We start from the raw sequence: 72,089 nt of genomic DNA, 5'->3' as shown, positions 1-72,089 counted from the left end.
CAGACTAAAAACTAGAAAAGATGGGCATTTTTTGCAATTTTCAAAACCCTGTACAAATCCAATCTTTAAGTCACAGGAATCATGTAATCAGACATAATCATAATCAATTATTATTCCTTTTTCCTCCTATGCATACAATCAATTTTAGAATGTGCTATAGTGGAGAAGGAAATTGAGATTACACAATTTACAGATGTCCTCCTGAGAACTCTGAAAACTGTTGATAGAGCAAACTATCCTGAGAGATCACCTTTCCCTCATTTCAAAGCATTTATTCGCTCATTTGGTTGATGCTGAGAGATATGTCTCTTCTCAGGGCTTTGTATCTCTTCCTGTTTGGCAAACAATGGTAGAGGATTATATTAAAAACTCTCCAAATTCAAGTACACATAATCTTGTCTGAGATTTGTTTTGGGGCAGGACTTTTTAAATTATAGAAATGAATCACACTGTTTACACAGAATTTTTCTGTGGATCGCTAATAGACAGAGGCCCCAAAAGTTTATATCTTACCATAAGCAACCTATGAAAACTAGTCTTCACAACCTCTTTTATAAGAAAGGATTAATACTCTGCTGTTTCTTCCCTTGGCACATGACTTTAACTAACTTTCAATAGCTTTATTTTATTCATTTTCAACATGAATTTAGTGCTGATGAAAGGTCCCAGCTTAGCAGCTCTGGAAACTGAATGAGAGCCAGTACAGTATATGTAATGGGACTGTGAGTTACCATGTCACCAAACAGAATCAAACCTAACAAGCCTGGAATACTTCTATAGGCAAAATGCATCATTCAGATCTGGGGCTCATTCAATTTTTGGACTTCAGGGTGAATTTGCAATAAATGCGCCAATTAAAATTAATGAAGAATGGGATGAGGGCTTCTTTTGTAAAACTGTCAACAATGCCTCCTGATTTTTATGTCAAAACAATTTAATTGGCATTTTTAATTTTGAAAACTTCCAATCTTTCCAATTTCCAAAAATACCAATTTGAGTACTAATCGTGCTGATGAGAGCTTCCTTGTCAGAGATGTCAAAACTTAATGCAGCCTTAGACACGTGGAATTTTTCATTTGGAATTTTCAGTAGAACTGGGGAAAAATTCCTGGCGATTTTTAGTACCCTATGCCTTTTTAAAATATGACATTTTGAAATTTTGACTAGATGTGGCCTGTCAAAATGGGATGAAAAATGCAAGAGTTTCAACAAAATGTCTCCTCCTCGTTCTGAGATGAATTTAAAACATTATACTTCTGTTTTACAAAATAATTCAATATCCTTCAAAATGTATAGTTAAGGAACCATAAAAAGACATTGAGACCATCATCCTACAGTTGGCTACAACTAGATGTAAGGGTCCTGATACAAATGCAGGATCCCAGGCATGAACAATGCATGCCCCCAGTGGCTGGGGGTGGGGCACAGTGGTGGCAGGAGCATAGCAGCGGTGGCAGGAGTGTGGCAGCGGTAAGCAGGGGAGCTCCTGCAGATGCCACCAGCACTGTCAGCTGCAGGGGTGTTGAGTGCCAACCAAAGGTCAGCAACTACCCGCAGCCACCACCAGCAGTGTTGGTGGTGGCCAGTGGATATTGCAGACTGCCTGCAGATGCCACTGGTGGGCAGCAACTTTTTGCAGGGCGTGCACCACCACGCTCAGGGGGTGCACATGCATCCGCGTGCACCCCCTATGTGTTGTCCCTGATTCCAGGCAACTGTAGTTCAGGCAGTCCAAAGTACAGTTTTACATAGCAATTTTATCTTAGTATTAAACATACCTCTCAGCATCTATGCTGCAGTGAATGTTTGACTGCAGCTGGTATAGATATAGCCAAGCTAATTTTAAATGAACTAGCTCATGTTTTGAGAGCAGTGCAGCTATGAAAACAGGTTGCTCAGCAAGCTAACTTGGAAAGTATTCACCAACTGTCCAAGCCACATTTTGCAGTCCACACTGACCTCCATGCTGTCACAGCTATACTGTTATCATTGCCTAAGCTAGCTTGCTTGAATGTCTGCATTGTCTTAATCACACCTCTTTGCAGCATATATTTATATCCCATGTTAGGCAGACTCCAACACCAGGGCTGAATTAGCAGCCCTCTGATTTCATGCCCTAATTTCATTTCAGACAGTATGAAAAAAATTGAACCAAAGCCTAAAAAACTCCTCTATGTGGATATCCATTTTCTTATGTTTGGGTGTCACACTGTTGTCTTACCAAGACAATCATTTCACAATGTGTTAAGCTATGTTGCCTCATAGGCCACTCTGAGGCTATCTACATTAGCATGCTACACTGGAGAAGTCAAACTCCAGGTAGGTGCTATAAATGAAGTATGAAGTGTCTAAAACAGAATATGTCATAGCCAAAACAAAGAGCAATCTCTTGTTTTTACAGGGTACACCCTTCAAATAATGCTGTGGCTCTGATTCTCATCTTCTGTAAGCAACCTAGTTTTGGACTCAGCTTTTAACATGCCATAGGAGAAACTAATGAGATTTCAAAATTACTCTTAACAAGTGCTACTATGATCACTATAAAACATTTATCTGCCAAACATGTAAGCAGGCAGCATCAGCTTCTCTTCTCCATTAAAGACAAAGTTAAGGAAAATCTAATTCAGAGCTTGACAGAAAATAGTAAAACACCTGACGATAATCAAAAAAGGCCTGTATTATTACTATAACCTACTGAACAACATAAGAGTAAGCCTTATAATACTACCAGCAAAATATATAAAGTGTTTGCTTATAGTCAGGATGCAATTAGAAACACTTTCTCTTTTTATATGGCAAGTGGGCTCATTCAGTATTTATGGGGATGTAAAGGTGCCATAAGACACTGTATTTACTCAAATATAAGATGACCCTGAATATAAGACAACCACCCCTTAATTAGAGTCTATATATGGAAGATTTATAAATTTGTCTATATTTTCCAGGGGTAGAATTGAAGTACTTGAGGGTTGTCTTGAATCCTCCCCCTGTGCCCCCCTGCCCACTGCTACAGCGAGGAAAGCACTGTGAGCAGGGCGGGGAGTGAAGGGGACAACTGGTCCTCTTACCCTCTGCTCTCCCCACGTCTTCCCCCTGCAGTCTTCCTGCCCCCTTGTCGCATGCACCCCCCACTCCAGCTCCCCACAGCCTCTGCCCTTCTCTTGACTCCTCTCCAGCCCCTCCCCTGTCCTGAAGCACAGTACCTGGAAGTTCAGCCCTTGCCAGGCCATGCAGCAATGTCAGTGCTGGTGTTTGGACAGGAAGGCAATACCACAGTGGCTGGGCAAGGGAAGGAGTTTTCATGTGCTTGGTGCCTAGGAGAGACCCTAGCTTGAGCCAGAGCCTGACAGTAAGGAGGAGGCAAGGAGCGAGCAGTGGCCAGAAGGTGCAGAGGGTAGTGGGGGCACAGGAGGCTGCTATGGGTCTGACTCTGGCCCTGACCCAGACTCAAGGCCAGAGTTAGAGCCACAGTAGCTGCCTACTCCTTTTCATACGTAAATATAAGAGGGGTGTTTTCCCCATGTTGACTGGGGAAAAATATCATCTTATATTCCAGTATATAAGGTAGATTCCCTTAAAATTAATGTTGGTCCATAGGGCTCTGTTACCTTGCCAGGCAGCACTGTACTAAACATGTCACTTTGCTCCATGTATGCTATCACCAGGAACCAGAAGTGGTGTAGGTGCCTTAGTGCAGTACTACAACTGGGCTTATTAGCTCTGTTTCTGCACTACTGGATGTGGCCACACTACTTTCCATTCAGGGGGTAACATGTGGAACAATTTCACCACGTTTCAACATGGCGCTTCCTGGCAGGGTAGCACCAGCATAGTCATGCCTTTTGAAAAAAGGTGCAATGTGCAGAGTATAGAGCTAAAAGAAGGAGCAGACTACTGTAACTTACTCCTTCCTGTACATTGCTTTTCATTTCTCCACTCTTCTCTCTCAGCCCTTTGATATACAAGTTTGACTAACTCAGACTTCCTTACATCCCCTTACAGTCTGAGTCAACTGGCCAGATTCAGAGGTGATGTAAAAGAAACGGGGTAAGTTGCACTTGGGTAACTTTGGGTGTGAGCGTAAGTGAATCTAAGTAAATGTAAATGGAAAATAAGTATAAGGGAAGGTGGTGCAATGTATTCAGGGGAGGGGGAGGTAGAAGAAGATGTAAAGACACACCAATTCAGACTCTCCTGAGGTTTATAGAATTCAGATTCACATCGGAATTTGGCTCCATTGTCTGAGTCTGAAACGTGAAATGTATCCTGGTCTGGAGACACCAGTACATTCTGTACAAAATCCATAAAGGGACACTGTTAAACTTGTCTAGCCCACAAATTAACTTAGTTTAACATAACATAGCTTTTACCCTGGAGGCGTAGATTTTTTTTCACACATTTTTGTATTGTATAATGTAAATAAGGAAAATTGTATGCCTTGCTATGTGATCCACTGCAGCAACTAAATATAATCAAATGTCATATCAGGTGAATGTGCAAAGCCACTTATGATGAGTCTGACAACAAAATGGACTTTTTTATCCTTTTGGATGGAAGAAGAAAAGAGGGGATTCGATATTGTGCTGTAGCAAAAGCTTCCTACAGTAAAATCTCTGGAACCTTCATAGTAAGACCTACAACATGGACTAATTGCCAGAATACAGGCTGAATTTTAGATGAAACACAGCCATGACAGTGTGCATTTACTCTAGCTACGTAGGCTGTAGGGGAAAAAGCTCTGTAAGTCAGTCTTCATTTACTGCCTTTGTAAGAGGAGTTTGTTTGAAAAGTGAAAAGAAGCAGCACAAATATTAATCCTGGCAGCTGCCATAATATTTTTAATTCAGAATCACATATAATAAAAGAGGAGGGCTAATAAGCAAGGCCTATTATCCTTGCAAAAAGCATATTATCTTCTCACGGGAAGTTTGGCAATGTCCTTGTTTGCACATGGGGCATTGGTATCTCGATGGGACAACAAAGGGCAAAAGGGAAGATTGAAGACAGTGCTTCATCGTGTAGGTTGGTGCAAATAAGATAAAAATATGATGAAGTTTCTACTGGAAGTCACTGGCAATAAAGAAAGGGAAAGGAAGTATTTTATGATGACAAACTGAATTTTAGTTCAGGGAAAACTGTTTGGATTATTCAAAATTCCTCTTACCAAAAAACCCCCTAAACTGCTGAAAAACCTGGGTAGGAGCACCTGTACACTGCTTTGCTAACCAGGAACAGACTGAGGACCTTTTATTACAATATGGCCTTTGTTTCTTCCCTTGTTCCAGTAAATGAGCTCTTCAACCCTATACCTGGCACAAGGGCAGGGTAGTACTTCAACAACTGCTCTGGCCCATTTGCACTTGTTAGTGTATATGGAGCCAAAGTTTCAAAAGGTCAATACCTGCTTCAACCACTGCTCAGTGAAACAGGAGCAGAACAAAGGGTGGCTCCAGAGGCTGTGCCTCTCCACCTCCCAACACATGCACAAGGAAGCCTGCATGAGGGTGAAATGGCAGGCCTCACCCAGGCAAGTAATACAAGTCCTAAGAGTGCTTGCAAGAATACTGCCAGGAAAACTTAGAACTCCTCTTCTTGAGGGACATAGTGAATACCACTCAAATAAACTAGAAGTTTGGAAACAGTTAAGGCACCCACTGCTATGTCTCAACACATACCTCTACAAGGCTTTACTATGAAAGAGCTGCAAAAGTAGAAATGGGTAAAATAAGAGGCTTGAAAAATCATAAGCTAACTACAACTTTTCTGAATGCCAAGCCCCCTTTTATGTTTACACTTTGGACGTTTCTAAATTAAACCCTCAAACCAGGTACTTTGGACTTGGGGACCCATTTTGATTCACTCCCACACTCATCCCCAAATATCAAGCATGTAGGTAAATACAGTTTCATCTCATCTCTATTATAACTAGATCTGGGACACAACCTGAGAGGCCTTTGTTTTAACAGCATTAATTCAAGGGCCATTCAACAACTGATTCCATTTTTTCAGTACTGCTAATGCTTTGGGTATTTGTGGTATGTGGCTAAACCCTCTGGTCAAGGGTATGTTTGTTAACAGTAATATACTTTTAAAGGGTTATTGTAAATTGTGGCAAAAACATCAGAGATCAGACTGATAAAACAGGGCTTTTTCTCTGTCTTACATATTGGTTCTGCCAGATGAAGACTTGAAAATCTACAAACAATAGTCAAAAATGGTTTTGCCTCCTTATTTTGAATCCTATCCATCCTGTAAGAATTAACAAAAGTATAAGCAATGCCAAATGCAACCTGATGAAGCACAAATGTGTACATAGCCATTGGTGCAATAGCTGTTCCACAGCATAGATTCTGACTGTGCAGTTACTATTTTCTCATCCTGCTAACATGTGTTAATAAGGACAGGGAGCCAGGGAGAAAAGCAGAAACAATAGCATTTGCATCCAACTGGGAATGCAAGACAGAAGTACAGTGACCAGGCAAACAAAGAGTCGGCAGTCTGAGGCAGCATGATGTGTCTGTGAGAGAGAGCAGCAACCCTAGCGCAGCTGCATCCCAGAGACTGAATTTGTAATGACTCGGCATACCTCATGCCAAAAAGTTTGCCCACCCCCGCAACCTTAAAAATTTAGAGGTGGACGCCTTGGATCAAATGGATCCCTGGTGTAAGCCCATGGAAATCAATGGAGTTGCAGCAGTGATGAATGTGGCCTTTTTTAAACATCATACTTTGGAAAACCAGCTGTACATCAAGAAGAGATAAGTAACCAAAAAAACCCATCAAGGCAAAAAAGGACTTCCCTTTCTAAGAATTTTTATTCTAGTGTTACTCATTGGCTCACTGGTGTTTCCTGATGTCTTTCTACTCATTCAAGAGCTTGGTGAGAAGCCAAAGCCTATTAATTAGCCTTAACTAAAGAGATGGGATAGATATAGGTCTCAGAAATGATTCAGAAATTTGGTCAGCTTTATGGACCTGAGCCAATAGATTAGCACTAGATCTTGCAAGTAAAGAATAAGTCTGAGGCCTGCTGCATGTCAGAACTTAACTCAGAGAAAACTTTTCCAGACATTAAGAACTACACCTGTAAATGGTCTGCGCTGTAACATAATAGAACAGTAACATTAGACAGGTTCTTGAAATATATGAAATACACAAACATATGTTTGGACAACCCTATGTACACCTTTGGCACAGCATAACAGATTAATAATGTCATAATGAGGTAAATTTTCAAAGGGCTAAGGTTTGGCCTGTTTTTTTTTAAGGAACAATTTTGCACTCACTAAATAATAAATCACAGTCCAACTTACTTATCAGTACTAGTGGGAAAACTGGGAGTGAGATGGGGGGCAATTTAACTGAAAAAGAAAAAAAACTTGTAAAATCTTCTGTGGAAAACAGACACTACCCTAAAAATCATCTAATCAGAAACTCACTTTTCCTTTGAAATCAGTTTTGACAGAAATTTTTCAACAACCCCAACTACTGATAAATCTGACAATCACTTTTTTACTAACAGTTAGACAGTGAAAGATACAAATACTGATTTTCATCCAAGGGTGAAACGCTCTCACAGCTTTGACCACAATTCAGTTCCAAGTGTAAAATGGCATTCAAATGTTAGGGGTGCAAATAAAAATGGAAAGAAGAAAAAAAATGGCCTAGTATTAGAATCACCATTAAGCAGCATGGGGAGAATTTGGGAGTAATGTGAATGCTGAAGAAGGAGGGGAAGGAGGTTACAAATATCACCTGTGGTTCAGTTTATCTGTGTAATATTATCCTGCCTGACTGTACAGAGTCTCACTGGAAGAGGCTGATAGGACATAAGCAACAAGAAATTAAACAATTGCCAAAGCAAGGTGTGGTTTGAGAGAATATCAGCAGGCAACACTATGAAAACCATTAATTGGGTAATACCTAGCTCCAACCAAGTTTATTCTTCTCATGTCCAAGCCCAGGATCAAAATGGACACTAATCAATAAAGGAATTCAGGTCTGGAAAAGGAAAAGGAAGTTTTCAGGAACTATGAAGAGAGGGTCAGCGAGTGCAGACTGGGATCCAAGGAGAGCAACAAACTGAAACTATGGCCAGGTACAGACATTGCACTTTTACCAGTATAAGTGATCGGAAACCAGTCTATACCCATAAAGGAATCGAAGTTTGGCACACAAAACTGTCTATACCCATAAGAAAACAAGAGTTTGGCACACAGACTGGTTTAAAAATGGTGGAACTGGTCTAAGATTTGCATCCCCCCATCAAAGGGCAAATGTGTATTCTGGTTGCTACCAATCTAAACTATGCCGCTTACAGGAAACCGTGTAACTTAGATCAGTTCTCCCTTGGGCTTTTTGCATGTCTGTACCTAGCCTAAAAGAGCATATGATAGCAGAGCAATCTACTTTTCCAAACCCAGGTGGTGGTTAATAGCTTAAGGGAAATTACAAAAGCTTGTAAGGAAAGATAAAGGTCTAGAGAAGTGAAAATGTGTATAAACCTAATTTGATTTTCCCCCCTTTTTCCTGCATTATGTGCCTTTGTGTGAATAGAACTTTGTTTTGAGAAGCTGTTTTGGGGTCACTTTAAATAAGATTGCTAAACACAGGCCCCAAAGGAAAGGGCATACAGGTGCCAAACTGAGTTGAAGCTCTTAAATTAACATGGCTGGTAAAGAGATGGGCAGCATCCCAGTAATCATCTTAACAGAGGCAGAGCCATAATATAGAGAGAGGGATGAAGGTGCCTGTCTCACAAACTTTTCACAGAAAAATAAACTAAAAGGGTCTCAGTTCAGTTCTCAATTCAGGATTCATTTACCTGACCAGATTAAACAAATCAAATTCAATGATTTGAAAAGGGTAACATTTATTTATGAATAATACCCTTTTGAAAGTTCATCGTATCCAAGAACCATGCATTCTTATTTATATATTAGTATGACTTTAATTCCTTAAGTATAAACACCTAGATTTGGCATGGTTTCCGTCTGTTCTTCAATGCTAGTAAAATTCCTGGAAACAAGTGCAAAATATTATGGTGACAGAAGGAAAGATATGAAAGGGGTCACAGTAATAATCAAAGTTGCCTCCTCCTTGGGAAATTATAAAGATTTTATTTTAAAAATCAGCTAAAAATTCAAAATTGAAAATTGAAATGAAATCTTCATAATTTCCCAAGGAGGAGGCAACTTTGACCACCTGAAACCTGAGACTGCCCCTGCCTTTGTTCAAGGTAATTTGCATCATCACAGAGCCTCACAAGATTGCTAAGAGACACCTTACCAGCTAAGGACTGCCTGCCCAGAGGAATATTCCACGTATTGACTCCCCTGTGAAATCTTATGAAATATGAACTTTCATTTCTACCCAGGATAACTTTTACAATCTTTTCTCTGATGCCTGATGAAGTGTGTTTGTGCCTGAAACCTTGCAATTAAATTTTTTTTCCCCAAAAATCTTGTTGGTCTAATAAAATTTTATTTTTACATGAAAATGTGCCATTTAGAAACTAAATCCTACAGGAAAATATAACAGGAGTCACAAATTCTTACCAGCTGTAAACCAAAGAGGTGAAACAAATACAAGCAAGAAACAAAATGGCCACTTAAGGGTGCAGCTGCTTCACTGTCAAATGTAAAGGGCCAGCCTGTATGCAGAAAGACATGCTGGGAAAACAGTCATATAAGCAGCCATATAAAAAGACAGCCTTGCTCTGCAAAAAGTTAACAGAAGAGGTATGAATAACTGATTTTTAGTTCCATAGGAAAAATGAAAAATTGAAAACAAAATTTCACTTGACCCACAGGTGTTTATGTCATTTCTGTGTGTTTATAAGGTGCAATTCTACCCATGGCTTCTAATTTGTAAATTACATTTAGATAAATTTTGAAATGAAAAAAAGGAAAATGCTTCATTTTTTAAAATATCAAAACAAAACACTTCATCTTTGGAAAAAATGACTAAAACTAACTGGTACATTTGGCATTAATTCATTGGCCTGGTTAACCCCCAAATATGTCAAGCCCTAAATATGGCTAAATATGTCTCTCAGAAAAGCAAAGGAACAAAACAGCTAAAGAAAAGGTTGAGGTTTTCCTCCAGAAAATAGTTTAGCTCTAATCCAGTAGATGACAGCTGAAAGATATTCTCTCCCTGCCTCCAATCTTTATCACAATCTATGCCCCTAGGAAAATTCTAATACAGACGACAGAAGTGGATAGTGGGAACCATAGAAGAACCCCCAGAGTGGGTATTCTCACTGTTTGTTGTGGAAAAAACCATGGAATCCTTGATTTTTATAGACCCAAAAGAACTGAATAAACATGTGAAAAAGACCATGTTACCCACCTTACAAACAAGATTTAATTGGTGCCAAATATTTTTCTGTACTTGATATATCTACCAGGTTCTTGTAGGAAACTTTATTTCAAAAGCTCCATATATTTGTGCACCATCAACATGTTCATCTGTCTCCCCAGATTGCCCTATGGATTGTGCTTGACCCCTGCAGTGTTTCATGGGAAAATAAAGCAAATTTTGGAGAGCACAGAAAATACTCAGGTCAATCAGGTCATATTTTATCTGGAGAAAATAGCATAAGAGCATGGCAAGAGGCTCCAACTAGATTTGGAAAAAAACAAATCTACTGTGTTAAAGCTAAACAAAATATAAATTTTATTTAACAAAAATAAGATGTCAGGGGGTGGGGTGGGGGGAAGGGATGACAAAGCAAGGGAAATAGGTAGCTCATAGTAAGGTTGGGCCAATCTCCAACATAACTGCTTCCCACTGACCTGGAGGGACTGCAAGGATTCCTAGCAATGGTAAACTAAAAAGTAGAAAAATGTAAGTCTAATCTTGCTGTCCAAATCAGCAACCTGATAGCACTGCTATGCAAAGATATCTAAGGGACATGGGACTCAGATTTAAATAGTCTGAGAAACTGAAGGAGTTAATTAAAGAGGCCCCAGTCCTGAGGTACTATGATAGTAATCAGAAAACTAAAGATGCTTCCAAGGAATGTGTTGGCACAGTCTTCTTACAACTTTAGGGCTAAAACTAGAGACTGGCTTATGCATCACGGTCACAAATAAAAAAATGAATGTTATACTCTCAGCCCCTATTATCAATTTAATAGGGAAATCTTCATAGTAGATGATAATTTGTTTAAAGACACTGGAATATATAACAGAAAAGGCACTTGGGTGTTAAAAAATCTAAGAGATGGACCATGTTGTTGTATATTGACCTCAAAAAGCAACTTTGATGAATTTGTTAAAGCTTATTGTACATGCCAAAAATACAGGCGAAGTAAAGCAAAAGAGCCCATGTTAGCGGCATAGGAAACATTGCTTCAAGCAAATGTCTGCCTGCCACGTTTTTGCAGAAGGGACCTCAGCAAAGCAGACAAAAATGTGTCTAGCAAAATGTGTCTAGCAAAAATCCATTTTGCTAGACATGGAATACTTGAAAATTAATGTCTGACAATAGGCCACCAGTTAGTGGGCTTATGTAAGTAGTTTGCACTGAAATACAGATTTGAACATAGCGCTAGTTATCCTCAATCCAAATGTCAAAATCATAAAGTGCTGGTTGAAAATAGAGTAAGGCTTTGATTCATATTACAGAATGATATACAGTGATGGACTGTGGGTCTCCAGCACCTAGAGGGCCAATGCTTCCATTTTCGCTGTCCCCGGTCCTTCTTATAGCAATACTTAAAGTCACAATAAGAACTCTGAAGGGCCCGGACGGCGCACCCCAGGCCAGACCCCGGGGGCCATGGCCCCCTTCCATCCTCCCCCACATCAGTCCACCACTGATGATATAGCAAGTCCACATTACAGGATGTCACCAAAGAAACATTGGTAACTATTTCCTGGCATTTTGTTCAATAGAAAATCAAAATTAAGAATGCCTACTTTATTCGAAATGGATGTCATGGGTGCTGAGGAACTGTAGATACAAGAAATGGAAAAGGCAAAAGGAAAAGAAAGCCTCAAAAAAGTCCTGCTCCACTTCACAAAAATGATGCTGTTTACATATTTTCATGGAAAACAATGGTCACAAACATCACAAGTTGATTGCATTCAGGATCAGGTAAAATTGTCTCCAGACCCCAGAAGGGAGAGAAAGGTGAGCCATTTTGCCTAAAAGGTCTCAGACAAAAAACAACCACAGTAGATTGAGACAGCTGAGCTCTGTATATGCAGAACCAAAATATTGTCTATGTGGCAGAGCAAGGCACCTTGGAGACTACCTGAATATGATCGATTTAAGCCTGATTGTGTATATCCTGTACTATTACAGAAATTCTATATTATATTAATTTTTCGCAATTGTTAATGCTGACTGTCAATTGTTATGATCTTTGACTGGGGAAAGAAGATGAGAGGAGCAGTATCTTTAGAGTGTCTGGAATGACCTACTTGGAACCAATGGTTATGTCATGCAGAGGTTCATGTTTGCAAGGCCGATCAGCTAGAACTCAGACACTGAATGAAGCAGACTTCTGCCAGACTCCTTGCCTGTAAGTGATTTCCGAATGATACAGAGGATCCTGTCATGGATTTATGCACCCTTTGCTTGGCTCCACACAAATCCTGCCCCTTGTTGCACAGTGGAACTGCCCACCACACTGTATAACAGTGAACAAGATTTGCTCTGTGGAAATACTGGAAATCATATAACAACCAAAGCTATCCTAAAACAACGGTTCACTCTTATACAGAAAAGGAAGAAACAAAAGGATTTAGCTGGTTAAAATATGAAAGAAATAGAACACAATAATCAACTGTTTAAATCAATATTGATAATGAGGAGGAAAACAAAATTCATCAAATAACAGCCAAGTATCCACTGACCAATTTAAAAAGTCAAGAATTTCCTTTAATAAATAACTTGTATTAAACAATAGCCAATGGAGCAAAGGGATTTAAAATATAAAGTCTTCACCAAATAATGCTGTACCTTGAGATCAGTAGAACTAATTATTATGATGTTTTAGCAAATTTTGGTTTGGCAGCTTTTACAGCATCCATATACAGCCTGAAATGTTGCTTCCAAATATCAAATTAACAGTAAATGTAGCTCTCCTGTTTCTCTGGAGCTTCATTCCAGTGACTTTAAATCACTAAGTGATTTAGTATACCAGAGAGTTTCAGAAACAGAATATACTTGGTGGCATTTCAAGTCTAACATTTTACTCAAATGTGCATTGTAAATCCAGCAGATTGTTTAACAGAAACCAGCTACAGAGGTCAACAAATGTGACTCAGCTATGAAGTTACTGAAAGAGTCCAAGTTGATAGATTTAAAAAAAATCTAAAATAAACCACATGATTGGGTTTCAAGTCTTTAAATTAGTTTCACAATGAAGTGATCCGATAAAACAGTATCAGAAAGAAAGGTAGCAAAGGAATCAAAATCCCTGGTGGCTGCTGAAGTAATTCTGTGACTGTGAGAATAAATCAGAGCATCAATAATCTCAATGAAACTGCTAGAATCCACTAAGAAAAACACTTTGCATTTAAAATGGCTTTAATTTAAAGATCCCTTGGTCCTTAAACTCTCAATAATCAAAATAGGGTCAGAAGGCAAATAAATGAAATAAAATCCAGGGATTAAAAAAATATACAAATGAACAGTGAATGGTAGTGAATGAAGGATATGCATTGGTCCACAATGCAAGAGTGGGAGGGCTAGAAAAAAAAACAAATACTGTATTTGCAAAAGAGAAATTTGCCTGAATCTGATCTCTTAATTTCTTGGCTACTTCTTCACGTTCCACAATTGTGTGGTCTGGTTTTCAAGAAAGAAGAAGCCAACTGCACTTCCTTTCACCAGTGTTACATATTGTCTTGGGACTGGAGTCAGGTTTCTCTTAAACAACTAAAGGCAACATTGTTGCCTTATATGTGTTGTTACCAAACCTTTTATGGATACAGACCATACCTCAAACCAGAGCAAACTGTACCAAATCCAGCAAAATGTGTCTGTTTGTTCAGAAAAAGTTTTCCCTTATACTACTGAGAAAACATCTGTTGCTAATACATTTAGTTTCAGAAGACTGACTAGTAGCTGTGTCTCTCTGGAGACAGACTGATTTAACAAGCAAAAGATTAGTTATAAGAACAAAATCTTCACCAGTGCCTCAGTGCCCTTCCCTCACTCTGGGCGTTTCTACACATGCATTTATATAAATGAAAAAAAGAATAAACCAGTGTAGAGCAAGGAGTATGTGCAGGCTTAATGAGGTTTCTGCAGACAGTTTGGCCAGTGCACTTCCATCCTAGGTTTTTTTATGAGGAGAGATTAAAAGTTGCCTCAAAACCCATTTCATTTGTAACTTAACTGAGGCCACTCTCCACTCTTGGGCTCCCATCTTCCTTTCTCCCTTGCCATGTTACTAATTTCCCCCTCCCACTATACCAGAAAATTGCCAAGGTGTTGCTTATCTAATGGTTAATTAATATTCAGTTGACCTATCTTAGCCCTGTTTGCCACCACTCAGCCAAGCTAGGTTCTAGTGCTCCTAATCCTGTTATTATCCATGAATTACTCTGTCATTCTTTCTTCCATACAAGTGTTCAGTCTGTATTCATTGCCATAGGGGAATAGCTGGTTGGGAGGGAGTGAACTGTCTGTTCATCAAATTCTTTCCTGTCTGTCAAAGTACCATATCATTTCCTAAGCTCTTACAATAAAAATGAATCATGTAAACGTGTGATTTTCCTAGAAAACAGTAACTAAACAATATTTGAACGGTCTTGAAAATTCCCAGAGTATCCCACCCCTAATATCATACTGATCACTGCTCTCTTCAGTGGAGTCTTGTTACTTTTGCATTTCCTAGCTCTCTGAGAGTCTCCCAAGCCCTCCCTATTCAATAACAGTTTTGTATACCAGAAATTTCATCAAAGAGTTATGACATTAAGCTGAAGAATGCAATGTACTGCACAAGGTACAAACACAGTAGGGCTTTCTGTTAAAAAGAAGTTCACAAATATTCAGGCTCAAAAGGATTTGTGAATTCCCATAAGAGGGAAATTCTGAAAAAAGCAATACAAAAAGAAATGCAAAAAAGCAAATCATAGTTAATAACCTTTGAAAGAAAACTTTCCCTCATACAGCAAGGTAGCAAATGTGGAGTTGACACAAAGAACATATGATTACCTACGACAGTCTGCCATACACAGTTCTGGGAACCATATCAGTCATTCTCAAATGCTTACACATGGGACTAAATGAAAGAACATGTCCAAAACTGGGTTCAGGACTGGATTTCTGAACAATGAAGCAGGAAAGGAGGGTAACATCTTGAACTTGTATCCTATCGAAGATTAGAGTCTGAGTCAAGAACTTTCTAAAACAGCACAAATGGAAGATTGGAGCTGTTCAGAAAGGAAGGATAGGACTGAGGCTGAAAAGTAAGGCCAGAGGTCTGAAGATCTGGTTACTGTTCTAACTATAAAGCTGGTTTATTGTGGCCCCCCTGTGCTTCAGTGATATTAATGTGTGAAGAGGGACTGCGGTAGTTCTCTACCTCGCTAGTGTTTCTGTGAGTGACTATGGTTGGAAAAAGGTCTGATGTCTCTGGATAGAAAATTCTATGGAAGTGTACATCCTTCTCTGTTTCTGTTGTAAATTTGCCCTTTCTCAGCCTTACATATATGTAGGGAATTGGTGTGTGTTTCTGAATAGGTATAGGCTTGGGCAGGAAACTGAGAAAAGTTTGGAATAGAGACAGGAATGGAATAAATTTTTCTAGTCATCAACTTAAAAACAAATATCCCTCATGACTAGAGCTAAGTACATACAGTCAAAAACCCCAAGGCTGAATGGATTCAATCTTCACAAATTAGTCTAAACTGTGTAGATTGAACCAATACGTGAATGAACAGACATTTACTTTTGATTCCAGAAATGCAGCCACATGCCTGCAGTGGCCAAGGCCAGAAACCAGGGCACAAGCTAGGGCATCCCCCTACCCCACTGGAGCAGACAGCCAGGGTCAAAGCTAGCTAGCCCACCCTGTAAAGGGTACTGTGAGTTAACTTGAATCTGGAGGGGATCTGGGTCAGAAGTTTAAAAAACCAATTTAACCTAAGTCAGTTAAGTCTGATATTATATCCATCCAGGTTTATCTTAAACCAGTTTCAGCCATTTTGAAAGTGATTTATGTTAATTGAACTTCTGTTGTGTTACGAATTTCAACCAGTTTCTGATCTCTTTAATTGGTTTTTATGTAACTTCTATTCCTAGCCTATAAGTCTAGACTTTCAGCCTAGCTTTGCTTTGTGATGCATTGATTGCATGTACTTAGATAAAGATTGGGACCTAACTGCACAAGAGGATGAGGACACACAAGAAGGCTTTCCTTCATATGTTCTCTTTATGCAAGGGATAATCCTAGTTGTATCTCTTGGACTTGCTTGATTTCTGCTATTAGTTGTGCTGGTCACCCCAGAACGGGCAAGGAGGAGAATGGCTCCATCAATTTGTCCTGGCAAAAATCCGGAAATCCAAATCTGAAGACCTGCAGTTCGAATGACCTCAAGGCATCCACACCACCTCATTTCTGAGCCTGACATGCATGGGGAAGGATCAGGAAGGTGAGGATTATTGCCTTGGGTGCACAACTCAGCTTTGTGCTACTTTATCCAAACTGATAAAAATTGTATTTGTAAAATGGTACTGTGAAAAGGCACAGGCCTGGCCAGATTTAAATGTCAGGTCCACTGCAACACGCAAAATGCATTTGTTTTCAAATGTATAGTGCTGGGCTGTGATGAGAGACAGTTCTCAGGAAGGGGCCATGTGTTCACTGGTCTACTCCAGGAGGCCTCATGACTCACATATCTGGGTTAAGTATTTTGTGCAGGTAGACTGGTTCCAGTGCTGAACCTAAGCTGCAGTGTGGACATCCCCTTCCCCTATTTCTTATCCACCTGCTGCAGGGGCCAGGCATGAGGTAAGTGCACACAGCACCATCTTAGTTTTACCTTCCTGGGCTCAAACACTTGGGCCACAAAGGGGCACAAAGGGAGCTCTTACTTCCCTTGCATAGATACACAGTTCAAAGCCAATCCTTTAATCCTCAGTAAACATCCCTTGGGGTATGAGATAGGCACACTGGATAAACAAGAAAAATCAAATACAAAATAATATGTTGGTCTGTTCAGCTGGCTTCTGGATCTGCTGACAGCACACTGAGAGCTCTGATCTGGTTTCCTACTCAAACACATAGTTCAGCAGCAGTCTGCACAGAGGGGAAGCACTGTCAGAGGTGCAATTTTCCTATGAAATATTTCGATGAACTGGGGATGAAAATATGGGTGGGGTGAAGGCGGGGAGGAATCTGCAGCTGGGAGGAGGAAGAGGGAACAAGACACTGATTTTTATTTTAAACATATGTATTAATCATGGCTCAGAAGAGGGATCAGGGTGGGAAGCTGCAGCTGGAGGCAGGACAGCAGACAAAGGCAAGGATGATTATTGTAGATATATTTTTTAAATCATTGTTCCAAAAAGGGAACCAGGCTGGGAATATGCAGCTGGGAAGCAGAGGGCAAAGGGAGACTAAGACTTTTATTTTAAATAAACGTTCTATAAAGGGTTCAAATTGGGAACCCGGGGTACTGTTCTGCAGCTGGAAGTGGGAGTACCACAGGAGAACGCTCATTTGTAGACATGTCACTTTAAAATATGCTTACTCTCGCCTCACAGAAACCTCTGAGTGAGAACCTTTCAAACTGGAGAGCTTTTATTTTAAAGGAGTGAGGGAGAAAGCTAGTTCACCTGCTGGGTTTTTGCTAAGCTCTTGCAGCTCTATTACAAAATTACTCCATAAACTTTTACAACTGGCCACAAGCCAGTAGAATGTCATTATTAATTCTGCTATGTAAAGTGCCAACAGAACTGAAATGCTCTTGGGGAGACACTGCAAAAGACATACAAAACCCCAGACCTTTGGAGAATCAGTAGAAGGGGGGGCAGGGTGTCCTCCATATGGACCCCATATGTGTTAATGGCATTTTTACCAGAGCAGTGGTCTTATGATCAAAATTGGCCACTGCCAGTTCTGTTTCTACTGCTGCAGGATTAACTGTAAGGCTAACAAAACACATCATCTTTTGTTATTAGAAATGGTACAGGCATTTGTTTATTGTTGGAAAATGGATTTTATAAGGGGTTGAGACACATCACAGCTGTAAGAGTGGCAATTTAGTAAGTGTGACACCTGAAACCAATTGGGACTGCAGGCACTCAGAACTGCTGAAGATCTGACTTTAAGTTTATGCCCTGTCCTATGTTCATGAGTACAGTTGTCACAAGGATGACAATGCAGGGCCAGATCAATGTCAATTCTGTAGGTGCCTAAACAGGACTTGGATGGAATTTAGGTACCTGTGACACAAAAAGCAGGCTAAGATCAACCCCACTCCAGCTTCCCCAAGTTACCTATACTCGAGAGGTGTCTCCATTTTTGTCTGGAAGAACTTTATCTGTCAGAGCACTTGCCCCAAAAGTGCAAGTATGCTTTGGGTTCTAGGCCCCCTCGACCTTAGGGACTCCATTGTATGTCTCCTACTTCCCTGGAGAGTATCCCCAATACTCACGAATAGACTAGGAACGCTCTCTCCCACTCTTGTTGAAGAAGATGGTCCACTGGGCAACCAGGAGTGCACAATGCATGAGCCAAAATGAGAGCAAGCAACTCTGACTCTGTAACCCTGTAATGTGGTCACTATCCTGGGATGAGGGAGCCTTGGGTTTTACTCCCTTGTCCCAAGACTGTTTGTGCACTTTACATTAGACAGCCATTTTTTACGACCAGCAGTAATCTTGGCAATGGGAACCATAGCCCAGAGCAGAACTGTGCCTGGACTGCGGAGACATGCTTTATCATAATTCCTTCAGGCTCACAACTCTTTCATTCTTGGTTTCCAAATGACTGAGCTTCTTCAACAGCAGGAAGAATTAGGGTGTCTCTTCCCAGCCAATACCTTGATGATGGGAAGTGGAAGATGAAGATATAGGTTTAGTTACCTCCAGGCTCTGGAGGAACTAGAATATGGATATTCCACATCCTGAGCAAATGCTCTAACCACTAGGCAAGCAAACACACTCCTATGCTAGCATTTTCCAATCTCTTGGCTGTAGGTATCACACCATTCAGTGCCTATATACTCAGGATTGCCTTTAGCAGTTATCTATTCTACCCATTTGCTCTGTAGGGATCCTAGGTGCCTAACCTATCAATCTGGATTCCCCTCTTAAGGCAAGGTACTACCCAATTTTTTTAATGTTACATTTATGTGGAAGCACTATAATCTCCCATGCCATTCACCAGTGCACTTTGGTCATATGGATTTTTCCAGCTTCACCATTGCTTGAGGAGAAGACAGCTTCTAGGTTAGATTCCGGAGGGTCCTCAGGGGTTCTCACCTGCCATGTCTTGCTGGAATAAATTTGTTTAAATGGAAGGAAGATGGTATAACCCACCTCTTCTGGTACCTTCCTTCAGTCTTCCTGTCTGTCTTCCCATTTGGGGTTCTGCCTCCCCTACTCCTCACCTAATGCCAACCAAAGATGTTATTTTCCTGTTTTCTAGGTCTGGTCCAGTACAGTTTCAGCTATCATGGGTTTCTAAGTTACATTGTCTCATCTGGGTTTTTCAGGCCACATTGGGTCCGGCCTAAATTCCTTCCTGACCCTAGGTTACCTCGCTCCCCGTCATCCCTCTCTCTCTTTCTCATCTGAACTTAGATTCCTGCTAGGTCCAATCCTATCCAGAGGTGTCTGGGGTCCACAGCACCATTTCAGGTAGGTCCTTCAGCCTCTTGGGCTCATCTTATTTTCAGAGGCGCCTTCCTGGGGCAGCCACCACTTTTCTTCAGTGGGGCTCTGCTCCACTCCAGGCCTCTCTCGGCCCACCAGAGAACTCACTTCCAATCCCCCCAGTCTCCCCTCTGCCAGGCTTCTTATCCTGGCTTCAAAGAGCCGGCTGGTGAATTGGCACCAGCATGCTGCCATAAAGCATGCCCATGCTGGCACGGTAGATGGTCCTGGCTCCTCCAGGATCCGTTGTTCTTTGTTTTCCTGTTGCCCCTGACGTGGGTTTGTTTCTGACACAGCTCCACTTCTGGTGCATTCCCAGCACAGTGCGTCTCACTGGCTCAGCTTTTCACCCACTCCAGGTAAGTTTTTTCTCATGGCCTCATGCTTGCCGTGAGTACCTTTGAGAATGGTTTAGATCTGGTTCTGCATTCTTGCCCTTATTTCAAAAGAATATAACTGTTGAGAACATTCTCCTACCTTGACCTGCTTGAGTGGCCAATTTTTTCTACACTCTTGGCAATGTCAACAAAAACTGAACTTTCCAACAAAAGAGCAGGGCATTATGTAAAACAGCTTGTGCATCCTTTGTGCATGCTAGGGTAGGTATGTATATGTATTCTTGGATTCCAAATAATTATCAACCTTCTTTATAACTGAGATTTTAAAGAAAAACAAAACCAGTGATTCAGAAGAAAAGCCTGTGAATAAATGATCCTATTAGGCCACAAGTTTTAGGCCACACATTACCCAGATCTATGCTGCAGTGGCAGCATGTCATAGCTGGGATAGTCCAGAGTAGGCCCAGGCCATCTGAGCACCACGGGCAAATCTAGGATTTTGAAAAGAGGGGTGCAGGGGGCATAGCACATCATCACGTATAACACAATACATATTTTTCTCCAGTTAAAGAGAAACTAGGAACTTTACTGATATGCTAGGGAACTAGTGCTACATTATGCAGTTTAATATCAAAGAAAAACAAATACAGCTTTACTTGAATGTGCACTAATTGTCTATATTATATAATACATTTAAAAACACAAACAGCAAAAAATTCGTAGATTCATAGACGCTAGGGTTGGAAGGGACCTCAACAGATCATCGAATATGACCCCCTGCCTGGCCAGGAAAGAGTGCTGGGTCAGAGTAATCCAGCCAGATCCCTATCCAGCCTCATCTTAAAGACCCCCAAGGTAGGGGAGTGCACCACCTTCCTTGGAAGCCCATTCCAAGTTCTGGCCACCCTTACCATGAAAAAGTTTTTCCTGGTCTAGCCTAAATCTGCTCTCTGTCAGTTTGTGGATATTGTTCCTTGTTATCCCAAGAGGTGCCCTGATGAACAGAGCATCTCCAATACCTTGCTGCGCCCCCCTAATGAATTTGTAGGCGGCCACAAGATCACCTCTCAGCCATTTCTTGCAGAGGCTGAAGGTGTCCAGGTCCCTTTGTCTCTGCTCATACGGCCTGGCCTGTAAACCCTTAACCATACAAGTACATGCTCACATCCAAGTCAGTGATGAAGACATTGAAGAGCACAGGTCCAAGAACCGAGCCCTGTGGGACCCCACTACCCACCTCCTTCCAGGTCAATACCGACCTGTCTACTACCTAAATAGTGAAGAGATATTGTTTAATTAGTCTAGTCCTGTAAGTCATGTAAATCTAGTCTAGTCTAGTCTAGCTAAGTGTACATCTCTTATTCAGTCATAAAATAAAACCTATTCTTCTTGAGTGTTTTTGACAGTGCCTTCAATACTTTGTCATTTCTACACCTGAGTTAATAGTACCAAACTTGAATTAAGGTTTTTTAGCTGAAGCAAAAAATGGTCTGCGGGCTGTAAAATAGAAGAAAGACAGCAAAATTGCAGGGGGGAAAAAGATCCATAGACTTAAGGCATGAGCAGATGAACAATTTATACTGGCTTAAAAGGCAGTTTAGGGGCTGTGACAGTTGCTTTGTATGACTTCTCTATCCACATGTAAAAGGAAGCTAACCTGTGGTAATTTAACCGTTATTTCAATCAGGAGTAAACACCACCAGGTTAGATCCCATTTCCAGGTTAGATCCCATTTCCAGCATACAGGACAGTTGCTATGAAGTAATGAATGTGGAATAAGTCGTCATCATTTTAACTCGGTATCATTTGTTCTTTTTGTCAGGCTTTTGAATGCCTAAACCACTCCTCAACATAAAACTAAGGCTTCAAATGCATTTCTGATAGGGTTCCTTCTTGAATCAGGGGCCCATAAAGCAATCATTTCTATAGCATATTGGTGCTGTTCCCTTCATCATCTCTCTGCAGCTAAGAATGTCCCACATACCTAGAATGTTAAAACAACATTTTCTAATCCTTTCTAAAACCTTATTTTAAAAAAGAAAATACAACAGGTCCTGCATCATTATCTCAGAGCTAATCATGATTGTTGCCTTTAGTGTCCTTGGGGTGGCAGAACAACTTAAAATAATAAAATTTGTAATTAGAAAAGGAAAAGTCATCTTGACCATTTCCTTCCAATAAAAGATTGTTTCCTGCACTTTTTAATGTCTTCTCTGCTTTAACTTCAAATATCTCAAGCAATGCAGTGATTCACATATTCCCTGGGAAATGATTCTACCATTTAAAAAAGCTCAGTTTTAGAAAATCTTCTATACACTCAGTCTAAACTTTCCCTTTCTTAGTTTTACCTTATTTAAAATTTTCATTTCTATGAAACACCTGGAGCAATATTTGTGTTAATTCAAGAGATATAAATGGATCTTAAATAATGTTTAAGCAGAATTATAATGATTAGAAACTAAGAAAAAATGTTATCTGTACCTGACCAACTGCAACAAAAATTTGTAGTGTTGCCTATGGACTTGGGATATTTACAATAGAAAAAAGCATCACAACATTTTACTTGCAGGTTTCTCTGAAGTTTGTTGTGGCTACTTCATCACTAATTTCTTTTTAATGGGTACCTTCATTATGAAGAAATTTGTATCAGCAAGGTCAAAATATGTTTTCATATGAAGCACAGGCATGATGCATAGTTTTCATTCACTTTTGCACACACATAGATCTTGTGATAAAACAATTGGAATTTTCTAGCCCTTATATTCAATTTTATATTTATAAATAATATTCTGGATGTATGTAACATTTCTACCTGATGATCTCAACTCATACCACCATACTGCACATGGGAAAACTGAAGGACAGTCATGTCAAGTTATTTGCCTAAGATCAGAAGGCTAAAGCTGGATCCTGAACTCTCAAATACAGAACTATAAGACTCATATCTATAAGCAAGCCTGAAGGCAGTGGCACAGCCAAGAATATAAGCTATGGGGCCTGATCCTAAAGAAATCACAGCTAATGAAAAAGGTGATGTGGAAATCACGACAGGATCACTGTTTAACTAACAGAAGCGCTTTATTTTACATGGCCACAGGAGATCAGCAAGAGGCAGCTGATGCTCAATAGAAGCAGGACACAGGTTCTGTTATATACTTGTGAGAAAAAGACACAGATCAGCCTCCCCCTTAATACACTCTTGGCAGTCTGACAATAACTCACCCTGGAGTCTTGCTAGACTAAACGCGTTTTCTCCAGCTGTCTCCCGATAAGCTAATCTTCAAGGTCTCTTTGTTATTTGGCCTTTTCTTATGCTCCTTATTATGACCTAACTTTATTTTGCTTGCTCCAGTATTTTTCCTCATCATTCCCCCCTTGTAAGCGCTTGTCCTTACAGCTCTATATTCATAAGAACTTTGACCTCTTCTTGACGCTCACACTCATAGGCCACTTCTCTGAACACCATCATCTGCAACTCAGTTGCAGACAAACTAGAAACACTCTGGGTGGTTTTTGATAAGCAAAGGCGTGAGCAGCACAAAATCATTTGGATAATAATAAAAAGAGCAAAAAGGCATAATACACTTATAATGCACCACGTCAATAGGGATTTAACCCATCCCCCTATATTTGGCAGCCAACCCCACCAGTCGAAGAATTTCTCTTCGGCAACAGCTTGTATTACTTGCAACTGCTTTCTTATGGTGCAGAGATCCCCTTGCACTTGTTGATGCTGATCTATCCAAGTGCACCACATGTGGTTCACAACAGCACATATCCCCCCTTGCGTGGCTAGGAGATAGTCCAGGGCCATACAGTTCTCAACAGCTACTTGCCCCACCTGGATAATCTCATCACTGAGAGCTCTTAAAGCGTTGGCACTAGCATTGAAAAAGTTCTCCGTGACTCCCGAAATATTTATAATAGCCTTTTCTAATTCAGTTACACCTAGCCAAGGGAGGAACGCCCTGGTGAATTGGTGAAACCTCGTGTGTCAGAGAACCAGCGGGTTCTCAACCGCATACCGATGTCTGGGCAAGCCAGGCGGGAAGTTAGACACTTCATGCCAAGAGAGGTTAGAGTGCAAGTCAAATTTTGGGACGACTCTGCCCAAGGTACAGGTGCCAACCCAATTCCATGGTAAAGTCTTCTGGGCATCATCCCCACATAGCCAGTACAAACCAGGAGCTGCTGCAGTACTAAGATCCCTACAGGGTGTGTTCCCCTCCCGACATTTTCGATTGACCTGTAGGGTGTAAGAAGGGGCACATTGGCTCTCCACCATTTTGTGATGGGATATTGATTGGTTACAGGAAACAAAACCTAACATTACATAAAAATCAAAGCCATCAAGCACTAAACTAGACACCACACTGTAGTTCCCATCTAAAGGTGTAAAGATGGTGATGGGTGTCTTGTCGCAAAAATGGGACTGAACCTCTCCTGACACTTTTCCTCTTTGCTCAGCCCATGGCCAGGTGAAGGTCACCTTGCATGTGGGGTAATGCCCTACAAAGTAGCAAGCCTTCCCCATCCTTCCTGTCCTATTAAACTTATAACAGAGGGCCGCTTCCAGCCCTGAGGACAATTTCGAACTGTCCTGAGCTGTTTTCCACCACGTAGGAATTGACGGTTGGTCTCTGCTAGACCCGGGGTGGGGGGTAGGGGAGGAACCTGACAAAGCTAGTATTGGAGTCAGTTCCCCAAACCTCAAGGAGAATTGGAACCCCAAGCACTGGGATTCCCTTGGTCAGATGCGTGGGCCCATGTACGCATACCCAGCAATTTGTAAGATTTCCTGCATGAGCAATGCTCTGTCCCAGGAATACAACGCTGCTTTTTTTCCCCATGCCCCAGCTGGAACCCCTGACAAGAGGCAAAGCAAAAGAAGGGACAACATCTTAGGGCCTGCCCAAGCACTATCCCAATGCAGCTATCTCTTGGAACTCTGAGGAACTTTCATCGACTAAAACTTTGGCCTCCAGCACACTACTAATAACAAAACACTGATCACAAGAATACAAAACAATGTCACTCCATGGGGAGGGGGAGGGGGGAGTTTCTAAATCTACGTAATTGTCTGCAATTTTCCCATGGGTTAGTGCTATTCACACTAATATTACTAAAGTATATTAGTACACAAAACTAAAGTTCATAGCTTCAAATGAAGCTTGGCTAGCCGGGTAGGCTATGTTTGAGACTTTGTCATCTAATCTTCACTCACAGGAACTCGTCGAGATTTTGTTGTCTGATCTTCACTCACAGGAACCCTCTGGATCTTCAAGGAGGCATCACCGGTGAGAGAAACTTTCCACCCTATCGGGGCAGATATCTTTTTGCAGTGAGAGGTATGGATCCAGGCAGGAACCTCGGCAACTTTTACAGCAGTTGGGGTGGTCAGCAGGACCTGGAAAGGCCCCTTCCACTGAGGCTGTAGGCAATCCTTCCTCTGGTGGACCTTAATGAGGATCCAATCTCCTGGTTGGACTGAATTGACAACTGAGTTACCATCTAGAGACTGATGTGATGCTGTGACTTTAACCTGCAATGAGATAACCTTGAGGGCCTTGGTGAGCCCTTGGCAGTAGGTTAATAGGGAAACATGGAGATGAATCAGGTGTTGGGGTGGAAGGCTGGCAAGCCCCCTCATGGGTCAACCCATAACAATCTCAAAAGGGGTCAGCCCCGAAGACCTTTGAACAGAATTTCAGATTTAGAAAAGAACCAAGGGGAGGGATTCTGGCCATTTTAGACCAGAATGTTCACAAGTCTTTGCCAGGCAAAGCTTAATATCAAGGTTATTCCATTCCACTTTACCTCCACTCTGAGGATGATTTGGGGTCTGGAGTTGGAATTGGATAGAAAGGGCCTTGCAAACATGTTGGACTACCTGGCCAATGAAATGAGGGCCTCAGTCTGAGTCCAGGGAAAGGGGTAGACCAAAATGGGGCACCAGGTCAAAAAGAAGTTTCTTGGCCACAGTGAGAGCATCAGCTCATTGGCAAGGGTATGCCTCAGGCCAGCCACTGAAAAGCGAGACAATGACCAGCACATATTTCCAGGGTCCTGACCTAGGCAGCTCAGTAAAATCCATCTGGAGGTGGGAGAAAGGATAATGACCCAGAGGTCTATGGAATGTGTGTGGCTGGTGGGGTGGTTGGCCAGGGTTGTGTCATTGACACTGTGGGCACTGGCAACAAAAGTGGGCTGCCACAGCAAAAAACCCGGCTGACTGATTTTTTTCCATCATTAATTCCCCTTCAGTTGTCTCTAAGAATCTTTAAAGAATCCAATAATCTAACAGCACCATGGAATATCTAATCCTGGGCACATCTACATGACGTTTCAAGTGCAGTAGACTAATTCTACTGTGCATTAATGTGGCTGGCAAAAGCCATGCTAATGTGCTAATGCATAGTAGATTTAGTCTGCTGCACATTACTATCACAAAAAGACTTTTCATTTGTGCTAATGTGTAGTAGTGCCAATTATGGTGCATTACATTTGTATCTGTCATTACAGATAATAAACTTACTGTGCTGTAATTATGGTGCCTTAAACAAAGTGTAGATGCACCCCTTGTGCTCACAATGGACACAACCAGGCACTGACAGTGGGGCTGGTACTAGTATAAAAACAAAGACAGACTGCTTACATACACAAAATCTAGGATCTATGGGGTTAAATTAATAGTTACCCTCTATTAGGGCTACATGATTGTCAAGCTGTCCTTCTGATCCAATACACACACCAAGAAAATGGGAAGAAATGAGGAATTTTCCAAGACCAAATGTCTTGCCATCCTTCTATCTTAGATTATTGTACAAACCAGGAGTCTGAGCAAACCAAGACATTGATAGGCAAATGATCACACAAAGACTGTGAAAGAGAGGCCTTAGATATGTGTTTCATATTATATTTGCACTGTAATAAAAACATAGTGACATATTATATAGATGGTGTAATTTAGCATCATGCCTCAAACATTATTGGCTATGAGTCTAATTGGCCCTGGTCATACTTTTGCATAAAATCCAAATGCCAAAGGAAGCAATGTTCAGTAGGTCTCCTCAGTAACGTTCTCCATAACTTTGTGTAGCAGGGTTCTAAAACAATTTTTTACATCCTATCCCAACTGTAAGTAACTTCTGTCCACCTAAATCATACCAATAAGCATATAGGTCATTCAACATCTGATTGAAAGTTAGCTAGGTAATAGTTTTCAAACACACCTTAAATTACAGTAAACGACTCATTTTGTGTCAGAAGTTTGTATGTGTTAGGGGTGGGGAAAAGGAATCCTACCATCCTTAGCTTTCTGTTGTGAAAGTATAGTACAGTTCAGTCCTAATGGCCAACTATTAGTGTAATTAGTTTACATTTTAAATATTCCCTTAAAAAGTGAGATTCTTATTTACATTTCTACTTCCCCCAGATCATGAGGAGATGCAGCTACTGGTTCTTCAGAGGTATACTGGCTACCTAGCTATGATCTTAAGTTAGTATTGAATCTGTACCTCAGCACACTCATATGGAGCACTGTTCTAGTGGAATTACTAACTATGTAATGGGATATAGAAGTAATATCCTTACAACTTATAATTCCCACCTGTTTAAAAATTCATTGGTACTTTTGCATGGGTGGAGTACTGATTCCTCTGTCCTGCCCAAATTACTAGTCATTAAGGCTATGTCTACACATGCAATTCATGTGCTTTAGGGAACACACATTAAATCTAGTACCTCCAATGGAAAGACTAAAGCACGGGGTTTTGGAAGTACTTTGGAAGCACTAAAACATGGTGCAGTAACCACTCATTCTGTGCTGTGGGCTGCTACTTCACCATAGCCATGTGCTAAAACAGGGGAGTATGTCACTGCAGCAAAGTCGCTGATTATCACATACACTCATGTGATGGCTACATCATCACACCATGTTGTACAGTGACGTAGCACATCACGACAGTGATGTAGGGTAATGTGTAGACGTGCCTTTTAATGTGCATTAAAATAAGTTTATGTGCATTTAAGCACATGTATAGATGCACCCAATATTCCCAAACTACTGATTTAAATTCCCAGTGAAATTTATACAGAATTAGTTATTCCTCATTTATGCCTAAATCTCTTGTACAGAATCAGCATTCACTGTTAAATAGTTGCCAAGTCTTATCTAAGACATGGCTGAAATTTGTTTGTGGATGATGTGGTGTCTGCATGCTGTAAGTAGAACCAAATCCTGACACTTTTACTGCTTCTTTCATCGGCCGTAAGTTTGCTGAACTCAATAAGAGTTTTGTCTGAAAAGGAATTAAGGGATTCAGACTACAGTGTATAATCCTCTGAAATTCTCTAACATGAAAGGCACTATGCACATACATTAGTATTTTAATAGCATTATATAAAGCATAAAATAGTATTGGCCACTGAAAGTTTATGGAAACTTGTTGCAATTCCAATTGATGTTGACCTTTTTCCTAGCACAGGAGTCCCTAAGATAACACAGATGCTATGTGCAATGAAGTTAATGTTGTGGGCACAGCTGTTTAGTAAAATAAAGTAAGATAAAAGGAAACAATTACCTAATTGGATATTGAGATTTTTTTTTTTTTACCTTACAGTAGTTTATAAAATGTTGACTCATCCACTGCCAGTTAGATTTTTCTCTTCAGTAAAATGAGTTTTCTGGGAACCATATGAACTTATAAAGTATAGGGAATACAGCAAACAAAAACATTTTAGCACTGTATCTCCCTATGTTCTCTTCTTTGCTTTCCTTAAAGATGTAACTTGACTGTTCTCTGGGTAATACATGCAATTTACAACATTGGAATAATCTTCTCTAATGTTCAAACTCAATCCTGTAAACTGCATCAATTGTTAAAGTAAGCCGTACCTCAAGACCCCACAATGAGGTATCTATTACCAGGAGCGCTAAGCAAATGTTCTTTTAATTAGCTACATTTATCTTTAATCCCTGTTTTGACAGAAACTCTAACATAAACATACATTACAAATACAGAAAATCCAGCTCAAAGTATGGTTAATTTTTATGCTTGACAGAGTCATTTGGAAAAAATAACTGTGACCTTTTCGGAGCCTGGAAAAAAATCTTAATGTGACATCATTACAGCATGGTCTCACAAACCAAACAGAAACAGTGGCATCTGTGGCTAAAGTACAATAACAATTCTTAACCATTCCTTAAAAGTGGCAATAAACCCCTAAAAAGACCTTTGGGCCTTATGTTGAGGCAGCTGCAAAAATCATGTTAAAATATCTGTAAGGACTATAGTCATTACAGAACGGATTACAGTTTACCTATATTTCATTCCTAGAGTGTTTGGAATGGGGACTTAGAAACCAGCTGGTTACAGAGCATGCATGATGGATATATTCCATGAAGCATGTCCGTTGTCATGGAAACAACAGGAATAACATTATCTTTAGTGTCTATTTCTTTGCAAAACTGTTCAGTTAAGTGTTCCTGCCAATCTAAGCAACATTTATATGAATACTTAAGTATCAGGTCAAAAAACAGGTCTCTCTCCCCACCCTATATTAAGTATGTTGAACAATGAAGTGTCTGAAGAATGATGCTACTTTCTGTCCTATCTTTATTGATTGAAGTATTCACCTTTCTCCAAAAGCATATTTGGGGGCTTTGGGATTGTTCAATGTAGATTAAGTGGATGTATTTCTATTCAATAAGGCATAACAATAAGTGCCTACTAGAATTAAAACCAATTCAGATATTTTTTTTCTTGCCTGCAACTAAGTTGGGAAGGGAACTAGGAGAGGGAAAAAACTGTGCAATAGAACATAGTTAGAAAAAGAAAAATAATAAAATTACTTTATATAAGTAAAAGATGCTACAGAGTAATTTTTATAGAAAGTTATAATTTGGCATGCAGCCCTCAGAAACACTGACTAGAAACTCACAGCAAAGGGATAATGGCACATATACGAACCAAGACAGTAGACAATGTTGAGTGGTATGCTGATCAGAGATACGATATGTTCATTCTCTTTGCAATTTGATACCTTTACTTCTGAGGAGATAAACATTCCCTATTCTCTCTCTTGCCTTTTCCACCTTACTGGTTAAAAATAAATATAGGGCTATGCTAAAGGCAACAGACCACATCCAACCTTCTAATGTCTAAAATAGCTGCTTACTTTCAGCTTCTTGCTCCCATTATAAATGTATTGGCCAAATTTGAAATTATTTGAAATTTCAAATTATCAATTTGAAATTACTTTGTGAATCCAGTTGTTAGGATATTTACTCAATAGTGTTATATCCACTTAGCCTGCAGGCAAAGAATACTGGACAAAAATGATGAAAGCATCTTGAAATTGTATGAATAATAACATCCATAAAATATTGCTTTTCTCAAAATGTCAAGAATTTAAACATTTTCTGCTAGGCTAGTGACAGAGATGACACATAAACCAGTGTAAGTGATCAGAAACTGATTCAAATCTGTAATACAACAGAAGTTCAGTTCACATAAACTGCTTTCAAAATGGCCAAAACTAGTTTAAAATAAACCTGGATGAATGTAGCATCAGGCTTAACTGATTTAGGTTAAATCAGTTTATTGAACTCCTGTCCCAGATACCCTCTGGATTCAAATTAACTCACAGTCCCCCAGCATCCCAGCATGCTTTGTACCTCCCCTGCAAACACCCCATCCTCACTGGGTGGGTGGGCTAGCCTTGGCTCAAGCTGTTTGATCCACCAGAGCAGGGAGGCAGGTTTTAGCACCATCCAGATTCTGGCCTGGGCCACTGCCGGCATGTTGCTGCATTTCTGGAATTACAAGTGAATGTTGTTTCATTTGCTTATTAGTTTAATCTATGCAGCTGAGACTAACCTGCAAAGACTGAATCAATTCAGGTTTTTGACTGTGTGTAATTAGCCCAATTGGCTTATAAAATCCACTGCTAGTTCAGTAATGTACACATTGAAAGCTTTTTGTGGGTCAAATATGTGAAAGGCATGTAGCTTTGTCTCTTAGAGACTAACCAAAGTGTGTGTACACACACACACATGCTTTGGTATCATATTTATGAGTGTGTGTGTCTGTGTGATATGATATATACATAGAGAGAGAGAGAGAAAGAGATGTATCATAAGCTTTCATGAGCCCAAAGTCACTTCATCACATGTTGTGAAAGGACATGCATAGAAGAGTATATAAAAGCACAACTGATGCTGCTGGCAGCACCTGTTGGCAGTCACTGCTCACCACCACTCCCTCACCATCGACACAGCCGCTGGTGGGTGCTCGCTGACACTGCTGCGCCTGCCTGCAGGAGCTCCCTACTCGCTGCTGCCATGCCCCCACTGCTGCTACCGCCACTGCCACCTATGGGAGCTCGCCATGCCCCCCCAGCCTCCAGGACCACGAGTTGTTCATGCATAGGAACAAAGGACTCCCCAAAGCTAATCCAGATAATGAGGTAAGAATCCACACTCCCTGTTTAAATTATATGTAACACAATCCAGTCTGTGGATAATTTCTTATTGTGCAGTTTCCAGTTCAATTTTTTAAAGGTTTACTACCTAAGAGCAGCCAATCTCATATTAATGATAGAGTGTTCAAAGAAGGGAAAGTGTCCTACCACAGACCTCCCTGTCTTTCTGCAGTTGATGTCAGACTGGTGTTCATTCGTTACTTCACATAGAGATGACCCCATCTATCCACTCTAGACAGCAGAGGGGCACTATGAGCAGGTAATGGCATACATGCCATTGGTAGAGTTGCCAGTAAATGAACCTTGGATGTTATAATCCACGGTCCAGTGATGATGTGATCGGTATTTAGACTGGAGCACATAAAGCATCTAGGTCCATTGCAAGACCTGATGCCTCACTGAGACTGGAAGTTAAGTAGCCCATGCTTGAAAGAGGCTGTGGTTGGAAAGCCTGTAAACCAGGATAGATTTGTGCCTACTGCTACTTTGACACACTCATCCTTTTCCAGGAGGGGTTAGATGTAATTAATGATGTGTCTAAGGTGTTCAAGCTAGGGGCTGTAGGTAACAACCAAAGGGACGCTGTTGTCCTTATGTTGGGGTTAATATTGTAGCAGGTCAGAGCAAGGTCTGAATCTGGCTTTGTTTATTTGAATGGCTACAGTTTGGGAATTGTATTGTAATGGTAGAAACCCATGCTTAAGGTGTACATCCTGGTTATTAGGATCAGAGCAGATGGACTTATAATGTACAGCTTGGCTGTGGATCTAGTAGTGTGCTTAAGATGAAAGCTGATGGTGTGATGGAAGCTGTGGTGGTTGGTTGGTTCCAAATATAAAGGGATGGCAATATGGCCAATACAAGCCTTCACCATGGTATCTAAGAAGTTAATTTGATGGATGGAGTATTCCAGATTTAATTTGATGGAGGGGTGGAACTTGTTAAAGTCCTGGTGAAATTTCTCTAGAGATTTCCTTCCCATGTGTCCATGCAATGAAGATGTCATCAATGTACCTTTAGTAGATCAGGGAAATAAAAGAGCGCTGCAGGGGAAATGGACTTCAAGGTATGTCATAAATATGTTGGCATACTGGGGGGCCATATATGTGCCTATGACAGTGCCATTCGTTGGTAGGTATAAGGAGTTTCCAAACCTGAAATAGTTGTGTGTGAGGACAAAGCAGGAGAGTGTAATGGGAACAGAAGCAATATGCTTATTATAAGTAATGTTCTTTATGTTCTATAATCTATCTTCATGGGGGCATTTGTATACAGGGAAGTGACATATATGATAGCTAATATGATGTTAGCTAGACATTTGTCAATGGAAGCCAATCTATTTAAGAAATCTGGCATCTTTCAAATAGCTGGCAGCTCCAGTGACATATGAGGAGACAACGGGGTCAAATCTACCCTGCCTTCTACTTGATTTAAGAATAACATAGGCTGTCTCTAAAACATGGTAGCCAACTCTCCTTGTGGAGGAGGGAAAAGGCAGGATTGAGCGACATTAAGATACACATAATCCAAGCAGTTCAAGATTGGAGGAAAGCAGCCATGGGGAGCTGCATTATGCTTTGACTTCCAGAAGTATCATGCTTAAACAACTCTGTAGCATTGACATCTGTGGTAGCAGTAGCAGAAGCATAGCATTTATACCAGTAGCAGCTCCAGATTTGTACCAGGACCTGCTCCGGATAGAAGCCTAAGTTGATAAGACAATGTTGTGATCATGTTGCATGTGAGCTGGCACATGTTCATACTCACCTTCAAAGCCCTAATTAAATGTGCTAATGACTTCATCATAGGTCCCCTTCCACCTATTAATAGCCCTAGCCCATTGGTTCTCAATCTCCTTAGACAGAAGGCACTTCTCTTAAGATTCAAGGGAGCTGGAAAATCCCAGCTCTTAGTTTTCACTTTTATTGTTTTTGACCATTGAAAAATAATAGAGCAATTCTTGTGTTGCAAAGAACTCAGAAAGACCACAACAGGTCAGAATGTTTTTAATATGATGAATTCTTAGTCCAAACCAGTCTCTGGGTTCATCTTGTGAACCATGTTTACACACCTAACTGCTATCATTCTGTGGCACTCCACAGCACCCCGAAAGGATTTCAAAGTACCCCATGAACCCTGATTACCATGGCACCCTGATTTTTATTTCTATGACTCTCAACTAGCCTATCTCTTTGTTTCTGTTCTGCTTTGTAGTCTTCATGGTTTTTTCCAAGCTGCCACCTAAGTTCTTTCATCCATGCTACACGGTTACTAGTGTCTTTTTATTCTGATTCAACACTTGGACCAATCTAAGTATCTTCTAGTGTTAAAAAGGGCAGTTATTTGATATTGAAGTTGTCGAGTACCATCAGTATGAAGTCTAACATATTTCCCTTGGCCAGAGAAAAACAGAATATAGCACATTTTACCAGTGAAAGTGCCAGTAATTACAACAGGTCTGTCTACTTCTGTCCTTCTTTTTTTATGTTGCTTAACAACAGGAGCACTCACCTGCTCTCTTATACACAAAAATTGTCTTCACATGCCTGGGTCAGGGAGGTTCCACTAGAACTATATTTATAACATATATATTCCATTAATGAAGCACTTTTTATTTTCTAGAACATCTGTAACTTGGGAGCCAATTCTCCTTACACACAATATAAACAAATCTCACTGAAGTCAAGCCCAGTTTAGCTGTTGCCTGATTTTATTTTACAAAACTTTAATTTTCTCCTCATCATTCTACTCTCCTTTTGACACTAATTCTTTCATTCAGTTTAGGTTCTTAAACTTTGCCCATTGATGTGATATCTTTGCATCTTGCAGCAAAGCATTACATGACATGACTAATACATATCAATTATGCCTCCTCGTGTCTTTCCTCCCCCTAGAAGGTAATGAGCAAGCAGATTTTCTTTTGAAATCCATCTGACTTTGAATGCTGTGGTATGTGTTTTTCTAGTAAAGACAAGATCAAAAGTATGCCTTGTACTTGGAACAGAAGGTGCTGTTGCAAGACACAAGGAAAGGCTGGGAATATGCTGTATGACAAATAACAAGCTATTAGAACAAACTGAAAATTCTCTAGAAGAGTCAAGGAAGATGCTTTGGGTATCCTGATAATGTTTCTATTTCATCTTACAAACAAAAACTATCTATATATAATTTTCTACTGATATATACTTCATACAGTAATGAAAGTCAAAAAAGATCATACCAGTTGATCTATGGAATGCAGAATGCCACCACATGAAGTAATGGTTTACAGAGAGCAAAGTAAAATCAGAACTTTGGAATCTTTAACTTGACTGATTACTATGAAATAGACACAGAATAGACACAAAATACTAATATTTTCTCCAGTTCTGACTGGACTTGCTCTTTCCTGTGCTGATTGGCTGTTCACCCACCCTGAACCTCATCTTCCTCCATTTCACACTCTCTTCCTCCCAGCCTCCTGCCCCACCTATCCCTCCTACCTTCCTTTTCAACCTGCATTGTCTCCTCATTCTTAACATTTCCTCCAGTTAATCCCCTTCTAGTTTAACCCCACAGCATGACACTGACATACTGCAGTTAAACTAATTTTTCTTCCTGTATACTACAATACTTATTTGCATACCGTGTGCACCCTTTCACCTAAAAATTAGCCCTACAAAATTGGGTGTATGTTTTAAGCTACAAAACTGATTTCCATGCTGGAATGCAGCATTCCCATGCCTCCAATGTCTGGCTCCATCCTGGGCTCTGGCTGCATGCTGAAGGAATACAGACGCTCAGACACTCTTTCCCTACAAACTCGGCAGCTCAAGCTTTAACCCTGTCACAGTTAAAGATCAGCCAAAAGCTGCCTGCCAATTCAGCAGTGCCTCTGATAGGCTTAAAACTTGAGCTGTAGAGCTTGCAAGGAGATAATGAGTCATGCTGAAGGGTTGACTGTCCCTGCTTCATGCAGGCTTCAATTGAGCTCTAACACTTGAAAAATCTTTTTTTCCCCTTCATTCTGCCTTCCCAAAACAAGGTGTCTGTTTTATTTGGGGGGGTGTGGAGTACAAAAAAATGTAACGTGTCATTATCACCAACCTTTTATCTATATTGTCTATTTAGATTACAAACTCTTCAGGGCAGGGGGTTGACTCATACTACTGTGTGGCCGCATATTCATGAGACGCTGCATACACAAGTACTAAATGACTGAGAAGTAACTGAAGTTACTGCACAGTAGTGTCTCCTAATGGCTTTTAGGTGATGCTGACTGCACAGTAGCTCATTACCATCTATGGCACACTTTGTAACAGATGCCTTTTTGGGGTGCTTGATCAACAGCAGACATGCTGCTGTTGCAAGATTTACGCTCTTTGCACTTCTGCTCTGCCTCAGTAGTTCTTCTTTGCTCATAGATGGTAGCTCCAGGATAATGAGTCTTTGCCTGGTGAAATGATAATGAACAAGATCTTCCCAAGACTTTGGGTCAATGCTGAAATGCTTCAAGGATAACTTGAGGGAGTCCTTGAAGCATTTCTTTTGGCCTTCCCGAAAGCACTTTCCTTCCTTTAGCTCACTGTAAAAGATCTTCTTTGGCAGTCACTCATCTGACATCTTGGTGACATGGCCTGCCCATCTCATCTGTGATTTCATCACCGAAGTGTGGATGCTTGGAATGCCTGCCTGAGTAAGAACCTCAGTATCTGGGACCTTGTCTTGCCACATTATCCTCATCAGTTTCCTCAGAGAGCCCATGTAGAAGTGATTCAGCTTCATAGCATGGCATCTGTACACTGTCCAGGTTTTGCATGTATACATCAGGATTAACAACACCGTGGTTTTGTCGGCCTTCCGTTTTGTTGGTTGATTGATGCCTCTGTGCTCCCACACACTTTTATGTAGCCAACCAAAGGCCATGCTTGCTTTAGCAATTCTGGCATTGGTTTCATCATCAGCAAACAGAATATCATGAACAGTCATTTCCTGTAACTTCACCTTTGTCTGTAGTCTCCTCAGATTGAAGATGTTGCTGCCATCAGTCCATAAGTATGCACTTTTATACATGCCCAAGTCTGGTATGCCTAAAATTATCTCTCAAATTATGTTTTTTAAACTGCATTAAATGTAACAAAATTGAAGGCATTAATTCAAAAATGTATTTTAAGGAGAAGGAAAATTGATAGCACACTCTACCACAAAATAGTCTTGAAGAAGTTAAATCAATGCAGGTAGAGAAGCATATATATCTGAAAGAAAGTTTCCCACCAATCAGTTTACAGGTTTTTGTCAACCAAACTGAGATCTACTTTCTTCTGCAGGTGATGTAGGAAAAGAGTTCTGATTCTGAAATAGTGTTGGAGAAAGGTAAGTAAATGGAGAAAGGCAAACTCAAATAGCTTTGTTATTAATGTTTTTAAAAAGTCATGCTATCACTCAAATATCATATCATCTTTGTTAGAAGACAGGAAAGACCTATCTAAACATCCAGTTTCTCTGGCCATGGGATAATTCAGGATTTTTGCTTAATCTAGTTTTGAAAGGCCTACTTCTCCATAATTTTCTTTGGAAAAGTATTTCATAAGCTTGACAGCTCATCCACAGTCCCCATTTTCATCAGCCATTCCCAATGAAGCAACATCATAGAGGGGAAAGCTATACAGCCACCATTCTTGAAGAGAGGGTCTATTTGCATGCCCCTTAAAAATTCAATGAAAAGACTGGGCACAAAAACAATTGTCCTTATTCTAGGGTTTCATCCACACCACAAAGGTGGTTATGTGAAAAAAGACTATCATGGATGGCAAAAAAAGAAGAAAGTGAGGTAGGCCTGATGTAGAAGGGGAGGAAATAAGGCAGAGCCAGAGAAGAAGATGGAGTGCCTCTCCCCCCTCTGTTGTAAGATTTCCTGGGAAATCTCAGGGGAAAAAATTATCCTTCTCCCTGGAGGACAACTGGGTGTGTAAATTACTCATGAATAAATATTCCCAGGTAGGTCTTTACAAGTTCAGGGTCTTGGGAGCAGATTTGGTGCTTATGAAAGCAATCTGCTCCCTCCCACCCCCACCCCCACTGACCCTGCACCAGCCTCCTGCAGCAGCCAGTGAGAGTTCTAGGCTTTCCTTGGGTGCTAGCCCAGGGGCTGGCAGGGAGCCCTGGGCTATAAGACAACTGTGTCCTGACCAGAGCTGGGACATTCCTCCCTGCTCCCAGGAGGCTGCCTGCTACCTGCGTGGGGACAATGTCCCCACTGCCCCAGCAGCAGGGAGGCCCCAGCTCTCCAACTGGGGGCAGGGGACTTGGAAAGAGCTGCAGGGGAGGGACAGGTCCCAGCCCCCTGCCCTGATCTGCCAGTGGGGAAGCTACCAGTGAGCCTCCTGGGATTCACCACCTAACTAGGAACTAACTGCTAGATGCCCCACCAGCAGATAGGGTAGGGGGCTGGGACCTGTCCCACCCCTGCAGATCTTTCCAAGCCCCATGCCTCGATCGCCTAATTGAGGCACAGGGCTGGGACCTGAGGACCAGGACAGTTCCTAGCCCCTGCTCTGCCGTGACAGGGCAGGGGCTGGAGATCCTGTTTCCTGCCCAGCTCCATAATTGCAGAGCTGCGTAGGGAACATGCTGGAGAGCCTGTTTACTGCCCAGATCCATGATCACAAACTGGGCAGGGAACAGGCTCCCAAACCCCCACCAGCAGGACCTTCCAGTTTCATAGTTGGTAGGGTCAGAAGGGACCTGAGCAGATTTCATAGATTTCATAGACATCAGGGCTGGAAGGGACCTCGGGAGATCATCGAGTCCAGCCCCCTGCCCAAAGGGCAGGAAGTCAGCTGGGGTCATAGGATCCCAGCAAGATAAGCATCCAATTTACTCTTGAAGGTGTTCAGTGTAGGTGCTTGAACCACCTCCGCTGGCAGACTGTTCCAGACCTTGGGGGCTCGGACAGTAAAGAAATTCTTCCTTATGTCCAGCCTGAAATGGTCTTGCAGGAGTTTGTGACCGTTCGATCTCGTCATCCCTTGGGGTGCTCTGGTGAACAAAGGTTCCCCCAGATCCTGGTGGTCACCCCTGATAAACTTATAGGTGGCCATCAGATCACCCCTGAGCCTGCGCTTTTCCAGGCTAAAGAGTCCCGTGGCTCTCAGCCTGTCATCATAAGATCTGTTTTCCTGACCTCTGATCATGCGCATGGCTCTCCTCTGACCCCCTGCCGTGGCAGGAAAGAGTACTGGGGTCAAACGACCCCAGCAAGGTGATTGTCAAGCCTTGTCTTAAAGACCCGCAGGGTAGGAGCCAGCACCACTTCTCTTGGAAGTTGGGTCCAGATCCTAGCCGCCCTGACAGTGAAGTAGCGCCTCCTGATGTCTAATCTGAATCTACCCTCTGCCAGCTTGTGACCTCTATTTCTAGTCACTCCTGGTAGTGCTCAGGGAAGCAGGGACTCTCCCAATGCCTGCTGGTCCCTTCTGACTAGTTTGTAACAGGCCACTAGATCCCCCCTCAGCCTTCTCTTATGGAGGCTGAACAGGTTCAGGTCCCGTAGCCTCTCCTCGTAGGGCCTGCCCTGCTGCCCCCTGATCATGCGAGTGGCCCTCCTCTGGACCCTCTCCATGTTGTCCACATCCCTCTTGAAGTGTAGCACCCAGAAATAGACACAGTACTCCAGCTGCAGCCTGACCAGTGCCGCATAGAGGGGGAGGATCACCTCCCTGGAACTGCTTGAGATGCATCTGTGGATGCATGACAAGGTGTGGTTGGCGTTCCTGACTGCATCCCCACACTGCCGGCCCATGTTCATCTTGGCATCAATGATGACTCCAAGAACCTTTTCTGCCTCTGCCCTGATGAGAAGGAAGTTCCCTAGCCTGTAGGTATGCTGCTGGTTCTTCCTCCCCAGGTGCAGCACCTTGCACTTGTCAGTGTTGAATCCCATCCTATTCTCATCCGTCCACCCCTGTAACCTGTCTAGGTCCAATTGTAGCCTATTCCTTCCTTCTAATGTCCCCACATCCCCCCACAACTTAGTGTCATCAGCAAATTTGAACAGGGTGCTTTTTACCCCCTCATCCAAGTCACTGATGAAGATGTTGAACAGTGCGGGCCCGAGGACCGAGCCCTGCGGAACCCCCCTGCCCACATCCCTCCAGGTCAAAAATGACCCACCCACCACCACTGTCTGGGTGCAGCCCTCCAGCCAGTTGGCGACCTATTTGACTGTGTAGGTGTCGACACCACAGTCCCCCAGTTTCTTAATGAGTATGGGATGAGAGACAGTGTCGAAGGTCTTCCAAAAGTCCAGAAAGACTATGTCCACTGCTACCCCTGCATCTAAGGATTTGGTGACCTGGTCATAGAAGGCCACCATGTTGGTCTGACAGGATCTGCCACTAATGAACCCATGTTGGTTGCCCCTAAGCATGATCTCCCCTGCTGGCCCCTCGTGGACATGTGCCAGAATAATTCTCTCAAAAAGCCTACCCAGGATCGAGGTAAGACTAACTGGCTTATAGTTCCCTGGGTCCTCCGTCCTCCCTTTTTTGAAGATGGGAACCACATTGGTCCTCTTCCAGTCCTCTGACACCACGAGTGCTCGTAAAGCCATGCCAGGGGTCCCGCAATGACCTCAGCTAATTCCCTCACCGCTCTGGGGTGGAGATCATCCGGACCAGCTGATTTAAATACATCCAGTCCCTCCAGAAGTTCCCTGACTAGATCCTCCCTGTCCCATAGCCTAGGTGCACCTCCCTTGGGGCCTGAGGGGGGTCCAGTGGGGGGGCTGATCTTGTCCCTGCTCAGGAAAATAGAGGCAAAGAAGTCATTAAATAGGTTAGCTTTGTCATCTGGTGTGACGACCAAATTTCATAGCATGTCTTGCAGGGGCCCCATGTTACCCGGTACCTTCTTTTTGCCTCCTCTGTATTTAAAAAGGGACTTCTTATTGTCCTTGATCCAGGAAGCTAGTCCCAGTTCCATCTCTGCCTTGGCCTTCCTGACTGTCCCCCTGCATCCCTGAGCAACCGTAGTATAATCCTCCCTGGTGATGGCCCCTCCCTTCCATTGGGTGTACGCCTCCCTTCTAGCTAGAAGACATTCCCAGATGCTTTTGGTGAGCCGTGGGGACTTTTGTGCCCTCCTGCTCCCTTTGATCCGTGTTGGGATTATCTCCCTTTGGGCTTGGAGGATCATCTGCTTAAGGAGCAACCACTCTTCTTGGACTCCTGTCTCCCCCCGCCGGGACCTCAGTGCTTCGCTGACTATTCTCCTTAGCTCATTGAAATCCGCCCTCCTGAAATCTAGGGCTGCTGCCTTGCTGCAGGCCTTTGCCACCTTGCACTGGATGGTGAATTCCAGCAAGCGATCATCCAGTTCCTGCTCCATGATCGGGGAGCAGGGGTTGGATGATCCTTATTTCCCAGTAATCGTAGGGCTGATGCTGGGAGATCCTTCTCTCTCAACACCAGTTCCATGGCCACAGAGCTGGCACTGGGAGATAAAGATCTCCCAGCCCAGGTCCTGCCACTGTAAGGCTCATGCTGGGAGATAAGAATATCCTAGTACTGGCCTCGCAACCATGGAGTGGGGGTTGGAAGCAATCTCCTGCCCTCTGTTGCCTGCTGCTGCCTGGCTAACTAGGAACACTTGTTCCTAGTCAGGGGTCTACACATGCCCCCTACTGCATATTTACTAATCTCACTATTCTTATGATTAGAACTAATTACTGTGCAGTAAGTATCTGTATCTGTATGTGTAGACCCAGATGCTTACTGTGCAGTACTTAGCTCTACTGCACGGTAAAGCAACTTGTGTAGATGCACCCACTGGCTGCATCCAGACGAGCCCACACATGCCTTTTGCCACATCTCAAAGCCATTTGAGATGTGACAAGAGGCATCCTGGGAACAAAAAAAAATACCTCATGCTGCATTTTTGCAGCGCAAGCTCAGCGTTTGATAACAGGATATCAAGGTAAAAAAAAAAAAAAATCCCACAGAAAAAAAGCAGCACAGGGCATGGTCCAGTCCTGTTTCCTGAGGCAACCAGAGTCTTGGGTCCTCCAAAGGGATTCCTGGTAATGTCTTTATGGCTGGTCCTTGCCCTGATGCTGCAGAATGCTGCAGCATGTGCAGGGCAAGGAGCAGTGCAGGCTGCAGTGATCTGGACATGGGCTCCATCCCCAGGTAAGTAGGGACTGGGGGTGAGGAGTACTGGAACTGGGGCTGTGTGGTTCACGGGCCCCGGGGGAGGGAGGGGGATTATAGGGGGGCTGCTAGGAAGGGGTGGGTCCCCCTCCTGCTCCCTACAGGGCTCACAGATCCCTCACTGGGGCTACAGCCCCCTTGTAGGGCCCACAGCTCATCCCTGCAGCAGCCATTGGGACACTCAGGGCCCTCCTGGCACAGCACTCATGCAGCACAGGGCAGCATGGCTCAGCTGAAGCTGCCTGGCACCTGGCACTGTCTGTGATACACTGTGTGGGCCCAGCCTGGTGCAGCACCACGTGGCTTCAGGGAGCTCCGCACCACTGAGGTTCTCACCCAGGGCCCTGCACCACTTGCAAAAGTCCAGGCCAAGGACTATGGTGGTCGAGAGTTGACTAAAAAAGACCCTGCCTCCCCACTCCAGCCATCAATTAGACTCATTGGCTGGAGTTGTCAGGGTCTCCTGCAAAAATACCATAGGGTAACTCCCCCTCCCAAAGGAAGAAGAGCATCTGGCCTCTCCAGAGACTTTTCTTGCAGCCATGGATGTTGAGGGTCATGATCTTAAATGACCCCATGGCTGGGGAGTGGAGTAGATGGTTCAACAGGGACCTTCCACACCTCAATGCCCGGCATGGGTCTTGTCAGCTTGTGCAGCACACTCCCATAAGCATAGAGGGCATCTACAAAACTGCATGCCCACCTATCGATCTGGGTCTTGCAGCAGTTAGGCCCCTTGCCTTCCCTCACCAGCACCCTCGCAGTGTCAAGGATGCTATGAAAATCTCACCAGCAGTCCAAGGCAAACTGCACCTTGCTGGAGGACCACTGGGTGTACTTGCAGTTAAGAAATGCAAGTAGCTCACCCTTGGGGACTACCAGGACTCAGGCATCCTCCTCCTGGTCCTGGGGCTCAGCAGGCTCCTTAGTCACCATCTCTACCCCTTGGTCTGCTAAGACCCTGGACTGTCGTTGGAACTGGGAGAGCTCTGCAGCCCTTTGAGATGGGGGTGGGGGTGGGACTCCTTACAAGATAGCAGAGCAGAGCTGGAACCCTGGGGGGTCTGCGCAGGGTCTTCAACAAGATTGGCCTGTTGGTCAGGGGACTCCACGTCGACCCCCTCTGGTGTGGGACCGTAGGGTGGGCTGGTAGAAAAGTTTTTCTGTGAGGGGGGAGAGAAGATCCTTCTCTGGGATGGCATCCATGCCTGCCTCTGGGTCCTGAGGGAGAGGATGCATTCCCTCAGGACTCACTGTGGTGAATCCCAGGATCCCCATCTCCCCCAGATGGTTGGAGAGAGAATGCTTCACTGTCAGACCTACCATTGGGTCAGCCTCAGCCTCAGCCTTGGTGCTCGTGGTCTTGGCAGGAAGTCCCTGGCCAGCAGAATGAGAGGTTTCCTCCATGGGCTTCTCCACTGGGATTACCCATTTTATCTTTTCTAGGGCTGGGGTGTCAGGCACAGCTGGGGAGGCCCCCAGAAGCTGGGCCACTCCCTCCCTCCACATGGTGGTCCTGGGGGGTGGGTTCCTCTGCTTCAGAGGGCTCCGGCTGCACCTGAGCCTTCCACTTGGCTTTGTGCCCAGGGGGGACCTGCACCCACTCAGCCATGGGGTGGTCCTCAAATGGACAAGCTCCGGTAGAAGGTGGATATTGGGGGGGCAGTTACAGTGGGGGTATGGTTGGGGAGGTTCTCCCTCTCTCCCCTCAGCTACTGCCTCCCTCCCTGGGACTCCACCAAACTTGGTTGGGGGGCAGGGTTCCCATAGCACATGGGAGGGCTGGGTGTTATGGCTGCGGTGCCAGGGGGGCCTGAAGGGGTGCCAGTGGCAGGGGCACCCCTCTCACCAGTGTGACCCATGGATGCTTTCCACACTTGGCCCATGGGGCACTTGTGACACAAATGCTCCAGGTGCAGCACCAGATGCACCACAGGTCCCCCAGCATATAAAAAACCCTCACCAGGGCCCCCTGAAAAGGAATCACAAGGCACCTCTCAGCCTCCAGCCATGCTCTCACTGCCAGCTGGATCATGCACCCTGGTGGTGGGAGCCCCTCTGGGAAAGGCTTGGCCAGGGAGACCTCCTAGCCCTGCATTAGAATCTCGTTTTCCCCCACAGTGGGTGGGTAGCACCCCAGATGAAGTGGCTGAGAGGTGACTAAAAAAGACCCTGCCTCCCCACTCCAGCCGCTGATTTGGTTCATTGGCTGGAGTCACCAGGGTCTCCTGCAAGAATACCATGGAGTACACCCACTCCTGAAGGAAGATCACCCAGCACCTCTGGATACCCTTCTTGCAGCTGTGGATGTTGAGGGTCATGATCTTAAATGACCTCATGGCTAGGAGGGTGAAGTAGATAGTTCAGCAAGGGCCTCATGCATCTCAATGCCTGGTGGGGGGCCCACCGGTTCATGTAGTGCCCTCCTATATGCATAGAGGGCATCTATGAAACTGCGGACCTGCCTATAGATCTGGGCGTTGCAGCTTTTGGGCCCCTTGCTTTCCCCTGCCAATCAAAATCTCCCCAGCTGTCCAAGACTAGCTGTACCTTGCTGGTAAACTGGCAGGTGTAGTCACAGTCAAGAAATACAAGTAGCTCATCCTTGGAGGCCACTGGGACTGAGAGGTTTGCAGGCTCCATGGAGCCTGTTGAAGGCAGGAGCCTGCAGAATGAAGGGCTTCCTCCATGGGCTCCTGTTTGGGACTCCATGGAGTCTGCAGGCTCCATGGAGCCTGCTGGTTCTCAGGCATCCTCTTCCTGGTCCTGGAGCTCAGAGGGCTCTTCCAGCATCATCTGAACTCCCCGGTCCATTAAGACCCCAGACTCTGTTTGGGATTGGGAGAGCTCTGCAGGCCCCTGGGACAGGGGTGGGGCTCCTTCAGAAAATTGTGGGGTAGAGCTGGAGCCCTGGGGGGGGGGGGGGTCTGTGCAGGGTCCCTGATGAAATCAGCCCATTTATTAGGGGACCCTACCATGAGCCCCCTCTGGTGTGGGATTATGGGGCAGGCTGCAGGTGAGGTTTTCCTGGGAGAGGCGGGGAAGAGACCCACCAGGCACTGAGGTAGCTCTGGCATCTGCCTTGAGGTCCTGGGAAAGGGAATCTCCTTCCTCAGAACTCACTGGGGTGAGCCCCAGGTCCTCTGTATCCCCTAGATCAGAGGAAGGAGGCTCTACACCAGGCCTTCCTTTGGGCAGGCCTCAGCCTCAGTGCCCATAGTTTCAGGGGGTAGCCCTTGGTAAGCAGAATGAAGGGCTTCCTCCATGGGCTCCTATTTGGGACTATCTAGCAACCCTGAAACCGGCTTCATGAAGATCACCTGTTTGATCTTTCCCGGGGGTGGGGTGTCAGGCACAGCTGGGGAGGCCCCTGGAGGCTGAGCTACTCCTGCCCCCCCATGGGTGGTGGTCTTCTCGGAAGGCTCCAGCTATGCCTGGGCCTTCCTCTTGCCTTTCCGCCCATAGGGGACCTGCACCCACTCAGCCATGGGGTGGTCCTCAGGTGGACAGGCTCCAGCAAGAGAAGGTGTTGTGGGGCAGCCACAATGGGGGTATGACTAGGGGCAGGATGGCCCTGCTCCCTCTCTCCCCCCAGGTGCTGGTGCCCTCCCTGGGACCCCACTAGACTTGGTTGGGGAGCGGGGTTCCTTGAGCTCACGGGTGAGCTCTTAGTTGTGGCTGGGGTGCCAGGGGAGCCTGAGGGAGGTGGGGCACCCCTTTTTCCAGAGGGACCCACAGATGCCCTCCCTGCCTGACCCATGGGGCACTCATGACGCGAGTGCACTGGGGCACCGGAAACACCACAGGTCCCCCAGTGTATAGAAAATCCTCACCAGGGCCCCCGATATGCAATTACCAGGCACCCCTAAGCCTCCAGCCGCACTCCTGCCACCAGCTGATCATGACCTGACCTCTTGGCCAAACTGCCCAGTTGTGGCCTTGGCTCCACCACGATCCGCTGGCTGGGAAATTGGCTTCGTGGTCGGACCCAGAGGGTTGTGATTGATGGCAGTCACTCATCATGGTGCCCTGTAACCAGTGGGGTCCCTCAAGGCTCTCTCCTGGGACCCATACTGTTCAACATCTTCATTAATGATGTGGACATTGGAGTTAGGAGTGGACTGGCCAAGTTCGCCGATGACACCAAACTTTGGGGCAAAGCATCCACGCCAGAAGATAGGCGGGTGATCCAGGCTGACCTGGACAAGCTCAGCAAATGGGCAGACGAGAACCTCATGGTGTTTAACACCGAAAAATGCAAGGTTTTCCACCTTGGGAGGAAAAACCTGCAGCACCCTTATAGGCTCGGCAGTGCTACATTGGTTAGCACTACAGAAGAAAAAGACTTGGGGGTCATCATTGACCACAAGATGAACATGAGCGTGCAATGCAATGCTGCGGCTAGTAAAGCAACCAAAATGCTGGCGTGCATCCATAGATGCTTCTCGAGCAAATCCCGGGACGTCATTCTCCCCTTGTACTCGGCCTTGGTGAGGCCGCAGCTGGAGTACTGCATCCAGTTTTGGGCTCCACAATTCAAAAAGCACGTGGAGAAGCTTGAGAGAGTCCAGAGGAGAGCCACGCGCATGATCAGAGGTCAGGAAAACAGATCTTATGATGACAGGCTGAGAGCCATGGGACTCTTCAGCCTGGAAAAGCGCAGGCTCGGGGTGATCTGATGGCCACCTATAAGTTTATCAGGGGTGACCACCAGGATCTGGGGGAACGTGTGTTCACCAGAGCGCCCCAAGGGATGACGAGGTCGAACGGTCACAAACTCCTGCAAGACCGTTTCAGGCTGGACATAAAGAAGAATTTCTTTACTGTCTGAGCCCCCAAGGTCTGGAACAGTCTGCCAGCGGAGGTGGTTCAAGCACCTACATTGAACACCTTCAAGAGTAAATTGGATGCTTATCTTGCTGGGATCCTATGACCCCAGCTGACTTCCTGCCCTTTGGGCAGGGGGCTGGACTCGATGATCTCCCGAGGTCCCTTCCAGCCCTAATGTCTATGAAATCTATGAAATGGAAAGAGCACATGTGGCGGAGGGTAGTGTCTCAGCACCCCAGTGAGAGGGCCACCACCAGAGAGATAACTCTCTCCAGGTTTGGAGCTGGGGGAGCAGGGCCCAACTGAGGATATAGGGAGGGATGGAGCTAAGGACCACCCTGGTCCCCAGCTCTTCCAGAGGCTCGAGGGGGACAAACTCAACTTCCACCATAAGCCCCCTCTCCACCACCTTTTGTGCAGTAGCCTCCGAGGCAAGGAAAAAGACCCCCTTGCCATGAAAGTGGGAGGCCGCCACTATCTTGGGGGCCCTCACTACCTAAGCCAGGGCCTGCATCCAGGTCTCAAACTGCAGGTTCTCCCTTTTGGGCAGTTGGCACTTCACCCCATGCCTGTGGGTGAGTGCCAGAAATGGCGCCCTGCTGCCTGAGCTGGAAGGGCCAGCGATGGAGGGTCCAGGCCCACCGGCTGCAGATCTCTCCACAGCTGCCTGTGCATATCTGCAGTTCTGCCCCTGGAGGGGTATGTTGGTGGGGCCTGAGCTAGGGCCAGGGACAGGCTGAGTGGCTGTGCTGGCTGGTGTAGTGCACCTGGTCCCCCCAGGCACTGGTGGTCTAGGCTGTAGAGCAGGGCCCTTGCCCTTCCTATCCCCAGCTGTGGAGGAGGCTAAAGAGGAGCCCTTCCCACTGCCCTTGATCTTGGTCCCTGAAGATGGATGAGGGGGCTTAGGAACCCCTCCGGGGGGGGGTGGCCAGGGTTTACCTCCTGGCTCTGTTGGCTCCCTACCAGAGTCCCACCTGCCCCTGCAGCAAGGCTTCTTCACCCTTGGAGGAGGTTGGTTGGACTCTGCTTCTGGGGTGGAGGCTGCAGGGGCATGCATCCCCTTTGGGGCTTGGCTGGGATCCACCCCCATAGTGGGGGCTGCATGAAGCTTTGTGGGGGCATCTTCCCCCCTAAAAGGTTCCTGCCCTGCCATTGTTTTGCACAAGGGCAGGAAAGACAATAAAGAAAAATAAAATATGCCATGGGTCTGGTGAATCTAGTAGGGGCAGGCTGGGGTTGTGGGGCAGAAGGGGGATAGGGAGGAAGGGAGGAAGAGAAATCAGTATCAGATACAGTGAGGTAGCTGTTGGGGAGGGTAGGAGCAGTCAGTCAATTATGAAGTGATCCAGTACAGGTGTGGTGTCAGGTGGTGCAGCAGGGAATCTCCCTCTCTCCTGAGAGGGGGCAGCATCAGAAACAACAGTGCCAGCAGCAGCAGCTGCAGCAGCAGCAGTAGTGATGGTAGGAGCTGTCCAGTTCAGCCATTCAGGGTGTGCTTCTGGTGAAAGTGGAGGTGAAGGTGGGCATGGCCTGCCAAGGCAGCTGGGGCAGGCAAGATTCCTTTAGGCTCCGGCAGTGAGGGTGGGGGAAGGGACCACAGGCAGTGCAGGCTCCCTCCCCAGGCTGTCCCCCCCATCGCAGCTTGGTGGCGGGCCAGGCAGCAGGCTGGAATAGGAGTGCAGAAGCTGGGGTGCTGTGCAGTGTAGTGGGCCCCTCCCTGAGGGGGGCAACAGCATGCAGCAGAGGACCCCCCTGGGGGAGGGGCAGCAAACAGCAGCAGCAGCAGTGACCCAAGGCAGGAAGGGGAGTGGGCAACTTACTCCAAAAGCTCTGAGAGCAAGCCAGCAGCTAGTAGTAGCCCGAGGCAGGAAAGGGCCTGACCAGCTTCTCCCCATAAGCTCCTGAGACCAAGCTTGCAGCAACCAGCCACAGAAGCAGCAGCGTGGGACAGGAAGGGGTGTGGCCAACTTCCTCCCAGAGGCTCCTCCTCCAGAAGCTCCCGAGAGCAAGTAGCCCTGAGGTGCTTGCCAGGGCAGCTTTTTATACTGCTGGGACAAGCACAGGGCAGGTTTTTATACTGCTCTAACCCTAGGCTCTAGCTCTCCGTGGCTGGGCAGGGTTATTTTGCCCCACGTGGTACAGCTCGCTCCCACACCACAGTGCATGTCCAGGCATGTGCGTTGAGGCAAAAATCCCCAGCTCAAATTTGTGCCGTTCCTATTTGAGCTGCTGCAAGCACGTGTGGAAGGGCCCACTGAATGTGAGTTTTAGAAAAGCAAAAAACTAGGGAAAAAAATCTAGGCCAGAGCTATTTCTGGAGCTGAAGGCTTAAACTATGGATGAAGCTGCTTATAAACAAGGGAACTTTTGCCCATGCTAATATGATTACTGTGATATTACTTTATCTGCTTGTTGTTTTGAGCCAAGTGTGGGAATGATTTTTCAAATTAACATTGTGTTCTTGTATACACAACATTTACAAGAGACACATGTTTGGATTGCAACACTTTTACATTACACATTAAAGCTTTGATCCTGCATTTGATAAGATGCCGCAGGACCACTTAGCTCATGCAGACCTCCTTGTAATTGGAGAATTTTGAATGGACACAGCCACCAAACTGAGCACTTCCAGTTGCAGAACTGGGGCCAAAGCTATTATGACTTAAAATTATCTATTTTTATGATTCTGCACAAGAAAGAATAAGCCTACTTTGGGAGGAGATTGACTGATTGATCTTCTGAGTTTATTTCATCTCTAATTTTTATAAGTTTGACCTTGCAGTCCTTCCAAATATGTGACTTTTACTGAAGCCAATTTGAAGTCTTTGGGGAAGGACTAAAAAATTATAAGAACTTAACAATGAGTACAGCTGTCCATTTTCCTTAAGCATCTGTCTAGGGGTAGAATTCCAACTGTAACCCTCAAAATTTGACTTGCAAAATGTGTGTATTTATATTGAATGGTTGTGCCTCTGACTATGTAGTTGCTCACACAAATCTTCTGTTCTGTTGCATGGATTTTGAAAATTAAACCTTTACTTCCAAAACAAACAAGCATCAGTTTTATCTGCTCATTTGGGATGTAGGTGGACCTTAACATTAACTTAATCTTTTGACATCTGAAAATTTACTAAATGCTTCTACTGTGCTCTGGCACTTCTATTTCCCTAATGAGAAAAAGCCAATTCTTCCAAGCCATGATCTAGTTTACTTGAGACTTACACTGAATTATGGACGTATACATTTGACAATATAATTTTTTGTGATTGCAAATCCTATTGCTGCTGACAAAATGGAATAACTGCTGTGAGAAGAATCAAATGCATTGCTTAAATTGTTGATTTTAATTTTCTTAATTTTCTTGCTCCATTTATACAATATAAGGTATAGGTATAAAAGGTTCCTGCAGGTATAAGTATAAAAAATTTTTATCCTGTAGACACCCTAGGTGACTGGTGATATTACTGAAATATCTCAAAGGAATCTTCTTCTGTCTCTACACCACATTTGACCATTTTGTTATGCATGTTTGTGCTCATTTATTGTACTGTGCGAGATCTTTCATTGTATATGTGCTTTCAACCCCTGGTGGTAAGGACTCAGACACTGGAATGTCCATTTTTTCACTGTCAGGTATTTTTTTCAGCCTCTCATTCCGCATCTATAGTTGTGTCTCTATGGGTGTGGCATCAAGAGGTTGAGTACTGGTAAGGAAGTTCCTGCATGACTTTAGTCATTTGTGTGTTGTGGGATGGTTGTACAGTGACAGTTTCATAACTTCAGTTTGTCTCAATCGTTCATTGAGGCCATTTATCCTAGTCCTTTGCCTATGGCCACAGAGTAAACCCCATCTCCATCCTTTCTGTAATTGCCCTTCAGTTTTTTGAAGACTGTTATCAAACACCCCCTCTTACTTTTGATATACTTGTGCACATGACAGGATGACTTGACAGGATAACTGTGTGTTAGTGTATTCTTCAACCTAAGTGTGCAAAGTTATTGCACATTAAAGGTGATTTAAGTTGGGCACTAATTGCTCAGTATATCATTTTTCCCATCTCTGAAATAGGGGTAATGTTACACAACACACTGAGATGTAGCACAATCAGATCAATGAATGCGCTACAAAAGTTCAACCTGTTACTAAACAAAACATAGGTAGGATTTTCAAAGGCAGTTAGTGTTGACCAGTCTTACTCTCACTGAAGTCAATAGGGATGTTATTGGTTCTAATGGGAGTAAAAATAGACCAATGTAAGCACTTTTTATAATCCCAAGTACATCTTTAAAAACTTTCCAGAGAATATTAAAATGTTCAGTATTTTGAGAGCTTTTGATGAAGGAAGTATTTGACCATATTTCATTAAACTATATTGCTCTTCTCTGAAAGCATTTTGCTCTCTGTTCTATATTCAAGTGTTAGTATACAGTCCTTAAAAACGTGTCCAGTAATACTACAAGGGAAACAAGAGCTAACTTTTCCTCTTCTGACTGAAAAAACCCTCTCATGTAGTGAGAAATTAGGGGAGGAGGGAAAGACAAGAGGTACAAAGCTACTGAGCCACACAAAGGCCAAAGCTGTGTTCAAAGTCCTTGCTCCCTAAACTAAGCCAGACTAAGAGCCTACTGCTCTCCTTTCTGTCCTGGCAGGAATGCTGTCTCAGTGATCCTGCTACAACTGTTTCCATGACTGCAGTACAGTCATGTCCAAGGGCAGTGAACTTTTCAATATCATAGGGAGCTCTGGAATCTCTATATTAACCTTGCAAATTTGCTGCCTAGTGCTCTCCTCCATTTTCTACCCAGGTAGCCAGAAGTATGCATATATACATTATGTCTGCTTATATCTTATTCAAAGTATGGGGAATAAGCAGGAGGAATTCACCCTCCGGATAGCTAGTACAAACCCAGACATAGTAGGGCTCACTGAAACCTGGTGGGATTCAACCCATAATTAGACAGTAAACATTAGGGGCTACCAACTATACAGGCAGGGCAGAATGGGGAGGAAAGGTGGGGGTGTGGCGCTCTATATCGAAAAGCAATATATGTCCTCAACTAACAGGATGGGGTCAGAGGAGGGGCAAACTGAAGTGCTCTGGGCTGGAATACAAGGGAGTCACGGGGAAAGAGACTTAACGATGGGGGTCTACTACAGACCACCCAACCAGGGGACGAGCGGGACCAGGAATTCTTGGGTCAGCTCGCAGAGGCAGTTAAATCAAAGGATGTGATTGTCATGGGTGATCTAAAATACCTGGACATTTGCTGGGAGGAGCAGTTAGTCAGGTCTGACTGTTCACGTAGGTTCCTTGCTGAGATAGAAGACCTTCAGCTTACCCAGTAAGTGCACAGTCCCACCAGGGGGAATACCCTGCTGGACCTGGTCTTGGTCACAGGCAATGACCTGGTGAGGGGGCCCCAGGTTCTTGACCACCTGGGCAATAGCCATCATCACCTACTGGAATTCACCATCCAGCGCAGGGTGTCAAGGATGAGCAGCAAGGCAGTAGCCCTTGACTTCAGGAGGGCCAACTTCAATGAGTTGAGGAGATTGGTAGGAGAAGCATTGTGGTCCCATACAGTAGGGGAACTAGGTGTCCAAAACAAGTGGTTATTCCTTAAGGAGATGATCCTCTAAGCCCAAGGAGTGACAGTCCCAACACAAGTCAAAAGGAGCAAGAGTGTTCAAAAGCCCTCTTGGTTCACCAAAGGCATTCAGGAATGCCTGAAAGCCAAAAAGGAGGTGTACATCCAGTGGAAGAGAGGGGCTATCACCAAAGAGGATTGTACCTCCATCACTTGAGTCTGTAGGGAGGCTGTTAGGAAGGCTAAGGTGGAGATGGAACTAGGAGTAGCAACAAGGATCAAGAACAACAAAAAGTCCTTTTTTAAATACATAGGGAGTAAAAATAAGGCACCAGGCAATGTGGGGCCCCTGCAGGATATGCTTGGCAATCTGCCAAATGAAAAAGCAGACCTTTTTAACAAATTCTTTGCCACCATTTTTCAAGCACCCTGTTCAAATTCACTGACGACATGAAGATTTGGGGCAAGGTGGGCATGCTAGAAGGGAGGGACAGGATACAACTGGACATGAACAGGTTACAGGGGTGGGTGAATGTGAATAGGATGGGATTCAATACTGACAAGTGCAGGGTGCTGCACTTGGGCAGAAAGACCCAGCAGCATACCTACGGGCTGGGGAACTCCCTTCTCAAAAGCACAGTGGCAGAAAGAGATCATAATTGATTCTAAAATGAACATGAGCTGCCAATGTGAGGACACGGTCAGTAAAGCTAACCACACCTTGTCATGTATCCACAGATGCATCACGAGCAGGTCCGAGGAGGTGATCCTCCTCCTCTGTGCAACACTGGTCAGGCCACAGTAAGAGTACAGTTCTGGGCACTGCACTTTAGGAGGGATGAGGCCAGCATCAAGAGGGTCCAGAGGAAGGCCACTCACATGATCAGGGGGCAGCAGGGCAGAAGCTACAGGACCTGAACCTGTTCAGCCTTCACAAGAGAAGGCTGAGGGGGGAATCTAGTGGCCATCTACAAATTTACCGGGGGGACCAGAGGGGAATGGTTGAGACCCTGTTCCCCTGAGCACCTCCTGGAGTAACAAGGAATAATGGCCACAAGTTGACTAAGAGTAGCTTCAGTAGACATCAGGAGGTGCTACTTCAAAGTCAGGGTGGCCAGGATCTGGAACCAGCTTCCAAGGGAAGTGGTGCTGGCTCCTACCTTAGGGGTTTTTAAAAGGAGGCTTGATAATTACCTAGCTGGGGTCATATGAGGTTAAATTTACCAAAGGTCACATAAGCCCAGTATTCATTCCTGCCGAGGGCAGGGAGTTGGACTTAATGGTCTGCTCAGGTCCCTTCCGACCCTACATCTATGAATCTTCCTATGCTCTCCCACCACTTATTATTAGGAATAATGCTTGTTCACCATCCTCTGTATCAATTTGTGGAATAGTCCATCTCACAGGCAGATCCAGGATTTACTAAAGAGGGGTGTGGAACACCGCCCCCCACTCAGGCAATGAGGGAATGAGGGCGAGATGCGGCAGGAGCCCTGAAGCTGGTGGGGGATTTGTTGTTCTCAGAAGACCAAGGAGTTAATTTTATAGAACAATAAAGCTTGTTTATTCATAGAGCCCTCTCAACCTGGCCTGTGCAAAGTGACTAGTATTCACTTCAGATTCGGATGATTTGGGAGACAGTAATTTGATTCAGTGATTCAAATCACTGTCCTGAATTAATTTGGCCAAATCTGATTCAGAGATTTGGCCACCGCCAAATCAGCCAAATCTCTGAATCAAACAGGTCCCATCCCCCGCCCTCTCTCCCAGCTCCATCAAGGACTGTCCTGCCCAGCCCGTGTCCCGGCACTTTAAAAGAAAAAAGCGCCACACTCACCGGCACCTGCCAGCGTGGGGGGCCATGTCTGCTGCCTCCCACTGACCCATGCTGCATGGGCGGGCTCTGCCAAGAGCCCCCAGAGGCCCCAATGGCCGCCGCAGCAGCTGGTGTGTGGGGGGCTTTTGCCTTTTTTTTTTAAAGCACCGGGACCTTGGGGTGGGCAGGGCAGCCACTGACCGGGCTGGGAGAATGGGCAGGGGTCAGGGGTGCTCAAGGAGGCTGTGGAAGCAAGCAGGGGATGGTCTCCTCCCTGCTCCTACAGCTGCCCCATGCCCCCTACTTACTGGCATGGAGGTTGGGTCTAGCTCTCTGCAGTGGCAAGCAGGGACTGCCCAAATCCCTGAATCTCCTCTGAATCTTTTCCAAATCCATTCAGAGGCTTCGGATCAATTCAGACCTTTTTATTAGTCTCCTGAGTTGATTTGTATTCAGAGATTCGGCTTCTGCAAGGGCCAAATCTCCAAATCGAATCAGCAACAGCAGTTTTGCACAGCCCTACTCTTAACTTGTTCTTCTGCTTTGCTCCCCCTCCTTTCCCAGGCCCACATAACAACTTACACATAACACTCCTAAAGGTATCCACACATCTCCCTCCTTTACATGTAAAATATCCCATATAATACTAACATTGGATGTTTGGTTCAACCGTTTGTTGAAGCACATTTTAACAGGCCTCTATTAGTCTTTGTGTTGGCTTTTTAGCTCTAAGTGATCTTCTCAGTTTCTCTGCATTCTCAGTCCTTTTTGGTTCAGTTCTTGTTTGGTTTCCTTGTTCAGATGTCTCTACTTCTGTGTCATTTTCAGTCTCCTCTGTCATTTCTTGTTGCTTTGATGTTAGTTCTGTTTCCTTTGGTGAATCTTGTGATGCTGCTTCTTTTCTCCCCTTTACGGGTTGCAAGTGTCATCTGTTCCTTCTTAACACCTGTCCTTCCAGTGTGACTACTTTATAGGATCTGGGAGCTACTTGATGGGAAACTAGAGGGGGTTTTTTTCCACACTCATCTATCTGAAATAAACACCATATCTTTGCTGTGCAGGTGTGGTAACTCCCTGGAACCCCTGTCCTATTACCATTTTGTTTGAGTCTGTCAATTTTTAAAATGTTTTCATGTCTTGCCATTGAAACCTATGAAAGCAATAGCTTCCAAAGGGCATATTGAAGGTACATAATCTAGACTCCTCAGACACAGGTTGCTGCTCCCACAGCATGGACTGCTGCACCACAGCACAGGCTCTCTAGGGGTTGCCATTCTGGTGCCCCCTATAAATCGATGCCCAGGGCTTGTGCCCCGGGCATCCACCACAAGTTTCACTACTTATCTAAAGCCAAGCTCCACTGAAGTCATTCATAAAGCTTTTTTAACTTACAAAATTTCCAGGTCTAGTTTATTAATTTTCCTATTATTCCTTTATACTGGTGCGATTTGAAAAAAGCTTAGCACACAGTATAAAGTTATGTTAATCTTTTTATTGCTCTATAGAGAAGGTGAAGTGGCTTATGGCTTATTACCTTTTTCCATAAATGTGCAAGCATCCATGCAGGGATGGTGATACAAATTAAGTCATAGTTTTATAATGTAGCTACTAGAATAATTTTATTTGAAAAAAAAAATTTGGAGGTTATATTTAAAGCAATGAGAAATTTTTAGATGACTGCTTCAGCATACTGTATTAATCAACTCAGAGGTAATTGTATGATGGCCTAAAAGTCAAACTTTTCCTTAAGTTTCTTGACCTTGACCTGAAGAAAATGTTATAACAAAATTTCAGATTGGGTTTCTTCAAGGCAAGGGTTTCTCTTACCTAAACATACCTTTGAAATGAAGAGAAAGAGCTTGCTGATAAATGTTTCAACACCGTACTTTATTAAAACAAGTTATTTCTGTTGTTTACTATGTGGTTAGGCCATGATGAAAAGCAGATCTTCACCAATACATTTTTGTGCAAATTCCTTACCTTTCTGTTTACAAAAGAAAGTGAAGTACCTTTCAGTGGTATTTGTCACAGAGCACTAGCAGCCAACAATGCACACTATCAACTGCTTAAGGTTTCACTTCCTAATTAACTTTTCTAGAAGCATAAGAACTGTCTAAAAACACAAAGTTCTCACATTTAACCTCCTGCCATTCCATTCTATTCAGCTGCAGTCACATGATTATGGCCATGAAGAGCAACAAAGCCCTGAAGTAAGGTCTGTACAATCCAAAGCATAAAGGGTGTAATCTGAGAAGGCTTCCTACATGACAAATTAGTTATCTACTTTAGTTCAGACCTTTTCAAAAAATTTCAATTTAAAGGCAATTCCCTCACAAATACACGAATGATGAAATTATCCCAGCACACACTTGTTTCTTTTTTACCTAACAGATAATTTTCAATGTAGTGCAAAAGTTTCTTTCCAGTGTTTGTTGGATGATTACATATTTTTCTTATTCATGAGTCCTGTATTTGTTATGCTGAGTAGCAAATGCATTAAATGTAGATGAAATTATTACATAGAGTGCTGAAATCTTCTTGGGTCTGTAGAGCTGAAAAATTAGTGCACTAAGGACCTGATCAGAATTACCAATATAAAAATACTTTACTTTTCCACAGCACTTTTGTTTGAACAACTCAAAACAAAGAGACGAGGATTTGTGTGAGTGGTATCTTTTATTGGACAAAGTGTATAATTGGAAGAAAATGAACTTTCAGGTAGGAATATACCTCAAGAGTAGAAGGATACAGTGATATTTGAGGAACGGTACAGTGGTACCCAAAGGCTTATCTGTGCCCCTCCCAACTATACATTTGGTCCAATAAAAGATCTCACCCACAAAAATCCTTACGTTTTGTATTTTTCCTGGACAGTCACAGATACAACATCAGCCTAACACTTACACCAAGAACTCAAACAAAGAAACATGAAATTACAGAACATCCTTACCATTTTCATCTAATTATTAATCTTCCTTCTTCCTATATTGTCTATTAGTATCAGAAGTCTCTCTTTTGGAGTGCAACTTGTTTGCTTGAAAAAGCCTTCTACAGCAACATATGTACAACTCTATTTTTCCTATGATCCTATGAACCAAAGCAAGCATACTGAAAACAGACACTGAACATGGATTTTTTTAAAGCTTAATAAAAACCCCTCTAAACACTGTACCATCTCCTTTTCCCTTGGCCGGATCAGTGTGGCAGTCAATGTTCCTATAGCCTTAGAATGATTAAAAACAAATTGGACAGGACTCTTAAAGGCACATGTGGCCAATGCATATTCATTGTTTCTACTTTCAGTTTCCTTCCTATCAGAGTGATTCATAGTAAAATATAACTCAAATGCTTCTGGATGACCCTGGGTTGCAGGTGGGTTATTATGACACAAAGCTAAATTATAAAATGATGGCATCATTAAGTGAATGAATTGGTATCAGAAAACTTATCTGGTAGACATCTCAGAAAAATATCCAGCATCTGCACAGCATTAGTAATTAACTGTTTACAGCTCCAACACCTGCTCTGTGGAAAGTATTTATTTCACAAATCATTTTTAGGGCCATTTTCTTTGCCACAAAAATACTTACCATAGAAGGTAAAAAGTTCAGAGCTAGCCATGTCTCGACGTAGCATACAAAACAGGAAAAAAAATAGAGACAAAGCACTACAGAGTCAAGTGTTGAGTGATTTCCACTGACTCTTACTGCCACCCAGGTCACACAGAACACCCAGACAGGAATTCCAGCAGGGCTTATCACAATCAGATCTGCTCAAGCTTGGAAGGGAGAATGTTCATCTTTGCAAAGCTGTTGCTGTTGCCAGTAGCCAGGATTAGTGCACAAAGTCATTTGCTAGGAAAGGCAGTTCATTAGTATTTACTAACAATCACCGACAATATCTATCAAACAGGGAAATTAGGGCCAAAAGTGAAATTAGGTCACTTAGATAAGTAGATAGTCCTGCTGAAGTCAAATCTAATTTTGTTGTTCCTTCTCTCATTTATGCTTAGAAGAGTTAGTTGTGCCTGGGTGATGCCTGGTTGGCCGCTCATAACATAGCCACTGTTTTTACAGTAGAAGAGGCAATGACACTAATAACTACTAATCCTTCTGAAGGCTTTCTGGTCCCTTGCCAGGTCAGCTTTAATTGACTGTGACTGAAAAAAAGTAAAACTTTCAAAGACTGTGCAGCAGCCTAGGTTGCATTGCACAGTAAACTTTGCAAATGTATTAAATCCTGATCTCCTGAAGTTCAGGCCAAAAAACTGCTTTAAAAAGCATCCTTTTTTTTACAAAACACTGACAACATGCTTAGGAAAACAAGACCACTAATTGATGGGACTAGTAATATTCTTGCCTGGAATATTCATGTTGTAGTAACCACGGTACACAACAAGAAATCGATGTGAAACACAATGGGGAGTTATTCAACTTCCAATTAATATTAAATGCCTGAAATTCTTACCTAGGGTTTATATGGAATTTGAGAGGAGAAATGCCCTCTCTCCTCCCCCCCACAAAAACTAACAGACTTGCTTTGTTTACTGAGACAGATCCACAGCTGATGTAAATTACTTTAACTCTACTGAACTAACTGGAACGCATTTCACAACACCTAAGAATATGACCACTATGGCAACATGCTTCAAGTACTTGGAAACTGCCTAACTTGGAGCTTCTCAATCAGTTAGTACAGATGCACCATAAGGGTACTAAGGATGGCAGGGGGGTTGTATGGTGAAACAACATTTATAGAAGAGGAACATAGTAAATGTGTTGGTAACAAGCAATCCTATTTACATTAGGAGTTGTCCACACGATGGCCCTTAACTGCCATTTGTAGGTACAAACTATAGTGATGGAACATTAAAACTGTACTCTAGATTCAGACTAGTTCAGCTGAATTAATACAAATCTGTGTATTCTGAGTTTCAGGGAAAGTTGCAAATGCCATAAAACAGATAAGAGCTGACCAGTAAACTCCACTGGACACTCTATCACATTACTTTTTCAGGTCTTTCAGGAAATGTTTGTGTTTTTAACAAGCCATGTTAAAATATATATATTCATTATTTACCATTTCTTTTAGCACTTGAACTGATTTCTGTATGCAAAACGTAATACCTCAAAATTTTCCTAAGTGACTTTAGAGCTATTTCAGAATCATGTATCTTAATCTGCTCTGTAAATATGCAGATTTTTGACTCATTGACCATAGTAAGTAAAAGTGGGACTCTACCTTTTCTTCAAAGCTCTCCTGTTCACTATTAAGAACAATGACAATCTAGTATGTGAATTTGACAGCCATAGTAAATATTTACTGATGTGTCTTGCATTAGAATATCATTTTGCATTAAGTGCCAATTGCCTGCTTGATACCATACTATGCAGCCAATGACTACCTGTTCTTGTAAACTTTAGGAATTAACTATGCAGTGCAAAACACATAGGTAAATGTGGAAGGAAACTGTTCAGTATAGGTTATACAGTCAATATGCCAGAGGTGCACTCAGATATATCACATAGCTGTAGAGAGGCTGCGTCCTAAACTAAAAGTGGAACAGTTTTGCCCACATAGTGCTTTGGGTGGCTAATTAGCACTCTTGCATGACAGTGCCAGTTAGTCTGCCCTTGAGCTAATTAGCCTGCCTGTGGTGCCACATGGATGTGGGGACCCTGCATCCAGCTCTGGAGGCAGCCTGCTCAGGGCAGCATGGAATATTTGAGGGTACCACTGTCAGCCCCAGTGAGGTTACCATGGTAAGCATGGTTTTAAAGCACTTCACCTTCCCCCACATTTTGTGTTCAGTGACGTGTGTCAAATTGCAGGTTTTTTAGCCATGGAAATTTTCAGCTCTTCATTGAGAAATCAAACCCCAAATTTGTGGCTGAAAGCTAAACATTTTGATTTAAAAAGTACCATTGTGGTGCCCCAGGAAAGGTGGGAGGACAACCTCTCAGGTGTGTCCTCTAAAGGCTCCTTTCCTTCAGAACCCTGCTTGAGTGGGGAAAAGTGAGGGTTTCTGTTTTGAATTTGTTCCAATTCAGAATTAAAAGCAGAATTTTCAAAAATTCCTTCTAAGAGGAAATCCCAAGTATTTTTCATTTTGGAAAAAATAAAACTCTTCCATCAGAAATAAAACAGGTTGGTCAAAATGAACTATTCTCACAAAACGTTTTGGTCCTGACAAATCCCATTTTTCCAACAGAGAGACATCAGAAACACAAGGGCTTCCAGCAAGCCCTTGCCCCAATCTCATTTCTACTGAAGAAAATAGGAGGTGTAAACATAACTGCAGTCAAAAATGTAGCTTGTGGAGGTGTGTCAGGCCAGGAAGAGCAAAGCAGCAAGCAGACACTGAGAACAGGAGCTTGCAGGAGCAGTCTACACCCTATGCTCTGCCTGGAGTTGGAGCCCTGAGAGCAGTGTAAACATTACATGTTTTTGTGTAAGACCTACTTCTGGGGGCAGAACTCCCACTTCTGAACAGGTGCTGGACTTTAGAAATTAGGCCCACACACCAGTGTTTCGGTACAAGCTTTTCAAACCACTTCTAACAGACATTTCACATAAGGCTGTTTTGCAATTTCTGTCATGGGTAAAAGGTTTAATGACAAATGGGTTATGAGCCTAAAACTTTAATCCTTCCTATTTATGCAAACTTAGAACCAGCAGGGAACACACAAGTTGAACTCTTATGGGTTGGATTGGCTTTGGTTTTCCCTGAAAATATTCAGTCCCCCAGTTGGCAAATGTGGTGCTCCTTAGGGAGTCTTTCTAAACCCTGCACATTGACTTTCACAGTAGCACTGAGGTGTGTGAAATGAATATTTAAATACCTAAGTTGAAATCTTGGCCCCTTTGAAGTCAATAGAAAAACTCCTGTTGGCTTCACTAGGGCAAGCATTTAACCCCTAGTTGCTTAATTGACTCTCTAGACTAAATAGTAGCTATAGAAATCTTACCATTGGGTCCACATTTAAAAATCTAATGTCCCATCTGATATTTGTTCATTGGATGATGCATAATGAAATCTTAAAAACTCTTAGTACTAAACATATTTATCTCAGGGGCCTTCTAGATGTGCAGGTAAATGCACAATGGGATTTGATGCACAAGCCATAATATCATGCTTCCTGCCATGCCACATGTGCCATGCCACATGCATGGCAGGAAGCATGATTGTGAGATCACTCATCAGATCCCATCATGCCTTACTGCCAGTGCAGGGAGAGTCTAAGATCACAATCCCAGGCTCCCCCTGCACCAGCAAGTAGCAAGCTCCCATGGCTGGAAGCCCTGCCAGCTGTGAGCTCCCAGGCTTGGTGGGACACCTGTGCATTGGGGTGGGGAGGGGGGACGCACCATGTGATACCATAGTTGGGAACCCAAATCAGCTGCAAGCTCCCAGGCTTGGGGATGAACATAGGCCCTTGGCTGGGAGCCCCAAGTAGCTGATGGAGCTTCCAGCCACAGGGACTCCTGGCTAACATTCAATTAATGGTGTGATAGGAAGAGTCACAGAGTTATTGCACATATTTTGTGGAAACATTTTGTGGTTTATTTTTCCTTTTATCATGCCATTAATTGATTGAATGTGTGACTAACTTAAGGTGTGAGTAATTGGACATCTTAGTCAGCCCAGCTCCATTCTCACTCATGAACGCCACGTGCCCCCAGAGGGTGGGGAGGCATGGCGAGCTCCCACAGGTGGCGGCAGTGCTCTTGGCAGTGGGTGCACGGCAGCAGCAAGCAGCGAATTCCTGCAGGCAGCCATGGCACTATCGGCAGCGGGGTGGCGAGCACCGACTGTTCCACAGACACTACCGGCAGCGCCAGTGGTGCCTTTTCACAGGGCGTGCACCGCCAGGGTCAGAGGGTACACATGCTCTCCCTACGCATCGCCAATGCTCCTACTGGTTTCCGTTTTACCTTCTAAGAGCAGATTCACCGGTGCAGGACAAAGCTGCCAGAGCAACCTAGCTAGTAAACCTGGCCTTTATAGTAACGTGGCATTCCCATAATAGTATAGGACAGCTAACATGGACTGGTGAATCTGGCTCCCAATTGTTGGTTTATGCGCTGTGTTTTATCATAGAAAAGTAAAGAAGTGCAGCCACACCTTATGGCTCTCCCTCAGAAGTACTGTCTTAAATCATAGTAGGGCAAAAAGCAGTAGTACCACAAGGCACCCTTCAAGTCATCCAAGCTGGGATGCTGCAACAGAATATTTGAAGAGGGTCAAGTAATTTACCACCAAACCTCTTGACGATTACATTCAGTCTCCCTCACAGCACTGAGTCATCACAACCAACAGACCTGTTACATTCAAGTTAGCTCTAGGAGAATGCTAGTGATTGGTTGAATTAAACCCTGCTACCACACTAGCCTGCAATGGTGATCCTATATTGTTTGTAGGCTACAAGATTATTACACAGAAAAAGAAAATGAAAATAATATTATCAAGATTGCAAATCAAACTATGCAAAAGCTTAGAAATGCCAGAATTAAAGTATTTTAGTTTATCCCAATTCATCCTCTCATTGAATATGTTTTATAATAAACATGTTCACATGTTATTTCTTTTCCGCAGGATCCCATGCTCATTTAGTGCAGAGGATGGGTTATAACTGAAAAATGAACCAGGATTGTGTAGTGAGGGAGGCAACTGTCTTCCTCATTTGCTGCAGAAGTCAAGAGACGTGCAATTAAGGAAGTAGGAGACTGCAGGGGATTGCAAGAAGAAAACAAGTAAATTAATGTTTAAGGCAGCTGAATGAAGGCCCAGAGAACTGGATTCTATCCTTGACTTTGCTAGAGAGTTCCTGTCTAATACTAGTTGTGTCATTTAAATCCAACTTGCCACAGACGGTCACAAATTGTGTATTCCTCATTTTCTGGATGCCTGGAGCCTAATTTGCAGAACCCTTGAGCTCTCATAGCTGCAAGTGAAATCAGTAGGAGTATTCAGTGAAAATATTAAGCCTTATATAATGCTAAGGACTCTGAGAGATGAGGTCCTAAGTATATGAAATTGGGCACTTCAAAATTAAAATTAGTGGAAATTTTTGCCCTTGCTTACTTTATTCCCCAGTTGTAAAACAAGGACGCTTTCAACCCTTCATGTCACAGGGATGTTCTAACGATAAATAAGTTAATGTTTGTGAGGCACTTAGATACTATAGTGATGGGAAATATAGAAAATACCAATGTGAAAATTATTTATTCTGTTTTCAGAGCAAGATTTGAATATGCTGTAAGTAAGGCCTGGGGGCACACATTTAAAAAATCATACATTTTTGAGTAGCTGCTTATTTGCACCATCCATCTGCACAGAGAATGAAACAAGGGGTATACAGAAAAAAGGATATCTGAGTCTGTAAGTAAAGGAGGCCACATTAAATGCCCTGGTATCCTTAATTCTGCTGGTTCCTGAATACTTTACTTTATAATACTATAAACATTCTTTTAATGTAGTTCAATATATTTTTGTGTATAATTTCAGAGGTTACTGCACAGTAATGTGTCTATACATGCATCTACACATACTGTGCAGTAACTAATCAGGCATACATTTGATACTTGCATGATGCAGATATCAAATTTACACTCAAGTTGGTGTAAGTCACCATATTTACTGTGCAGTATGAGCATGCACATGTAGACACGTGCCCACACTGCACAGTAATTTTGGTTACTGCGCAGTAACTGTGCACATGTAGACACACCTACAGTCAGAGTTTGCAGCAGTTTGCTGACAACAGAGGAATGGTGAGTTGCAGGAATCTTTGGTTCAGTCCCCAGTTTTGAAGGATCACCTATCTGGCGGGTCCAGACTAGTCCGCTCATTGTTGCAAACTTTTGCCCTGTCCCATTTCATACTCTTGTCTCATCATGACTGTACCCATAGTTCATAACCCTAGACCCATTTTCCTTGCCTACCCAAGTCCAGTACTCATTCACCAAGTTTGTCAGTCTCCTTGCCCTTCCAGTCAGCCTCTTCTATGGGTTCCATCCCATAATATCCAGTTTCTTCTTGTCCACACACACAATCCCAGTCTTCTTGCCAGCCCCTTGTCTGATCTATTTCTCCCTAACTTGGTTCCAAATAATGTTCTCCTTCCTAAAGCTCTCTATCCAATCTTATTGTTCTTCTCCCATGTTCTGACTCACTCCTTCCCCCAACTCTTTGAACCAATGTTTTTCAGCCAGCTACAGTTGTCAGTGCACTACAATCCTTTCTCAGATCTCTGTTTCCATACCCGCTCCTTGATACCTGCACCCTAGCTCCTAGTCCCAGTCCATATCTCGTCAGCTCCTCATCTACCTTTAGTGTCTCCTCAACCAACTGACTCCCAGTCATCTTCCCCTTTTCCCCTAGTGGCTTCCTGCCCCATTCTACTTCTCAACCTGGCTCTCAGTACTAATCTCCTTACTCAGTCAGACCCAGCTTCTCCTACCCTCCCCAAGTTCTTAGTTTCATTGTCTGCCAGTTCCTGTCATAGTTTTTTCCTTTCTCATGTCCAAATCTCACAAGACTTCTTGTCCTAACCTATTCCTTTTCTTCACCTAATCCATTCTTTCTTCCTTCTGCCTTCAAATCAGATGGTTTCCTCCTCCATACCCCTTTGACAGCATAGAGAAATAACCTCCTTACTCTCATTTCCAGTACCTGAAGCAGCAGAGAGGAGCCATTATAACTTCACTTTTGTAACCCTGTGCTGGAGGGACTATACTCAGGTGCATGTGCCATTTTGTCAACAGTAGGAATTGTAAGAAGTTCAAACTCACTCAGAAAGAATAAATTCTTTAGAGATTTCACCTGCTAAAATCAGAGTTTCCTTGCTAAGCATGTGCCATCTGATTTTTCAAAGGTTTGTAATGGAGCTAATTTTAACAGAATTTCATGAGGACAGTAAAGACCGCACCCTTGACACAAAAGCCACAGCCAAGCACTTTTCAATTCCCCCCTGAGTTTGGAACCATTAAAGTTTTTCAAAGAAAACACCATCAGAATTTTTTTAATATGAACAAAAGAACACATTTTTCCTTATCCTTATTCTTGGATGGAGCAAACTGTTTTGGCTGAAATTCTTCTCCCTATCTTCTCAAGAAATCAGGCTGAGGGAGGCAGACAACATTAAAAAAACTTCTGCTCAAATAGTTAAAGTTAAGTAGAACTGAAAAGAACTGAAAAAAGGGCCTGGTGATAGGTGACATGATCAGCCTAGAATAATAACTAGATATAATAATCATTAAGAACGTACTTTAATTACAGAATTATGTCTTCAAAACAGCCTATGAATGCAAAAGACATCAGTACATTTTAACTATATGGAAAGTTTCAAGCCTCTGCATTAATTGTTCTAAGGGCATGGGAGACAGAAAAAAAAATGCAAATCTTAAAGTTCTTAAAGGACCCTGCTTTTAATTAATTTTATTATAAGCCAGTGAATAGACTTGCTTGTGAAATTTAAGAAGCATCAGCCTGTGCACAAAGAGTAGGTGCTGTAAGTTTGCGTAGACTAAGAAGTATTTTGCTTAAAAAACATAGTGGTATGTTCCCTACAGAATGAACAGCGTCATGCCCAACACCTTCATAATGATTTATCATTATATTATGATACTGTCCAAAAGCACCTTTCTACTAGACACTGTAAAATCACAGACAGAAAAAGTCACTACCTCAAGCTAATTATAAGCTAATTATATTCTGGTTTCAAACAACTGCATATGAAAACTAATTCTCCGCTTTGCTCTGAACTGTTAATTTAGTGCCACCCTAATTACATTCATTTCCATTAAAGAATCTTGATTATTAAATAATGCTTGTTATCACACCCTGCCCCAAAAGATATAAACATTTAGCTTTGTAACAAAGATTAAAGGGCTTTGACTTGCTCACTATTAACAGAGAGTAAAGAAAATACATTTCTTCATTAAATCAGTTTCATGAAGTCTCAAATAGTTCATCAAAAATGGCCATTAGTGTTATTTCAAAGATGTGCTTGTGGTTTCTTCTAACTCTTTATTACACAACTATCCTTTTATAATATAAATCAGTGACTTTGTGATAAAGAACACCAGTTGAAAACATAAACAGATGTATTATGGATAACTTAAGTAATGCTTTCTGTCCTGTGAATTCAATCCATGTCACTTAAAAAGAAAAAAAAAACCAAATCAAAGGAATCCTATGTTTAATGATATTTAGATCTTCAAGATGTGCCTAAAATTAGCAAATTGAAGCATTTACAATACTCTATATGATTATAATTTAAGGTTCAAAATTAAATGAAATGGAAAATGTGTATGATCCCTTGATAAACATAACTAACAATATATTGGCATATGGAAAAGAAGGAAAAGCCAAAAATAGCAGAATTGTGCTGTGCAGAGTTTTTATAATAGCTTTGTATCCCTACTTCCCATATCATATTTCTGCTCTGGAAAATTAGGAAGGCAAAGAAATATAAGAAAACCGTTAAAAATTAAATTGTCATATTTTGATATGTGCACTGTAGTAACAAAGTTCAACCACACAAACACTTGCATAATTTACACACGTGTAAGTTTACACACGTGAGTATTTCACTGACTCCTATTGTATTATCAAAGAGAAGAAAACTACAGATGTGTATATGTGTTTTTGAGATGAAGACATATTAGAATACAGCTATTTATATTACAGAGCATGGCCAGATTCCTTGATGTACCATTACATTTTAAAAATCCAAATAATCTCTTTCCCTCTGTAGATAGGGGTAAGATGATTATTTAGGATGACTTTTGGGGTTTTGGGGGGTTTTAAAATTATGTTTGTTTGTTTGTTCATTTAATAATACTGTATGAAAGCTAAGTTGGAAAAAAAGAAGAGACTTTGACATTCAGTTTAAAAGGGGTAAGACCCATGTTTACCTCTCCTCCATTCAGGGTACCTGAAGGAAAGAGTTGACTTCTTCCAAGGTACATAAATTTAGTACCAGACAGGAGTGTTATGCATGTCTTTAGCAGAAGATCAAGCAAAGCCTCCTTAGCGAGGGTATAAAAGATTTCACAATAATTTCCATACAAATAGAGGTTTGCCCCTGCTGCTATAGATGGAATTTCTCCTTTTGCTGCTATGAAGAACACTGCATACTGGCTGGCTATCAAGACCTGGGGTAGCAGCATCTGCTGGGTGCAGCTGAGCAGGGAATTTGCCTATATCCATGTGAGAAGGCATGGGTGGATTTAGGATTTCGCAAAACAATGTACAGGTGGTGCGGTGCATCGTCTCATAACATAATGCATATTTTTCTCTAATTAAAAAGGAACTAGAGGCTTTTAGTTCTACAAGTCTAGGACTATATTTTTCAGTTTATGATCCAAGGACTATATTATTCAGTTAATGATCCAAACAAAAACAATAAAAATTGAGTTTGTGGAGGGCTCCATAGTGGTGCAGGCACCTGTTGCCATGGGGGTACAGCTGTTACCCCCCTAGCATGGTCAAGGACTAAACTTCTCCATAAACCCCCACACATTAATCCCCCAAACACTCTATGGCCTGTTGCTGCTATTTATGCATTCCCCCTGCCACCTCAAAAGTCCTCTGGCTCCACTTTGTCCCCCATTATCCCACATATCCCCATTCTCAGCCCCAACCCCTTGTGCCCCAAACCCACCCATCCCCATGATCCCCCTTACATCCCACTGGGTACACCAACAAGTGTGTTCATACTGGGGTTCAGAAAACTAACTCCACTACAGGATAATATTGTCCGGGACAAATACTATCCTATGGTGGAGTCATTTAGTACACCAAAAAGCACTTCATGTAACCAGGGCTGGCTGGGGTATGAGAGTGTTACAGTGCGGGGGCTGCCTGCCAGCTAGCCCTGCAATGTATCACCCTTGTGCCCCAACCAGCCCCTCTGCCACCCAGTGTTGACTACCATACCCCTGCCAGCCTGAGGCTGCTCCACCCTGTCTCAAATTGCTGCTATCCTGGGTGCACATGTGCCCAGGAGCAGCTGATTCGGTGCAAACTGCATCAGAGTTTTTTCAGTCAGAATAACTGCACATGTAGACAAACCCATTGAATCCTACTCTGCAGCCTCTTTACTCCCTTGATCCCACTGCACTCTGCACAGACTCATCCCCATCCTGCCCCAGCCACCCTGACACCTCACCATTACTCTTACAGTCCACAGATCCTTCTCCTACCCCTCTGAGTACTGAAGCCCCACTGCAGCCCCTCATACCTTTTGGGAACCCCACATCCACAATCCCTCAACCCCAAACCCCTTCTTCCCCTCATATATCCCCAACCTCAAAGCATCCTAGCCTCTCCTCACCCCTCTGCTCCACAGGCCTTCCTCCCCACTAAAGTTCCTTGGTGCCTGTGACCTCCCCATCCAGACCCTCATAGTCCTCAGGAACCTCTACTACTCAAAACCCCTCTCAAACATTTCCCCCTACTCCTTATGGCCCCTGACCAAGGAGTTAGTCAAAGCAGGCCACCTACTGCCCCCACCACTACTCCCCCTCCTCCCCACAATATGCCCATAGCTGGTCTCCACTGCCCTCCACCCTTAACATATAGAAACAAATTGTTGGGGTTAGGAGAGAAATCGCTTCAGCCACTGGCAGTGCCCCTACCCAGGGAGACCAGTACCTCTCACCCACTGATGTTTGGCTTTATGTCTTGGTTGCAGCACAGGTTCAGCCTCCCACAGCCTCCATCATCTGCTCCAATGAATAGCCTAAGAAAGAGTCACTGCAGTAACTTACTTATTTGCCTCAGATTTGCAACTTCTCCTGCCTCTGACTTCTGCACAGCTCAGCTAGCTTTTAGCCCTCATCCCCTCCCTGTCTCTGATTTGTGATGGGTTCAAAACCCCTAGGAACAAAAACACTGAGTATAGGTTTCTGGTAGTAGCATACCACTTCCCACCATTTATTGGACTGCAAGGTGAGCAGAGAAACATTGCCAGGAATAGATAACAGACAGCAAGATTGTAGAAGAAAGACTACCTTGATTGAAGGAAGATCAAGGGTTAATGCCAATAGATTAAAGAGATTAACAGAAATCAAATAGATAATAGGGGGACAGGAAGTCAATTGACTCCCTTAGCTCCACCTGAACAGAAATATACTCCCCTTGTTGGGCAGTTTGTTTTAAACATCCAGTGGAGCAGGGGATGCAAACCTGCCCCCAGATCTGCCTCTGTGGGCGCGTCTACATGAGATATTAACTGCACAGTAGCCTAATAATACTGCAGAGTAGCGTGTCACAACATAGACATTGCTAATACAGTACTGCACACTATTATTAGGCTACTGAGCAGTAGCATTGCTTAAAAGGTGTCCACTGACACTACTGCACAGTAACTCCAGTTACTGTGCATTTATTTAGTACTGGATTATAGAAGTACTAAATTAAATGCTCAGTAACCACTGTGCATTAATTAACATGTAGACATGCTCTATGAGAGGGTGAATAATGATAGGGAGAGTGTAACTGATAAATTGTTCTGAGAAGCAACAGTATCACTCAGAAAGTAGGTAGATGCTTTTGTAGAATAATTTCCACTATTTGTTCCAGAGGACATCTCATGTAATAGCACAGCTTGCATAGCCTTAGCTCCAACTCTACCAACTACACCTTCAAAACATTGTTTAGGCACACCCTCAAGAATAGTACCTTTCTTCATCCAATATGGAGATAGAGAAAGAATGGATAACAGTAACAAGGTCTGTCTCAGTGAGAAATGGCCTCAATCTTCTCTCAAAGTCTGAGGAAAATATCAACAGTTTAGTCCCATGGATTCCAAGAATGGCTGTTGACTCAGAAGTAGCCCAATATTGCAAACTGCTTTGCCAGAAACTGAGCAAACCCACTTGTTGCAGAGAGCAGACATCATCCTTGCAACAGGCTCTAGATATTCTCCCCAACAGACAGACTCACATTTGTGACTGAGCTTCACTCTCCTTATCTTCCAAGACCCACTTTTGGCCAGGAATTAAGAAAGCAAAACCACTCAAATGTCAGGGTTAGAACAGATGTAACAATTACGCATGAATCAAATGGTTATACTATAGCGGGCCAGCAGAGGGTGCTCCTGCACTGACCCACTCACCTCACTGCACCCAACCACCTTCCAGGCTCCAAGTGCCTCCCTGGGGGCACCTCACATCTGGCTGACCCCCTTCCTGGAGCACACCCACCAGCCTGGGTGGATAGCTGCCACCACCCAGGTATGGGCTTGATCCTGGCAGTGTGCCCCCTGGGAAATACAGGTCTAATAGCCCTCAAGGGTACTTGACTCACCTCAAAAACTGGGGGTGGTTCCCTCAGTCAGAAGCACAAGTAGTGGTCTCCCTTAGCTGAACCAAGGGGACCCCAAGGCACAATCTAGACCCACTCCCAATAAATCTCCCATGCTAGGTACAAAGGAGAATGTTATTGGTTACAAGGAGCAGGGTTGGAATAGGGTACAGAGTTGAGTAGTATCAGAGAAGTCTCACAGAGCAAACAGGGTGGCTGGGGCAGCCTTTGATCACGCATCTGAGTTCCTGCAAGCTATAGATCTAGTTAGATCTCAGGTAGCTTACTCACAAGTATCATCCAGAGGCAGGTGGAGATTCCCTCTGGAGGCAGGCAGTTCATTGGTCATGAGTTGAGAGACAGAAAGTAAGTTTCAGATGGTCCAGCTCTTCTCTCTCTCTGAGTTTTCATCATGGCTACTGCTCCTTCTCCTGGGCAGTCCTTAACTTACATAGCCTTTATGACCTCATTTACCTGATCCAATGGAGGCCAGCACCTGTTGGCTGCCAGCCAACCAATTTGAAATGCATCACTGGTTGCTGGGCAGACTGGCAGTCTCTAGCCCACCAGGGAGCCCAAGCCCCTCACCCAGGTATGTGATCCCAGTCACGTAGGCAGAGGGACCAGGTTTCCCTCCTCCTTCAGGAATGCATCCAACTCATGTTACCTAAAGAAACAGGGTAAGGTGTGTAGCCTCTGCAGGGCCCATACTAACCAAACTGTCACAGAGCAATTTTTGGGAGAAACAGAGGTGGCCTTCTGCCACATATACTAATAAATTGTTCTAATAAAACTCTTACATCTGTTTGCTCCTATACTGATATAAATAAAACAAAACCATCACTATTTTAACCCTGTTTCATTTAGGGATAAAGTTCCAGTGACTTAGTTCACACATGGATGTATAGAAGAGTTTAGAAGTAACCCTTACATTGAAACAGCTGATACACAATCCAGAACAGTAACTCACTCTCCATTTTTAAAGTGTTTAAAAGTTATGACTGTCTACAGCCTACAAGAGAGTTGCATATAATTTGTACAATGAGAGAACTGCAACTGTACAGCCTCACTAATGTTACACCAGAAATATATATGGTTTGAACTATGGCAGGGGAAAAGCAAATTTCAGAGGCTGTAACTAGATAAGCATGGCTGTACGGTATGTGGTGCCACAAATTTGTTTGAGATACCACATACTGCACATTCAAATGCTCTCTGCACTGCAAGGGAGCACTGCTCATGCATGCACTGTTCCACTTTTTTTTCTTGTGGTTTTTTTTTTGACCCCCAGACATTCAGGGGTCAAAAAAACCTGTGAAAAAAGGGGGAGCAGTGCATGCATATGCAGCATGTACCACTCAAAAGCAGAGACAGGCTGCCCAGAGCTGCAATGTGGCTGCTGACCAGGCTCCATGTGGCAGAATTACCACTGCTGCAGCCCCAGGAGGCCCCCAGAACCCCAGGTAAGGCTGCTGTGGCCAGCACAGACCTAGTTCCAGCCTCCCCTACCCCACCCAGGGTAACATGCCGTATGCCAAAGAGTGCATGGCACAGTCCTTCCCCAGGGTCAAGTAGCAACAGCACAAGGTGCACCACTGCTACATGTTCCCAGGGAACCAAATATCCACGCTCATGTGGATGCGGTCAGAGGATGCAAGATAATGTTCCAAGTCAATGAG

General features: G+C 43.5%; 1 pseudogene; it reads right to left on the bottom strand.

Annotated features, from left to right (window-relative positions):
* Positions 1 to 23,577: 23,577 nt before the first annotated feature.
* On the bottom strand, positions 23,578 to 24,720 carry LOC149869472 (endogenous retroviral envelope protein HEMO-like; annotated as a pseudogene).
* Positions 24,721 to 72,089: the final 47,369 nt, after the last annotated feature.

This window comes from Crocodylus siamensis, chromosome 3 (assembly GCF_052110815.1).
Source record: "Crocodylus siamensis isolate JL-2025a chromosome 3, ASM5211081v1, whole genome shotgun sequence".
In the NCBI taxonomy this organism is placed as follows: Eukaryota; Metazoa; Chordata; order Crocodylia; family Crocodylidae; genus Crocodylus; species Crocodylus siamensis.
Note: the sequence above shows the minus strand (reverse complement) of the source record. Positions and strands in the feature narration are given on the sequence as shown.